The following is a 72,089-nucleotide window of genomic DNA, read 5'->3' as shown; positions in this document are numbered from 1 at the left end:
CGTATATCAATAGTAAATTTGTGAACATGAACGAACGGTTTTGCTTTTTTTTTTAAAATTTTTTTTGCATGATTAAAAACCTAAGTTATTTTTTAAGATTGTTTATGAACATGCCATAACTCAAAATTATGCCATTAGTGAACATAGATCAATCATTAAATTATGAACATGAACGAATGTTTTACTTATTTTAATTTTTGTATGCATGATTAGAAATCTAGGTTATTTTTAATTCTTGTGAATGAACATGTCATAACTGCAAGTCATTTTATGGCTGAACATAGATCAAATGTTAAATTGTGAACATGAATGAACAGTTTATTTTAATTTTTGTTTGTATGATTAGAAACCTAGGATATTTTTTGAGATTGTTTATGAACATTTCATAAATGCATGTTATTTCCTCGCACAACACATATCAATTCTTAAATTGTGAACATGAACGAACAATTCTGCTTTTTAAATTTTTGTTTGCTTGTTTAGAAACCTAGGTTAGTTTTTAAGATGGTTCATAAATATGCCACAACTACAGGTTATTACATGGCTGAACATAGATCAATTGTTATTTTGTGAACTTGAACGAACAATTTTATTTTTATTTTTAGTTTTTGTTTGAATGATTAGAAAATTATGTTATTTTTAAATATTTGTTATGAACATGCCATAGCTGCAAGTTATTCCTTGCTGAACAGGGATCAATTGTTTAATTGTAAAGATGAACGAACAATGTAGCTTTTTTATTGTTTTGTTTGCATGATTAGAAACCTAGGTTATTTTTTAGGATTGTTGTTGAAACTGCCATAAATGCAAGTCATTCGATGGCTGGACATTGATCAGTTATTCAAATTATGAACATGAATGAACAATTTTTCTTATTTTTTGTTTTGTTTGCATGATTAGAACCCTATGTTATTTTTAATTATTGTTTATGAACATGCCATAAGTGTAACTCATTTCATGTTTGAACATAGATCAATCGTTAAATTATGGACATGAACAAACGGTTTTGCTTTTATTAATTTTTTATTGCGTGATTTGTAACCTCATTTATTTTTTAGAATTGTTTGAGCATCCTGCAAATTATTTCATTGTTGAACATTTATCACTTGTTAAATTGTGAACATGAACGAACTATTTTGCTTTTTAATTTTTGTTTCCATGATTAGAAACCTATGTTTTTTTAAGATTGTTTAAAAAATGCTATAAATGCAAGTAATTCCATGATTGAAAGGAGATCAACGAGTTATTTCATGACTGAATATAGATCAACTGTTAAATTGTGAGCATGAACGAAAGGTTTTGCTTTTTAATTTTTTTTTTGCATCCATATTACAACAACTTATTTATATGCTAATATTGTTATTAACAAAGTCCTACTAATATTACTAGTGTCTACGAGTTACTTCTCAGTCAATGTTTTACTACTAATAGTTCTCTGTTAATTACTATACAAGCAACTCCTACTGTTAACCTCTTTCTACTACATATACTCTGCTATTATTTCAACAATTACTACTTCATATTATTATTATTATTATTACTTCTCCGCTATATTACAACTAACCTAACTCTATAATAAACTAACTCCGTAAGCATTACCAACACTGCTAGTTTACTAACTAACTCTTATTATTACTAATTATGTTATTTATTAATACTCTGCTTAATTAATATTAATTCTACTACTTAATATCAAGTATGTTACAAAATATTATCCTAACACTAATTCTGTTATCAATATATATATATATATATATATATATATATATATATATATATATATATATATATATATATATATATATATATATATATATATATATATATATAAACTAGTGCCTCCGTTACTTAGTATCAACCTTTTACTAAATTTTACCCTGCTAAATTATTGTTTCATTTCAACTTCTCAATTATTATTAACTCTGTACTAATCCTTATCATTAATAATCATTCCATTATTTTCAAGTCGTTCATTGACTCACAAGTCCCAAACGACACCTCTGTGCCCCTCGGCACACCATAGACTGTACCGCACGACACTCTTACCTTTACGCTCGGCGCACGCAAAACCCAACTGTGCCGTATGGCGCAGTGCTTATGCCCCTCGGCACAACGTGTTCCTAAAACTTGCGCATAGACTTCATCTGTCTGTTACGAACGAATACAAAAGCACATAATTCCAAAAATCCTACCAATTACCTTACAGTCTCATATCAAACGACATGTAATAACACAGTAGTATAATACTATGACAACACCAGGTAATTTCCTACAGAGATATTCATCGATTGTATAGGTTATTTATGAAGACAATTGAGGAACAACAATAGCATAGTAACTGACTATCAGAACCGCCACAACATGATATTAGACACTTTTAGAATTAACCACAACACAATAACAGACAAAGAAACAATCTTTCACAACCCAATTCCCTACATAATATCCATCATGATTCTCATTATAGAGTCAGAACTCCACCTTTACCTTGGATTGGTGACCGCTGTATTCTTCTGATTGAACATAGCTTTTTCCCTAGCTTTGAACATTTTCTCTTCTAAATCTGAATCAAAAGCTGAAAATTTTCTCAAATATGCAGCTACAATACGGTGATGATATCTCACAACACAGACCTTCTTTTGAAGATCTCAGCGGTCAAAAATTAGATATAGGTGTTGTGAACCTACCCTCCGAATTCGAGCACGATCCAACGATTAAAGAATCATGGATCATTGATTTAGTGAGACTGCTGCAAGAAAACGAGAATGAGTTTCTCTCCTCTTTTCTCTCTTCTCTGTAACTTCCTATGACCAATTCCCCAAAACTTGTTCCATTCTAATTAACCTAATCCTTATATAATTAACTTAACCTAATTTCATTAAACCTATTGGGCCTAACATTCACACCCCCACTTATACTACACATAACCATAGAAATAAGCCCAACAAAATCTTATATTATTCTAATATATTACTACTACCAATCAACTTAAATAATCAACTCAATAATTCCACTAATTAATCAACTTAGAAATTCATCACAACATTTCACAACTTCAACAATTAATCCAAAAATAATTTAATTAAATAATTAATTAAATTATCGGGATTTACAACTCTCCCCCATTTAGAATATTTTCGTCCTCGAAAATCTACTCGATTCTACCACTTTTAACACAAATTTCGCATCCAACACTCTGATACCCAAGTCGCGTTTGACAACATTTCACCTCTTCTTTCCCGACATAACATAACTCAACGCGGTTTAAATCAAATACACACAAGCTACTCATTTAACACCTTCGCGATGTAATCGTCAATAACTTATCAACCACTTCTAAATATCTTGACATATCAACTTTTAAAGGAGTAACAAGCCTCACACATTTATTCTTGCGTATACAACATCATGTTATCATCTTAACAACATTGTCAGCACCAAAACACATACACAATTCATTCTCATATATATATATATATATATATATATATATATATATATATATATATATATATATATATATATATATATATATATATATATATTATATATATATATATATGTGTGTGTGTGTGTGTGTGTCTGTTACAAAATATTAACTTAATACTAATTCTGTTATGAAAATATATATGTATATATATACTAGTGCCTCCGTTACTTAATATCAACCTTTTACTAAATATTACCCTGCTAAATTATTATTTCATTTTTAATACTCAATTATTATTAACTCTGTACTGATCCTTATCATTAATAATCATTCCATTATTTTCAAGCCGTCCATTGAACCACAAGTCCCAGACCACACCTATGTGCCCCTCGGCACACCCATGTGCCCCTTGCCAAACCATAGACTGTTCCGCTCGGCACCCTTACCTTTACGCTCGGAACACGCAAAACCCAACTGTGTCGTCCAGTGCAACGAATACAAAAGCACATAATTCCAACAATCCTACCAATTACCTTACAGTCTCATATCAAACAACATGTAATAACACAGTACTATAATACTATGACAACACTAGGAAATTTCAAACAGAGATATTCATCGATTGTACAGGTTATTTAATGAGACAATTCATGAACAACAATAGCATAGTAACAGATAATCAGAACCACCACAACATGATATCAGACACTTTTAGAATTAACCACAACACAATAAAAGACAAAGCAACAATCTTACACAACCCAATTCCCTACATAATATCCATCATGATTCCCATTATAGAGTCAGAACCTCATCCTTACATTGGATTGATGACCGCTCTATTCTCCCGATAGAACCTAAGTTTTGCCCTAGCTTCGAACCTTTTCTCTTCTAAATTTGAATCAAAAGTTGAAAATTTTCCCAAATATGCAGCTACAGTGCGATGATGATATCTCACAACACACACCTAATTTTTAAGATCCCAACGGCCAGAAGTTAGATATAGGTGTTCCGAACCTACCCTTCAAATTCGAGCATGATTCAACGGTTAATGAATCGGGGCTCATCGATTTAGTGAGACTGCTGCAAGAAAAACGGGAATGAGTTTCTCTCCTCTTTTCTCTCTTTTCTGCAATTTCCCATGACCAATTCCCCATAACTTTTTCCCTTCTAATCAACCTAATCCTTATATAATTAACTTAACCTAATTTCATTAAACCTATTGGGCCTAACATTCACATTCCCACTTATACTACACACAACCATAGAAATAAGCCCAACAAAATCTTATATTATTCTAATATATTACTACTACAAATCAACTTAAATAATCAACTCAATCATTCCAATAATTAATCAACTTAACAACATTTCACAACTTCAACAATTAATCCAAAAATAATTTAATTAAATAGTTCATTAAATTATCAGGCGTTACACCAACCTCTTTGCAGCCTCCTCCGCCTTACGAGCTTGATCTGGAAGATCACCTTTTAGCTAGGTTACGTCTTTGGACAGCCGAACCTCAAATTTTTCATACTCTTCACCAACTTCAAAAAGAGCAAGGGTCATCACGGTGCATCTCATTAGGTAAGAACTCACGTTGGCATTTAAGTGTTAAGCTCTGATGGATTTGGCCTTAGTAACATCTTCATTGGAATTCAGATGGTCATAGAGGAATTTCAGCCCATCGAAGTTTTTGTCACAAAATATGAATTCGATGGAGGGTCGTAGATGTTTGCTGCTGTCACCAGTTTCCTGCGTCATAGAGAAAATAGCCAGATCGAATTTCTTTGCGGGGTCACCCATCAGAGTCTTCATCTTTAGCAGGGATCTGTTGAGATTGTCCAGAGGAAGTAGGGGTACTACCGCAGGGGATCGAGATCACTTGAGCTTCCCTACCAGCATCTGGATTCTTTCTCCCAAGAGCCCGAATTTGGATGCCAGAAGGATCCGACTTCAAGGTAGACTGGTCAAATCGCTTGGCTATGATGTAACACCCTAATTCCTTGCCGGTAATTTAATAGAATTAGAGTAAATTATTTTCAAAATAACATACGACAATTAGGATGTTACACTTCATCAACAATAAAATCTGAGCAAACATGCATACATAGATATATAACACACTTTTAGAATGAACCAATAACAACTTCAACTTTATTAAAGCAGTGGAAAGAAATCATGTTCATTATATAAATGTTCTCAATCGGAATCAAACAACTTTGCCTCAAAAGCAAAATAGAGTTTATAATAATGCAACAAAAACTCCTAAATAAAACGACAAATAATAAAGTAAACAAGCGTTCACCCCCCCCGGTGTTATATATCAAAACACTGGCGCCAAACAAAAATAGTAAGAAGAGCTACTCCTTCTAAACTCTGCATCTTAGTTGCTTCAGGTCATCTGCACATTACCAATACAAATATAATATTTAAGCAAAAGAGGTAAGATATCATAAAAATTTACAAGGAAGCATAATAATGAGTAAACAGCAATTTAGGAACACATAAGTATACTTCTTCAGCATAAAACATCAAGTCATACATAGTGTAATGCAATGGAACTAACACCGACTCAATGCATGTGGTACTATCAGGGCATAAGCCCTTAACATTTTGCCAATACAGGCCATCTTAAGAAACACAAGTCCTGATCATGAATGCATGCGACATTGACATGAAACAACATAGAATGCAATGACATTTCGTCTCACCAATACCACACTAATAAATGCCATCATCATCTTCATCATACAACACATCATGCAAAACAATTATGTCGTTCGAACAACATTATTACCATCGCATATTACACAGAATATTGACAAATAAGAATAAGTTATATCAAATAATTGTCTACTGGTTTCCAATTTATTTTTAGAAGATAGAAAATAATTTTACTTTTTCAATGATCCAGACGGCGCGTCAAAAGATATGAATCTTCAAAGTTTGGAAAAACCGTCAACTTCAGTAAGGAAACTGGTTACCTCAAATGATGTAACTGGTTACATCACCTACTTCGCCTCTGTTACGCAAAAATTGAACCATGTAACCGCTTACCTCAAACCATGTAACCAGTTACATTACTGTAACATAGCCAAAAACCCCATTTTATCAAGACGTACCCGGTTACCTCAAATCATGTAACCGGTTACATCACTGAACCGGTGCCAAAATCTTTCATTTTTCCTGCTACGGGATTGTTCCCTCAAAATTCCAATTTCACAAATAAACCAGTAGCTTTTATTTGATAAATCATGCACAACATTATACTAACCAATTCAACTCAATTCACATCTTAATGAATCCCCATCCATTGGGACACAGTTGAGTTCGGACTATGTTTAAGGCGGTTAGGAGGTCGACCTCAAAATCATAAAAAGGGATTTGTATTTTGAAATTCTTAAGAATCCTAATATAAAAGTAAAAGCATTCCTCACTTAAGCCCTTAGGGAGAAAAAGGACAACTCTCTCACCATCCTCAGAGGTCTCTATAATAGCGTCCTCCTCGTTCCCATTGGATGAGAGGTTTATGCTAGAGAGAATTTTCCATATATTGTTGTAACCGGCCGTGTTACACTAGTATCCCAAAACTTCTGAATCTATGAAGGAGCCATTTGTCTCCAGTAGAACTTCTACATAACCTGTTGATTTAGATTCCGAGTCATAATCATTAAAGGATGCAAAAATGTCTCCATAAACTTCTCTAATGATGTCGGAAAATTTGGTTGGCCCAGGTGACCCTTACAGGTTTTCATACATTGCTCCCAAAGATCCTTTCTCTCTTGGGTATTTTTGAGAAAAAATGCATCACTCTCGAATGATTACCATTACTGGAAAAATAAAAAGTAAAGTAAAGAGGAGAAACATTACCTGAGCAGAAGAGAAGCATGGGTGTAAGGGAGTGGAACCTTTCAACTTCGAAGCGTTACTGTTTTATGAGAGTGTTAAGTGGTAAGGTGGTTATGGAATTTAAATAAGCAAACCTACGAATAACTGTGATGGAGAGGCATGATTAAAACGTATTCCCCATAAAACTATCATTATACGGTAAGGCGAAAAAAATGCGAGGAAAGTCGTGCACCATTACTGCACTTAAAAGAATCACTGACACACGCTAAGTTATTCTTGACCGTTGGATCGTGTCGAAGCTGACCTCCCAAGTCACCTCAAGAATTCTAATGGTCTTCCTGGCTGAACACTTCGTCCCTATGGGCCTCGAGATCGGGGGCTTATGTACATACCAAAAATACTTAAGCTGACTTATGAGCCCGGAATATGAGATTGGAAGTATAGCAAGGAAGCCGATGCATGTCATGAAGTTGGATTGGCCCAAACCTTACCCCTGACGGGGACGACAAGCAAGTCGGAGTGATATATGGAATACCACGTCGGGCACACACTGATCTTAGTCGACATGACGGTTACGAAAGCATGAAGAGACTCCTAGGACCATTATGAAAAGCGTTACGCCTCATAAAAGCAACGACGCGGGTTAGGATTTCCACCATTATTAGGGGTATCCGAGGGCCACTTCTTAATGAGGTCACGTCACCAGCACAAAGGTATAAATAAGGGCTCCTACCCGAGGGATAAACAAGACATTCATTCTTGAGTTCACGCATACTACTATCGTGCAACTCGAATCTCTTAAGGAATCCATATATACACTCAGGTCTTACGTAAATAGTTGCAACCTTACTGGATTAACTTCTAGGAGGTGATCCAAACGTGTTTTAGAGGAACAAATATTTTGAAATTTTCTTATACGTAAACTATTTTTGAAAATATAATTTTTTTTATTTTTTATTTTTTTAAAGCTAAAATAAACCGACCCTTAATTACATATTTAAATTTTGATATAGTTTTAAAATTTAATTTAATCAAATCATATCTTATGTAATCTTGAATTTACATTGCCAAAATATCTAATTTCATGTATCTTATCTAGAGCTGTCAAATAGGCCAGTCCGACCAAGTTCACTTAGGCCCGTCCAAGGGGGCAAAAGATTTAAAACGACTGAAGTGAGTCGGCCCGATTATTCATGGGCTACAAAAAATGAGCCTAGCCCAATTGCTAATAGGCCCTGTGGCTCGATGGGCCAGTCAATCCTTTATTTCAAGATTATAGTTTTGAATATATAAAAAGGATGTAATGGATAAAAGCTATATATATATATATATATATATATATATATATATATATATATATATATATATATATATATATATATATATATATATATATATATATATATATATATATATATATATATATATATATATATATATATATATATATATATATATATATATATATATATATATATATATATATATATATATATATATATATATATATATATATATATATGAGAATGACATTTTTATATGAGAATATGAGAATAAATCTGAACCATTAGATTTTAAAATAAACTAGTCAGAGACCCGTGTTGTCGCACGGGTGCATTATTTATGGTGTAGTATTTTTTGAACGATACGAAAAATGTGAAGTAAAGAAGTTTGACGAAATTGCATATGTAAAATGGAAATTAATCAATTTAAAAAAATTACTAATAAAATATTAATAATATGAAAATTAGGTTTTAAGTTAAAATAATGATCCACACAAAAGGTTTAAGATAGGTCAAGTAATCAAGAGCAAGGGAATCTATACTTTGTATGGAAATTTAATAGCTAAATTATAATGAATTGAAATGTTAAATTTTGAAATTGTTCAATTTTTATTGTTAATACATATTCAAATGGTTATAATTTATTCTTTCATGTAATATGGTAAAGATTTATGAAATCAAAATATCAAAAAAAATAATATTATTATATAAAATATAATGGTAAATTTGACAAATAATGTATTTAGATACACATGTGAATTTAAATAGAATTACATAATTATAAAATAAATAAATACTATATAAACTCAATCATATTAAATAATAATAAAAAACATGTATGGAGAAAGAAAAAAAATTGACATTTGAAAATAAGAATTTTATCTTTAAATAAAGGTAATAATTTGATAGTGACCCGTAAGATAAAAAAGTTAGTTGTTTAAATGACTATGCAGTATTATTCAATTTGATAAAATATATTTTTAATTTTATTGAAATTAAAAAGTAGATTAAATACTATTTTTAATGATAATAAACAAAAATTTACTCATTGGTATTGGTAGTATTGACATTTGAAAATAAAAAATTTACTTCTAGAAGACTTATTTATAAAATAAAGTACATATTGTATTGTGGTTATAATGGCCCGTGATATTGAACATTTTATTATCATAATGTTTCATGTAAAGTACATATTGTATTGTGGTTATAATGGCCCGTCATAATATCTCAAGCCCTTTCCTTGAGATATCTCACCACTCTCAAGTCTATTCAAAATTTCTCGGTGTTGTGCCTCCTTCAAAGCATCATTTCTCTTGCAATATGCACTTGTTGTGGTTACAATCAAGGAGATGTACTCAAAGAAATCATGAATAGATGAGCAACTACTAGCAACGGACACAACCACCAATTGCAAACGGTGAGCATAACAATGGACATAGAAAGCATAAGGGTTTTCATCTAGAATCTTTCTTTGTAAACCATTAAACTCACCTCTCATATTTGAAGCCCCATCATATCCTTGCCCTCGTATCCTTGAAATAGATAACGTGTGGCGATCGAGAATACCATAAAGAGCATCCTTTAGTGCCTCAGATGTAGTATATTTGACATGATGTAGAGCAATAAATCGTTCCACAACTTTCCCTTTGTCGTTCAAGAACCTAGAAAGATAAATAAAAATTCAAATGTATTCATCTATGTTATATTTGAATGAAATAAAAAGTTTAAGTTAATAATTGTAATAGTTTCAATAACAAGCTCATTGTACTAACCTCAACATCACCGCCATTTGTTCTTTGACAGATATATCACGTGACTCATCAATAAGCACAGAGAATTGTCTATCACCAAGCTCTTCCATAATCACCTTGGTGACTTCATGTGCACAACACATTGCAAGCTCCTTTTGAATGTCACCGGAAGTCATTGTGCAATTTTTTGGACCACGGTCAAAAGCATCTCTTACTTTTTCATCATTAGATTTTACCCAATCCACCATCTCTCTAAAATTTCCCTTGTTTAGAGAAGTAGAGCTTTCATCATGGCCACGGAAAGCAATGCCTTGTGCTATGAGATATCTAGTACAATCTAAAGAACAAGTCAAACGGATCTTATACAATTCTTCTGATTCCCTAGTTGCTCTAGCAAAGATACTTGTCACACTTTGTCTTTGATTATTATAATCATCATAGTGCTTCATACATGAGTTGTGCTTACTATCATGACTACCAATATGATCTTTAAAGGCTTTAGATGCATGCTTCCAATCTTTAAATCCGTCTTTGTTGAAGACTTCATAACCAAAGTGTTCGGCCCTCCCGGGAGGCTTAAAGAGAAAGCAATAGAAACAATAAGTTGCATCCTTTGACTCACTGTATTCAATCCATGTATAACTCTTATACCAAGCTTTACAAAATGCTCTTGAAGACTTCCCAAATTGAGTACGAGGAAATCTTGCTAAATCTGGTTGCGTTGGACCCTTCAATATATATGCCCTCCTCACTTGGTCTTGAATATCAGGAGCATACTCGTGAATTTGTTTCCTACATCCTGGATCACGCACAATCTCATTTGGATTAAACTCGTTGGCCACATTAGGGGGTGTTTCTTCTACTTCGGCTTCCGATTGCTTAACATTCACTTTCTCAATACTTGTTCTAGGAACCAGAAACCTCCTCATCTCTGAAATTTAATGATTCAGTGAAAAGAATTTTTAGATAAATAATTTGTAACGCACAAATAGACAAGACCGACTAATTAAATAAAATAAATAGATCTTTACAAAAAAATTACAAGAGAATTTTACTATTATGAATGACCTATTAAATTAACCAAAACCTTTGAAAGAATTAAAATATAAGTATTAGATTCTAAAAAAGAATTAAACTATTTTACTATGATATAAAAAATATATAATAAGTTAATAATAATTTAAAATTGTCTTATGAGTTCAATGAACAAACAATTTAAAAATAATAAAAATTTAAACTTATAATTCATTTGCAATACATCTAAAGAACATCCTATACTGCAATTGCAATTATAATTTGCGGTACGGTGTAACTATCTAAAGAACCTATATTGCAATTGCACAATCTCCTGTGCGTAACTATCTAAAGAACCTATATTGCAATTGCCAATTGAAACAATCTACTGCGTGTAAGTCTAACTATCTAAAGAACAAAAATTTAATAAAGTATGAATAACCTATATAATATATATAATATAATAATAGAATTATTATAATAAGAAAAAAATAATAGAAAGACATTACTTGTTCTTGTTCCTGCTAGTTGCTGCAAACCAACGTGCTCCTACTTGCTGTTTGAATTGAAAGTTGAAACGGTGAAGTGACAGTAGAGGGGGAGAAAGAAATATGAATAGTCACATAAAGAGAGGAGCAGACTGTACGGAATAGTTTTTTTTTTTAATTTTTATTCTAAGTCATAAATAATTGATTGGGTTGGATCTGTTTGGCCCATTGGGTATTCATATGTTTTAATTTTTACACCCTTATTTTTATTAATTTTTCCCTTGGTTCCATTTAAAAATTGGTTATTAAATTAGGGAAAATACAAAGAAAATAGGGGTTGAGCCCGGGCGCGTGCCCGGGCTCGCCGGGCTATAGAACCGCCCCTGCATGTAATTTAATTATGTTGGTAATGATCCATAAATTGAAAAATTAGTTGTCCGCACGCACAGACTATTGAATATTATTCAAAAAAATAAAATAAATTATTAATTTTATTGAAAATTAAGAAATAAATTCATTATCATTTTTAATAATAAATAAATAAATAAAATTGATTAGTCATATATAGACCTAACATTTATTAACTTTGAATTTAATAATTTATGGATTTGATGGTGATGCACTGACAGTGTAAAAAAGTTTTACACGGTCATTCAATGAGAATATATATATCATGCTGTCATGTCTTCTATCTAATTTAAAAATAACAGTATGACTTGGTATGATACATAGTCGTGATTGATTGTCAGTACATCATCCCTTTTCTCATAATTTATTTATTATGATACATAGGTACACTTTGAATTTAATTATTTCTTATGATATATTAAACTAATAAATTTAGGTACACTTTAAATTTAATTATTTCTTATGATACATTAAACTAATAAATTTAGGTACAATTTTTATGTCCCAATTTAATCGTATGATATGAACTCACTATTTTCACTATTTAAGTAAGATGGTGATGGTTTCAAGTAAGATGGTGATGATTCTCGACGCCCTGGTGGCTAGACAACAAAAGGGTTGTAAATACCATGCTTGACCTTGACGTTGGGATGCATCAGCTTTACCTAACAATCTAATCAACCCAGTTTAGGTTAACAACCAAATTCTCTTCCAAAAACAAACAAATACTCCTCACAATGATAAAAGAACATAAAATACAAAACAAAACAAACAACAATAAAGCAAGAGCGATAAAAGAACGGAGAACACAAAACCAAACACAGAGTTATGTCAAAGTAAAATCAACCCACAATGTGATAAATAAACAACACACAAAACACAAAACTAAAGAAGCAACAAACCATGATAAATTAATATAGAGAACATGGTTTTAAATTGCGGTCCGCAACCGCAATTGCACCCGCAATATTGCGGATGCGGTTGCCTCCGCAACTGCATCGGACCGCAATTACCGTGTGATTTCAAATTACGTCTCCAATTATATTTGAAACCACATCAGACATTTTCAATCATGTTTCTTCAAGTATTTTTATCAAAAGAACAATATATTAGAATTTTAAAACTTAATTTACTGAAAAAACTTAAGATTAAGTGTTTTTATATCATTGTATTTCAAACATTCCCTATAAAAATTCACACCGCAACAGCCGCAATGCGTATCGTAGCAACTGCAATGACCGCAATCGCAACACCCGCAGCCGCATCCGCAACCGCAACCGCAATTTAAAACCATGATAGAGAAGAACATTACAGAGAGAAAAAAAATTAAAGAACGATACAGTCTCAGGTCAAACCTTAAACTAAGAAGGCGCAAATCTAATGCTTCTCGTGTATATCTGCAATCAGATTTATCGAAATTAAAACAAAAAGAAAACGAAAAATCAATAAGCGGAATTGAAGAGAGAATCAACAACATACATGCGGGGTGATTTGCAAAGAACTGAGATTGAAGATAATGAATGAAGCTTTTCGGCTTTGGTGCATAAAATTGATTCATCTTCTATGCTTCAACGGTTTGCGACAGCGGGGAGGCGTGTTCTAGGGTTTGAGAAGAGGGAAGAGGGAGTGATAATTGAATCGTGAAGAGAGAGGAAAGGTGAGGATATAGTGGGGTCGGACAAGTTGGAGGAAAATTGAAATAAAAAAGTTAGACCAATTAAATAGGAACACTTGTCACCTAGAATGGAAAAGTAGTAGAAAAAGGTGAAAATTTTATGTGTATTTTGTTGATTACGAAAAAGTCCCTTTTCCCTTGTAAATACAAATTGAGCAAGGGACAAATTAGTAAGTTTGGTCAATTGATTAGTATATGATAGATAGTAGAGTAGATAGTAGAATAGTAGATAGTAGATGGTTTAGATTATGTGTTAATTTTTCTTACTCTCTCATCCATTATTAAAATAAATGATGGTGGAGAGAGAAAAAATCAATGACACTTAATCTCCACCATTTATTTTAAAATCTAATGGTTCAGATTCATTCTCACATTCTCATATAACTTACTTATTCTCATAATAAAAGTAGAGAAAGACTGAATATTATCTCCAATACTATCAAATTTTCTCTTTATCTCACAACTATTTCTTTAATCATATTATCTTGAAATATATATTTATCCTCTTTAACTTTTATTTTTCACTTGAAATATACTTATGCAATTATATCTTAACTCAATCTTTTTTCTCCAAAATCAATTAAAATTATTTTAAAATTTTATTTTCAATGGGTCAGTTCGAATCTCGCTTGACAGATCCGTCCCAGCCTATCAAAAACATAGACCCGGTGGACCGAACCTACTTTTATAGCTGTAATTTATCTAATCTTGAATTTACATTGCCAAAATATCTAATTTTCATAAAAATTATAACAAATGAAGTATAAGCAAAATCTAATTAAAATCTAAAGTAAACATATATATTGAATAATTAGATATTTTGGCAATTTAAAGTACATGTTTCTTATTTTAGATTAGTAAAAAAACTAATTCTTGTGTCTATATTAAAAAAAGACAACAACTTATTCTTATCCCTATAGAAAGTCAGAACAAAAACTTATGGCTCTAATTTAGTTTGCCTAAAAAATTTATAACTTAAACATAGGTTATAATTTTATTATATTATTATCTGATCTAATATATTTAAATTTAGGAGCTAATTTTATGATATGATACTGATTTTTTGCGATTCTAACGTTGGGCAACAATTATTTCCCTATATATAACACTGATACCCTCTTTATTTTTTGTGAAACCCTTACCCTTCCTATACTCTGAATCTGAGAAACCCTATTTTCAGTGAATTGAAGACAAATTGCAGCAATGGCTTCCGATAGAATTAGCGAATTACCAAATTCTCTACTCAGTCAGATTCTGTCATATCTTCCCACAAAACTGGCTGCTACCACAGATATTCTCTCTAAAAGATGGAAGTCAGTCTGGCTCTCAGTCCCTATCCTATACTTTGACGATGATGCTGTCCAAGACTTTCATTCCTTTACCAATTTTATGTCTTCAGCCATATCTTCGTGTGATGTTACGCTACCAATCCGGTCTTTCACCTTCAAATGTGCGAACAGATCTTCACCATACGATCTGAATGATCTGAATAAATCGGTTAGCTACGCTGTTAAACAAGGAAGATTGGAGAGTCTCAACCTTCATATGCCGTTTAATTCTCTTTTAATCATGGTTTTAAATTGCGGTCCGCAACCGCAATTGCACCCGCAATAATGCGGATGCGGTTGTCTCCGCAACCGCATCGGACCGCAATTGCGGTGTGATTTTAAAGTCTCGTTTCCGGATGCATTAGGAACCCCATCGGACAATTTTAATCATGTTTTCTTAAGTATTTTCATCAAAAATCAATATATTAGAAGTCTAAAACTCAATTAACTTCTTGTATAATGAAAAAACATTACGTTAAGTGTTTTTCAATATAATATTTCAAACACTTCCTTTTAAAAATTCACGCCGCAACGGCCGCAATGTCCATCGCAACAAGCGCAATGACCGCAATCGCAACATCCGCAGCCGCAATTTAAAACCATGCTTTTAATTTTATCCCTCGACCTCGTAAAAATAGAATTAGCTCCTTGCATTTTTACTTGTAAGACACTTCAGGTTTTGACAGTTATGATTACCCTATCAAGCTTTTGTCAAGTTGTCCCCTTCTAGAGGAATTGCATGCCTAACATTCACGTATGATATACTTTTTGGTGAAAAACTATTTACCCACCACCAAGGTCTTACCCATCACCAATTTGTTGACAGCAAGGATATGTGATATCAATTTTCCAATTACTATGCTTACTGAGGTTGAGAACCTGCATTTAGTTACGGTGTGAATACCATTCCCTACCTAAAATGTTTTTATTTTCTTGTATAGAACTCTCAGCCATGCAAATATGCATCTAACTAATTTTTTTTGTGTAACTCGTGCAGGGCTTGTCACTTAAGGACCCGTTTCCCATATTTAACCGACTAACTCATATTAACCTTATCTATAAAATTGGAGGAAACTTTCCCCGAAATTCAAAAGTGTTGTGGTGGATTCAATTGCTCAATTGTTGCCCTAAACTTCAGAATATTACCATTCAGGTTTAGTTTCTGTATTCATATAAATAATTTTATTATAATTTTTTATATCTATTTTTACCCACTTACAAAAAAAAATCATGTCAAATTGTTTACAGGATTGTGTAATTGGAGATCCATTTGACTCGTTTGACAAATATTTAAAGGAACAACCAGTTGTTCCACAATGCCTTTCATCACACCTCAAGACATTTTGTATTAGAGATTATAAAGGTACTGAAAGTGAACTCCTATTTGCAACATATATTATACAAAATTCAAAAGTACTCGAGATCATAACAATTACTAGTGTCAGCTCCATGGATATAAATGAAAAAGATCAAATATTAAAGGAATTATCTTTATCCAAAAGAGGCTCTCTAACATGTGAACTTTTATTTGATTGATGAAAGCTTGAGAATGTCATGCCTATTAGGGTGGTTGTTATACAATTCTAAAACATCAATATATAGTTTTGTAATACAGATCTTCAAATTATATATGATTTTTCATGTAACTAGTAGGAAACTCGTGCTATCGCACGGGTCTGGTCGAGGTTTCACATTACATGTATCCAAATATCACTTATAAATCAATCATATAAATTTAACCAAAATGCAAACAAATTTTAGTCAATGTTAATCCCAAAAACATAATAGTTAACAAAGAGCTAATAATACATCAAATTTTTTTAGCTCTTTAAGTATAAACAATAAACATATGGATTCATATTACACGTATCAATGACTAAATTATTAAATATGACATCATATTTTCAGTTAGATAAAAATTTTTTTAGCTCTTTAAGTATAAACAATAAACATATGGATTCATATTACACGTATCAATGACTAAATTATTAAATATGACATCATATTTTCAGTTAGATAACATTAATATGTTTATACATTATAATTATTTATCAAAATTTAATTCATGTGTTTGGAATATCAAACATAATATAACTTATTTTACAGTTCATAAATATTCACGTAATTTCAATCCATAAATGATATCTCATAGATACATTCACATCTACCCGTCAATTAATTTTATAACTTCAATATATATATATATATATATATATATATATATATATATATATATATATATATATATATATATATATATATATATATATATATATATATATATATAAAACAGTAACAAAAGAAATAGTTAAAAGATAGACATTAAAATGATCCTTCAATCACTGGTATCTCATAGATGCGTTCACATCTACCCGTCAATTCAGATGAGTTAAGAAACGTCAATCACTGGTATCTCATAGATACGTTCACATCTACCCGTCAATTCAGATGCGTTAAGAAACCCCAGTTGAATCCAAACGAGTTAATTCTAAATTAAACCTATTTGAGATATTAGTTTATTTTCCCAAACGTAAAATGTATAACAACTCCAGTTAAATGCTTAAGAGTTTCTACGTATATTATTATAATATAAAAAATATATAATTTTATAAGTTTAAAAAATATATTTTTAATTAAGAAATTAAATATAGTTAGAGAATAAAATTTATTAAATCTATTTGAGATGTTAGCTCATTTTTTTCAAACCTAAAATGTATGACATCTCCCGTCAAATATTAAAAGTTTCTACGTTTAATGTATACTTAAAATATTTAAAAATTAAATAAATAATAAAAAATGAATATGTTAATAGAGTAATTAGATATTGAATATGTACAATTATTAAAAAAAATAGAAATTTAAAACCTATGTATGGTAAATAATATATATTTATTCTCATATATCTAAAATAGTCAGATTAAGTAGTCTCCATTGGATAGTGTAATAAATATAAAATCTCAAATTTAAAATGCAAAAACGATCGTAGTTTGTTCAATTTATAAGATTGACTATATTAATAAATTTTTATCTTTTATCATTATTTTTTATGATTACCATTTATCGTTAAATTTTCATGACTACCCATTAACATATTTTTAACATGATTGAATTATGAAGTTAATTTGAAAAAATTCTGAGAAGTTTTAGTTATTTCATAAGTTTACAAAAATTACAAAATCTCAATTAAATTTATTTTTTTATTAACCTTTCTATAAAAGTTTAAATAATTTAAAAATAAATTTTATCTCAAATAAGGATTAAATAATTACAAAATAATTTTTATTCTTATATTTTTATAATGGAAATCTAAATATTTAACTTTGGAATAAAAAAAGTTATAAGTTGTAGTAAAAAGTTATAAATTTTATCTCTATTGATTTAGATTTGTTTTTATTAACCTTTTCTAATAATCTAAATGATTACAAAATATATTTTATTTTAAGTTAGAACTTTTAATTTTAATAAAAAAATTAAATAAAATAACAAATTAGTAGTATAAACAAATTAGTTATATTATAAATAAATTTTAAATTAATAATTATGAGAAATTATTTAGTTATCAATTCAATAATAATAATTTCATTTAATATTATAATTATCATTTAATTGAATTTAAGATTTAAAAAAGTCTACCTTTTGAATGAAAAACTAAAAAATTTGAGTTTCTGTATCTGCATTAAGAAACTTTTCATCTTCTTGTGTGACATTTCAAATTAATTGCATTGAGCAACGGAAATTGATTTTACATGAAAAGTTATAAACTTGAGTTTTAATAGCTATGATAATTAAATAGTCATTTATCCGTGTATGTCTGTTCCAATAGCCTTTAACTTCATGAATTATTGACACATTTTAAATATAATTTAAAATATATATATATATATATATATATATATATATATATATATATATATATATATATATATATATATATATATATATATATATATATATATCCACTTATATTACGTTAGGATGATAAAAAACACGTAAATAAAATTTATTTCATTTTTAAATCCTAAAAATTGTTTTGATGATATACATTAATAATAATAATAATCAATAAATATTATTTAATTTTATAAAAAATTGATGAATAGATTTGGAACACGTAGTATCATTACCCCTGGTCCAATATAGTTATGTCATTAGTAATTAAAAACTGACTTTTAATTATTTCATACCTATTTAATTATAATAATATTAAAAAAATAAAAAGTCTGATAATTATGGTTTCCACGTAAAAGTGGCATTATCAATGACGACTCAACTAACCAAAATATTACATTAATGACGACTCAACTAACCAAAATATTACAAATAATTTAGAGAGTGATATTTTTTTTTGACAAATAGAGAGTGACATTTAATCTAAATAAAAAGTTACACTTTATTCTATTGAAAATTGACTACTACACTTTATCACCAGTAATTTTTAAAGTACTATCATTACCCATAATTCAATATAGTTATGCCATTAGTAATTAAAAACTGATTTTTAATTATTTCTTCCTATAATTATAACAATATTCAAAAAAATAAAAAATCTGATAATTATGTTTTCCAGATAAAAGTGGCATTATCAATGACAACTCAACTAACCAAAATATTACAAATAATTTAGAGGGTGATATTTTTTTTTTTGACAAATAGAGAGTGACATATAATCTAAATAAAAAGTTACACTTTATTCTATTGAAAATTGACTATTACACTTTACATCTTCTATTTTATAACGTTAACCAAGACAATCAAATAACGTTAACCAATAAATAATTTTTTTCACATAGGCATTTAATAGCTATAGTTTAGGGTTTATATATGGTTAGGTATTAATAGTAGATGCTTCTTTCAATACAAAATATAATAAAAATAATAATAATAATAATAATAATAATAATAATAATAATAATAATAATATATAACAAAATAAAAAACAACCAATAAAGAGCTGACATACCATCCTACATTAAATGTCAGATCAATATTAATTTAATTTACAATATAATCAAGAGACATAAAGTGATTGAACATTTCAAATTCAATAATAATAATTAAATATCATAAAGTCTGATTTGTGTCATAATAATGATTAAACGTTTCGATTTTCAAAATTAAAACAGTTCATATTTTTGGAATTATAATTTATTGGATAATTATTGTTTATTTAAATTTAAAATTAGAATTTCTTTTATATTATTTTATTACAATAATGCTATTAATGTCGTGAACGTTTCAATTTTTAAATTTTATTCTATTTATTAAATAATTGTTATCTATTTAAATTTTGCTTATTAAAATATAATCATTTTATAGAGAAACCCGTATATCATTATTAAAAGATAACATATTTTAATCTAACAAATAATACTTAATTATACTATAAAATAGAAAAAAATATGATTAATTTATTTGGAATGGATACGTTTCATCACATAATTAATTTCTTTTATTGAATCAAATCTACTATCAATGAAAATTAAAGCATTTTATATCTTTTGAATGTGCAACTTTAATGACACACCTAATGTCTTTTAATTTTCCAAAAAAAAAAAGAATCAATTTTCCAAAAAACTGAATCATTTTATACCTTTTAATTATTCAACGACTTAAATACCAATGTTTTATTTCAATATTCAGTATGACTATTATTTATTTAAATTTAAATAGATAATGTGTGTCTCTAAACGTCACACATCTTTTGAACCATTTTCCTTTGACTTCAAGTTCATATTCAATTTAATGTTAAAGGTTTATTAATGGTATTAATAACAATAAATTATCTATTTTATTTTATTAAATAAATTATTTTTTAACTTATGGATTACTATATTTAATCTACAACAAATTCAAATAAGTTTATAGTCTCACCTACAAAGGTGAAAAGCCAATAACAATAATGCAAAACAAACAGGTACAACATATGTAATGTAAATTGTGCAAAGAATATAGAAGCAATTAACTATTTCAAGCCTCATACTAAGAAAAAAATGACTGTTATATGAGGCTCTCAAAGCAATATAGTCAGAACCGAACTGTATTCCAGAGTGTAATGGATAAATGTTTATTTTGCCTTCATCATCCACAGACTCCGGACCAACTCCCATCACCTATAACATCTAAAACATAACATTTTCCACTCAATATCAATAGTTAAATAAACACAACACCCTTTATAAACAACTACTTAGTAGTAAGTATAACATCAATTTCTCTGGCAATTTTCTGCATGATAAACAATAACGATATCTTATATTCTAAGTATAAAAAAATATTAAAATATAAATGTCTTAATAGTCACATGCTTAATTTCAAAAGAAACAATTCTACTGATTTTTATGACATTTCTTTAAACACACATAAAAGAAAAACGATAGAACTACATTATATAAAACTTGGCTTCAACTTCAAATCTCCCGTGTTATTTTGCAAACTCTGCTTTCCATCAGATGTCGCGACCTGATGAATCATCCCTTTGCATTTATCACAACATCTTGCACTTCATATCATGTCATATAAAATCCAAACCTGCAATATAAAATCCCGTAACTCATCAGTTCAAACAGGCTGTAAATCATATCAGTTAAAAAAACAAAAGACATGCATCAAAGCAAATACATACTTAAGCCTACATCGTCCACCTGATTATTCATCTCCTTTATGTGCTTCTGATTCATCGCAAAGATTCCCTCCTGATTTTCTATTTCCTAGACAATGTTGAAGTAAAAAACAGAATGAGTTAAGATTTAAAAAAGAAAAAAAAAATAATGAAATAAAATGATGTATAAAACCAACCAACCTGATGATGAATGTGAGAGAGAATTGAGTCAGGAAGCTCACTAAGCCTATCTTGTCTTGAAATCATCATCGATGGCTTGCTAACCCTAAATCGCTTGCTATCTTGTGTTGAAATCATCGAAATTGATGGCTTGCACTTTTTAAAGCTATCTTGTGTTGAAATTCAAAACTGATGAATTCTGGTTTGGTTGAGGAAGGACAAACTATTTATTCTCAAACTCTGAAACAAAATAAAAATATTTAATTGATAGATGGAACAAATCTCTCGCTAAAAATATTTAATTTATAGATGGAAACAAATCTTAGACCAAGACAAAAATTTAATTTATAGATGGAGGAAAAACAAACAAATCTCACTAAACATATTTAATTGATACATGGAGGAGAAACAAACAAATCTCAGAAAAATAACATCTAATTTATAGATAGAGGTGAAACCTAATTCTGAAACAAATCTCAAGTTAAAAAAAAACGTGTGTGACTCCACTGGTCTATTGTGACATGAAAAATATTAAAATTTAATAGGAAAAAACTTACCTTGATGACGATGTACCCGTTCTTGCGAATGGTACCGGCCTGCTGAGGATAGGTCTTGGAGGCGCCAACATCGGCGGCGGCTTCGAATTGGTGCTCTTCGTCGGACATGGTTGATGAATTGATGTTGTGTGTGTGAAACGTTTGAGGGTTGAAGGCAAAGAAAGAGGGAGAAGAAGCTTCAAACCTGTAAAAGAGAAAGTGAGTACTGGAAAGCCATTGTTGGTGGTGATATATACCTTGCAGATAAACGTGCAAAAATTGAAAGGGCATACGCAATTGATTTTTTTGGGTAGTGGAGAGGCTGAATTAAACGTGGAGATAATGAAAATCAATAATGAAAGGATGTAGGTTTGAAAATCAATAATGAAAGGATGTAAGTTTGAAAACCAATAACGAAAATCAATACTGAAAAGTCACATGTAATTTATTTGAAACGCATGGGAAACATAATCAACAAAATAAATAAATACCAAAAAATAATGAATTACTAAAAATAAATAATCAACAAAAAATGAGAGTCTGCCATGTCAGCAGCAATAAATACCAAATGAATAATATTGTGTTATTTTGGCAAAAGACCTTTATACCCGTGGAATAAGAAAAGTTCCAGTTCATTTATCAGAGGGCTTTTACTGGAATTTCCAGGTACTTTTGCTTTTATATATTAATAATAGATTAATTGTTACTACTTTTTAGATTATATCATCTTTTTCTATTTTATTTTCCTGTTGATTAATATTTTATTTGTGTCAATAACTTTTTAGTCTTTAATATATATTGACTTTGTCGGAAATATTATGAATTAGCGAGCGTTAAATCTAAAATAAAAACATTGAATTGCAAGTGCTATACATCGAATGAAAATACAGAGTTACAAGTACAAAGAGAATCATGACAACCACTCCTAGAGTGTTTAAATAATAAAAAAAACTGATGTGAAAATTATCAAAAAAAAAAAAACATAATGTAAAAATTATCAAAAAATTAAAAATTAAAATAAAAATTAAAGAAATTGTTAAAAATATAACAGAAATTTATGAAATAATGGAAAATAGAAAATGTTTCTTTTGGGCCTGAAATGAACTCATGGGTCGTTTCCCTTTCGGAAAAAAGGTATAATATCAGTCATTTTGACGCCGAACGTCAAACTTGGACAAATCTTGCCGAACAATTCTGACGCGTGGCTTCTTCTTCGATACACGCAGTCAACCCTCCTACATCAGGCTCTTTCACTTTTGAAGAACTCGCGACCCCAAGTTCTCTTCTTGATAAAGAGCTTCATCTGGTTGTAGCTTGCGACAAGTACTAACTAGAAACCTCTCATTACGCAGAAACTCAATCACATCTTCTCTCACATTGAAAGCTTTAGTTTCCATGCATTTATCTCGCACAAAAGGAAAATCATTTGGTAGCTCATATGCGGTTAACTTCTTAAAATCCTTTAGGACCCCTGGCACTTCTTCTAGAGTTATTATTTTCTCCTTTATAACACTCGTCATCCATTTAATCAGTACTAGACATAAAATTAAATTTCTTTAACAGCCTCATCAAGCTCCTTTTCACCCTGCATCATCAGCAAGAAACTGTATTTCTTTCCTCCTATGTTCTTATCAAAGTGAAAAATAGGAGTCACAACAAATGTATGCCCCATGTAAACATCACCATGTTATTCCTTCCTCGACAAGTGATATCATATTCAAATTGCTAAGGCCTACCAAGTAAAATATGATAAACATTCATATCATGAACACCACAAAGTACCTCTTCTCTATAATGCTTTCCGATGGAGATAGGAACTCTGCCAGAATAGTGTTACTCAAACTTGGGATTCCTTGCTTACCCAACTGAGGGTGTCTGGCTTCTCGTGGGGTTTTATGGACAACTTCAAATAATCTACAAAATTTTGTGACACCATATTCTCTTTGTTTCTACTATCCACAATCAAATTACATACCTTTTCTTGATAGAACAATGGGTTGTAAACAAATTCTTCTATTGCCCTTTATCTTTGACTTCTGGTAAAAATTCTTTGCAACACAAAATTTACCATCTCATTATATTCTTCCTCTGCAAATTCAACCCCTGCATATTCATCATTCTCAAGTGCATGTCCTTCCTTTTCCTTTTCCTATTCCCTTTCTTCCGCAACACTAGCAACTCTCCTTGTTGGACAAACATTTGATTTGTGACCTCTTCCATTACAATGATAACACGTATCTCTAGTGGATTTAGCATACGAATTATTTTGCCTATAGATTGGTGATTTATCTTACTGCTAACCGTTAGGGTTGATAGTCCCAAACTCTCAAGGATGGAATCTCTAGTTGTTGCAATATTTTCCTTGTTGCTAGATGATTCAAAGTCATTATGGGGTAAATACCTAAAAGATGAGAAATTTCTAGGGGATTTCTCCAATAATTCTGCCTTTAAAGCTAGACTAGATGCCTCAGCTACGGTCTATACAGTCTATAAACTCATCTCCTCCTGCAAGAATCCCTTTAGGCCTTTAATGTATCGAGCTACGTTTTGCTATTTGATTCTCCCAATTTATTATGCTCAGAGAAACACATGAACTCAACTGTGTATTTGGTCACAGTTCTCTTGCCCTCAACATCAATTGTTTCATTCTTCACCAAGATCTGATTGGTCCATTCCTTTGTAATTGCCTCTGAACAACAGGTTTATCCCACCAGACAACATCAATATTCTTCAACCTATTCGCCACCATTTTAACTTACTTGTTCTCAGGAAAATCTATAACATCAAATAACTTGTCAAATTCGATTTGCGAATCCAAAAACTCCTTCATTACATCGTTCTACATAATAATGGAATATCAACGTTCACTCGATAATCATGGTTATGTTAATTCCCATGATTAAATATGTCTTCCTCGTAGGGTTAACCTTCTTCAGAACTCAAATTTTCAGAAATAACAACACGATGATTGTTGACACCCCGTTGAACCCTGACATGTTCTCCTCCTCTATCTCTTTGTTAATTCTTGTTGTTATTGGCGTTGTTCACCTAATTTTCTAAATTCTCCATCTGTTCAGTCAAAGTAGTTAGAGTCATAGTAAAATACGAGTCATTCTGACACCGGGCGCCAAACTTGCACAAATCTTGTCAAACCATTCTGATGCGTGGCTTCTTCTTTGATACACGCAACCATCTTTGCTACATTATATATAGTTCAAGAACAACTAGCCAAGCCAATGTTTAATTAATTTTTTAATCATTAGTATGGTTAGTAGTTCATATTTTGAATTATTTCGATTCCACCTCAAATCATTCTTATCTTTCAATTCCCACAGAGAGTGATCACGAATGGAGTTTCGATGTTATGGTTTATTGTAAAGAGTTTGTTATACACAGAGTTATAGACCTAATGCACTTTTTCATTGTACTACTTCCTAAGTTATAATAGCATCATACTAAAATACAACAGCTCATAGCATTTGACATGATTTTAACATAGGTTTACTATCAAAATGTTAGCTGGAGATTTTGACAAATAGAAGTTACTAAAAAGTTGTATGCTTCGAAAAGGAAAGATAGCTTTATAAGGTTGTTGTTAAGTTTCTTTATGTCAAAGTTTTCTTAATCGAAGCAAGGTATGGGTTATAATATCCTCGAAGTCGAAGAGACGAAAGACTTAGGCTATTTCGAAGTATTTTTGAAAGATGCGTGTTGGGAAGGTCAGGTTGTTTCGCATTTCAGAACTTCGAACGGGAATGTTTCGAATATCAAAGTGATGAATTTGGTTAGAAAGACATGTGGAAGCATCAGGGAATCGAAGCACATGCAAAAAAGACTACGTGGCATTCTATTAGCATAAGATAGTTAGGATCGAATTAGTATAAATAGGGATCTTAGTAGTAGGATTATGGGTGTTCATTTTGTAAAAATCACTCAAAACATCGCTCAAGTACAAAGTGAAAGAGAAACAGTTGTCATTGAGAATGTACGTTTAACACCATTTGTAATTTACATTTCTTTCAATTTTACAAATTTAAGTCATTTATGTATATTTTCTTTTTGAGTCTTGTCTTTTATAATTGTAATCTAAGCCTTTTAAGTCTTTTATTCAGATTTTGTCTTTACATATTGCATTATCTTTATATTAGTCTTGCATTCGAAGTACTCCTTTAAACTATGAACTCAGTCATAACGATCATAAACTTTTAGACACATGTCCTTAGGATCAATCTAGTCGATCCTGCAAGTTACCAAATACATTTAATAATTTGGAAGACTAGCGGTTGTTTACCAGAAATCACTGTAAACACAAATGTACATCTTATTACACTAATTGATAATTGTATCAGATGGAGTTAATCAGAGTCACAAGTATGAATTTAAGTCATATAAAAAGTGTCTACCTATTCCTATGTGTTACTATCCTTTGTATAATAATCATGTAATATTCTATATTTATAAAAATAATTTAATAGTCGTTATATAATTATATCCACTGCTCCCATGTTTGGTCCCATGTCTACTCTCACCTACTATGATTATTAATCGGCTTTGACTTTGATTGTGTAAACTATTCAACTAACTACATCTAAAACTATGTTTTTGTAACTAATAACCTGCAATTTGGCCTAGAACGGGAAGTCCCTACTCGAGCTCTCTAACCCTAACAATGGCGATTCACTCATACCGGCATATAACGGCAATTAAACATCCAGAAACGTTCACAACATTATACTAAACACGAATACATGTTCAAAACTCATTCATGATGCATGAAATAACGTAATCGAAATCAAGAAAAATTGGACAAACCGTGGCTTCTGGGCGCGTGTTCTTGGTTATCCAGGACCTTGTAACGATTGGTACAGCTTCAGGATGTCCTCAGGAACGTGTTTGAATCTTTAAAACTCCTTAAATCAAGCTGCAAATACCAAAACGATTTTGATTTTTTTCTTGAATTCGTATGAGTCCTGTTAGGGTTCTTGGAGGCTGCCAAAACGTATCCTCGCTTCAGACTAGGTTTAAGCCTTTATAGAAATTGAATTAGGTCACTATAATTGAATCAAATCCCTTCGAATCAAGAGATTGAATTTTGATTGAAAATCAATCTTGAAACTTCCTAAAATTGGCCTAATTTCAATCTTCTTCTTCCAATCAGGTGAAGCACAAATTTGGCATCAAATAATATATATTTTGATGGTTTATTATGATTAAAACCAAAAGTAAATCAAATCTTTTATTATTTTTCTCAATTATTTGATTTATATTGTATTTTTAATGAGTTAAATTCAATAAAAAATAAAATATTAATCAATAATTCATGGCTTTGGATGTGGACTTCCTTGATAACTTGAGTAACAAGATTGGATCATAAAAAGTTGGGCCCTTTTGCAAGAAAATCCATTTTATACCTTTATCTGCTTCATGCACCTCACCCAAAATTGACCAACTTTGACAAGGCATATCTCCCTCAATTTTTATGGTATGGAAGTGTTCTAGGACTTTTTGGAAAGCTCAAAATGTCCTCTGCAAGCCACTTTGTTTTTGCATTTGGAGATTTTATCTTAATTAAATGGCCCCTGACACAAACCTGCTTTTTATGAACTTCTAGAGGGACCTGTAATGTTTTGGCTCATATCTCTTAAATAGAGCATTTTTGGCCTTGGTTTTAAAGAGACAGAGTTGTAGAGAATTGAATTTCCTTGAGAATGAGATTTGGTTAGGGAATTTATGATAAAATATGAGAGACTTAATGTCAGTCAAAGTTTGGCTTTTAATTCAAAACCCTAATTTAGAAACTTTGACCTTTGATGAATTTGAAGCTTTCCTTGATGAATCATGATCAATCCTTGATCAAATGATGATTATAACCTCAAAATGTTTATGTTGACCAAAAAATCAAGATTTTTGACTGTATGTTGACCAAAGTTGACTTTTAGGTCAAACTAGTCAACTGCTAACCAATTGAGTTTTTGTTTGGGCAATCTTGTGAGTCAGAGCTTTAAACTTGGTGTGAGGATTCTTTGGAGCATATGAGAGGCTATGAATTCCACTTGAGGTATCAGAACCTGATTTTACTTGAGAGAGACAAAACGCTAATTTGTGGTTTGTTGCCTATGGGACAGGTAAGTGTGCCCGATTCTTGCATACTCTTGAGTAGTTGAAGGTCATGTGAGTCAAAATATGATGGGAAAATGTTGGGGTATGACAGCTAAGTTATTGGAGTTAAAAGAGAAGTTTACGGATGGGGAGTGGCTAATAGGAGGAGATTTCAATGTTATTAAACACCAAAGTGAAAGGAAAGGGCGGAGTTTGTACGATAATAATAATAATGATTTGATTCTTTTTGCAAACTTTATAGGGGAAAGTGGTTTGATGGATATCCCTTGTAAAGGAAATAAATTCTCTTGGTATAGTGGTGATGGGAAGTTTACGAGCCAAATTGATCTATTTATCTTGTCGGATACAATCGTCAATAGGTGGAGCGTCATTGGCCAAATGATTGGTACTAGAGACATTTCGGATTATTGCCCTATTTGGCTTGTTTTGGATAACAAAGATTGGGGACCTAAACCTTTTAAGTTTAATAATGAATGGTTCTCTTTCAAATAGCTCATTCCGTTTGTGGAAAAGGAGTGGAGAGAGATTAAGGTGGAAGAAAGAGGAGACTTTGTCTTGAAAGAAAAACTTAGTTTCCTAAAAGAAAGACTAAGATGGTGGAATAAGGTGGTGTTTGGAAAGGTGGATTTGGATGTAGATGATTAAGTGAGAGATATTAACTACGCCGATGATTGTTTGGAACAAGCGTTTTATGTCCCTAATCCTATTATCTTATCCAAACGAATAAACTTGTGATGTGATTCTGTGGTATACTGATGATTGATTATGTTGAATGATGTGATATATATATGAACATGCTTGTTATTGATGATGATGATGATGAAATGAGTATAGTTGATGCTACTCATAGATTGGTAATGATGAAAGTATGTTATATATATGTTACATGCATTCATAAACATGAGTTGAATCCTATATGATGAGAGGATTCATCGAGGGGCAGAATTCCCATTGTGTGGAATTGGTGCTGGCAGGGCCGTTTCTGAATTGATGATAGATCGGTCGGTGGATGATTCCACTGGTGATGATTGGTACCACATGCATAGTGTCAGTTTCATACATGTGCATGATTTGCTATAACATGATTAAATATATGTTATGTGTTGATTGTTTGTTTGTCTGTGGACATATGATTGATGATTGTCTGAATATGAAACGGTCGGGTGAATGATATAACTATGATATGTTATTATTTGTGATGTGATAACATTGGTTAACTGTGATGAGACTCACCCTTACTTGTTGTCATTTTCAGATTGAGGATAGCGGCGTGACTTGGTGAGGATTAGCTCATAAGTCTGTTTTTGGTTTTAGTGTCGGTGTCATGCTCTGGTAGATGTAACACTGGGAACACGTTTATGTATGAGTTTGATTATAACTCTATTTGATGGTTGATTGAGTCAAATACATTATGACGAATGTCGACTCGTGTGTGTTTTAATTCCGCTGTGTAAAACATGATTTTGTCCGTTGAGTTATAATTTCAGTTGTTTTCAGTGAATGCATGACAGGTACCGACGTGTGCTTATTTATTTTATGAATTGTGATACCCCTTGCATGCCTACTCTGATTTGTTAATTGTTTAATTGCCGCGGGTTATTAGAGGGGTGTTACACAAGTCCTTATTAAGAGAGGGGCTGACTTGATTCAACATCGTTTGGAATAACTTATTTGGCTTATCCTATGAAAGTAGTTTGGGATATGTACATAAGTTGTTTTTAGCTTATTAGAAAGACAGGGCACAAGAGGGAAAAAAATGTCTAACACACATTTTCTGTTTTTGGCAGGAGATAACAATTACAAATAAATGGGATAGGCTGATACATTCCTTTATTTGTTCTCCATACTCTTATTTTGTCATTTTATCTTAGTAGTAGAAAAATGTTAAGTTATAAGCTGATACATTCCACTCTTCTGTTATAATGTTAAGCAACCTAGGTGAAATGGGATGGGTATATTTGTGTATGGGACACTGATGTTGATCTTGAAGTTAAATTGAAAAATATCATCATACAACAACTTCATGATGCTGCTGGTGATGTTTCTGAACTTGCTGTTAAATGGTATTTCTTTTCACTCATATTATGAATTCCCCACATTCAGGTTGGTGTTAGAAAATGAATTGAGAGAGTATAAATGATATTTTAATTTGTTCATTTAATTAATAATTCCAGCCTTGCTCCGTTTGTGAGGAAAATGAATGAGGCAAAGGTTGTGGAAATGAGCAGTCAATTGTGTGAAAAAATACTAAATCGGAAGGATCAACATCGGGACACTGCTAGCATTGCTTTGAAGACGGTTGTTGCTGAAGTTTCTACCCAACCCCTTGCACAATCTATTCTTTGTCTTCTCTCGCCACAACTGATTAAAGGAATTATTGGTAAAGTAGGAAAGACATGAGGAAATATGAAAGACATGACTTTTATAGTATAATAAAGCTTCTACTTGATCTCTATTGGATGTATAACTCTCTTTAATTGTGACAATGAATTTATTATGAGCAGCTAGAATTTTCACATTAAGACTAGGTGAACTTTTTAGATCTTAAAGAATGCAATTTATGATTTGACTTCCATGATTTTAATAAATTGTTAAGTATGTATATGCTTCAAATTTTCTTTTTTTTTTTAAACATCAAACATATCATTATTTACAAATTTAAGTCAAATTAATTTTAAAATTTTAAATTTAAATAAACTGTTTTATAATAAATTATAAATTAATAAATGATATTAATAAGAGTATTGAAACTGAATTTATTTGTTCAAATAGTCTTATTTGTTTCTTTTTTATAAAATTTAAATTTTTAATCGGACAAGTTCATACGGGTAGTTATATGGTACGCGTATATGATACCGATATTAACACATTTAATTAAATATTGAATAATAGCAAGAATAAATTTACTATTGATTTAAAATTTTTTTAGATAATTCCAAAACAAAATTATTTATATATAGGAATAATTATATGATTGATTCAAATATTTATATATATGAAATAATATATTTGATTTATAAATTGATTTTAAACAATTAATATTAACGGGAACATGAAGTTAGTGATCAAAAAAATTGAATATTAAAGGGAATATTAAATTACTCATCAAAATATAGAATATTAACGGGAACATGAAGTTACTGATTAAAATATTGAATAATAACGGAAACATGAATTTACTAATGACGGGAACATAAAGTTACTGATAAATAATATTGAATATTAACAGGAATATGAAGTTACTGATCAAAATATTAATATTAGCGGAAACATGAAGTTACTAATCAAAATATTGAATATTAACGGAACATGAAGTTATTGATAAAAATATTGAGTATTAACAGAAACATGAAATTACTGATCAAACTATTAATATTAACGGGAACATGAAATTACTAATCAAAATATTGAATATTAACGAGAACATGAAGTTGCTGATCAAAATTACTGAATATTAACGAGAACATGAAGTTACTAATCAAAATATTGAATATTAACGAAAATATGAAAGTATGACAATAATTCCAAAACAAAAATAGTGTATATATATATATATATATATATATATATATATATATATATATATATATATATATATATATAAACAAATATATATCATTGTTTAAAATATTAATATTAGCGGAAACATGAAATTACTGATCAAAATATTAATATTAACGGGAACGTGAAATTACTGATCAAAGTATTGAATAAAAACGGGAATATGAAGTTAAAAATTAAAATATTGAATATTAACGAAAACATGAAGTTACTGATCAAAATATTGAATATTGACGAAAACATTAAGTTACTGATCAAAATATTGTATATTAATGGGAACATGAAGTTATTGATCAAACTATTGAATATTAACGGGAACATGGAGTTATTAATTAACATATTCAATATTAACGGGAAGCGAGGTTAGTATGTTGAAAGTAAATATGACTAACTTTATTGCATTGGACAATCGATATTCTGTTGTCTATTCTTTATGCAGGCCACATTTTGTTATACCGTCGGTAAAACAATAATAATTTAAGTCAAATAATTGATGTTTCCAATTTTTATTGCATACCAATAAAATGACACTTAATTATTCTTTTATTTAAAATCAATTATTTTTTAATGGGTCCTCTACATTTCTTAAATGCATCCATACATATATTATACAATCTAAAACAATATAAACTTTATTTTCTTAATTATTTTTTATTTTCACTATTCAGTTTTTTTAATATTAATATTTTTATAACTTTTCCATTTTAATCAAAATTTAATCGTTTACTAATACCTTTTATTTTTCTCAATCTCAATACACGAAAACGACGGATACCCGTGCGAACGCACGGGTACCACACTAGTTATTGTCTTAAATCGAATAAAACATACAAACAAATGAATATGCCATTGCTTATTTGTGAATATAAACTTATGACGTAAATAAAGATTGTAATTTTATTATTAATATTATAATTATTATATTCATGTATTACTCGATATGTTATATTTAATAATTTTTTATATTATAATTTTTTATTGATATTTAATAATTTAATTTCTGGTCATTAGTTTATTCTTATTTTATTAGTAAAGAATTAATTCTTGTCTCTATATTAAAAAAAGACAACAACTTATTCTTATCTCTATAGAAAGTCCGAACAAAAACTTATGGCTCTAATTTAGTTTGCCTAAAAAATTTATGGCTTAAATATAGGTTGTAATTTTATTATATTATTATCTGATCTAATATATTTAAATTTAGGAGCTAATTTTATGATATGATGATACTGATTTTTTGCGATTATAACGTTGGGCAACAATTATTTCCCTATATATAGTATATACTGATACCCTCTTTTTATTATATTTTTGTGAAACCCTTACCCTTCCTATTATCTGAATCTGAGAAACCCTATTTTCAGTGAATTGAAGACAAATTGCTGCAATGGCTTCCGATAGAATTAGCGAATTACCAAATTCTCTACTCAGTCAGATTCTGTCATATCTTCCCACAAAACTGGCTGCTACCACAGATATTCTCTCTAAAAGATGGAAGTCAGTCTGGCTCTCAGTCCCTATCCTATACTTTGACGATGATGCTGTCCAAGACTTTCATTCCTTTACCAATTTTATGTCTTCAACCATGTCTTCGCGTGATGTTATGCTTCCAATCCGGTCTTTCACCTTCAAATGTGCGAACAGATCTTCACCATACGATCTGAATGATCTCAATAAATCGGTTAGCTATGCTGTTAAACAAGGAAGATTGGAGAGTCTCAACCTTCATATGCCGTTTCATTCTCTTTTAATTTTATCCCTTGACCTCGTAAAAATAGAATTATCTCCTTGCATTTTTACTTGTAAGACACTTCAGGTTTTAAATTTGAGGAATATAATAATGAGAGATATTTCTCCTCATTATAAGTTCGATCTTCCCCTTCTCAAAACTCTCCATTGGAGAAGTGTTCTTTTTGACAATTATGATTATCCTATCAAGCTTTTGTCAAGTTGTCCCGTTCTAGAGGAATTGCATGCCTATCATTCACGTATGATATACTTTTTGGTGGAAAATTTCTCACCCGTCACCAAGGTCTTACCCATCACCAATTTGTTGACAGCAAGGATATGTGATATCAATTTTCCAATTACTATGCTTACTGAGGTTGAGAACCTGCATTTAGATACGGTATGAATACCATTCCCTACCTAAATTGTTTTTATTTTCTTGTATAAAACTCTCAGCCATGCAAATATATATGCATCTAAATAATTTTTTGTGTGTAACTCGTGCAGGGCTTGTCACTTAGTGACCAGGGCTTGTCACTTAATGACCCGTTTCCAATATTTAACCGACTAACTCATATTGACCTTATCTATAAAATTGGAGGAAACTTCCCCCAAAATTCAAAAGTGTTGTGGTGGATTCAATTGCTCAATTGTTGCCCTAAACTTCAGAATATTACCATTCAGGTTTAGTTTCTGTATTTATATAAATAATTTTATTATAACTTTTTATATCTATTTTCATTTTTCACCCACTTACAAAAAAATCATGTCAAATTGTTTACAGGATTGTGTAATTGGAGATCCATTTGACTCGTTTGACAAATATTTAAAGGAACAACCAGTTGTTCCACAATGCCTTTCATCACACCTCAAGACATTTTGTATTAGAGATTATAAAGGTACTGAAAGTGAACTCCAATTTGCAACATATATTATACAAAATTCAAAAGTACTAGAGATCATAACAATTACTAGTGTCAGCTCCATGGATATAAATGAAAAAGATCAAATATTAAAGGAATTATCTTTATCCAAAAGAGGCTCTCCAACATGTGAACTTTTATTTGATTGATGAAAGCTTGAGAATGTCATGCCTATTAGGGTGCTTGTTATATTAGATACTACTTGAGCAATAATGAGTTTACAATTCTAAAACATAAATCTATATTTTTGTAATACAGATCTTCAAATTATATATTATTTTTCATGTAATTAATTGTTACTACTTTTTAGATTATATCATCCTTTTCTATTTTATTTTCGTTTTGATTAATATTTTATTAGAGTCAATAATTTTTTATTGTCTTTAATATATATTGACTTGCTCGGAAATATTATGAATTAGCAAGCTTTAAACCTAGAATATAAAATGAAACCACAGAATTACAAGCACAAAACTAATATGATAAACGCAAGAGGCCACTAGATAAATAAACGATTAAATTTTATTAAATCAAAGATAATCATGACAACCACTCCTAGAGTGTTTAAATAATAAAAAAAAACCTGATGTGAAAATTATCAAAAAAAACCCTAATGTGAAAATCATCAAAAAAAAATAATTAAAATAAAAATTGAAGAAATTGTTAATAATATAATCAATATTTCTGAAATTATGCAAAATAGAAAATGTTTCTTTTCGGCCTGAAATGAACTCATGGACCGTTTCCCTTTCTAAAAAAGGTATAATATCAGTCATTCTGACACCGGACGTCAAACTTGCACAAATCTTGCTGAATAATTTCGACACGCGGCTTCTTCTTCGATATGCGCAGCCAGTCTTCCTACATCAGTCTCTTTCACTTTTGAAGAACTCGACCCCGAGTTCTCTTCTTGCTAAAGAGCTTCATTTGGTTGTAGCTTGCGGTAAGTACTAACTAGAAACCTCTCATTACGCAGAAACTCAATCACATCTTCTCTCACATTGAAAACTTTAGCTTCCATGCATTTATCTCGCTCAAAGGGAAAATCATTTGGTAGCTCATCTACGATCAATTTCCTAAAATCTTTTAGGATCCCTATATCACTTCTTCTGGAGTTATTGTTTTCTCCTTTACAACACTCATCGTCCAATTAATCAGTACTATACATAAAATTAACTTTCTTTAACAGGCTTGTCAAGCTCCTTTTCACCCTACATCATCATCAGCAAGAAATAATATTTCTTTCCTTATGGATTCTTATCAAAGTACATATTAAAGGACAACAAAAGCTTCATTAAAATACTAGATTCATTACAATATGCATTAAAAGTTTGAACATATTAAAGGCATCTACATATTAAAATACTATATTCATTACTAGATTCATTACAATATGTATTAAAAGCTTCATTAAAATACTAGATGCATCATCATTCAAAATCTTTATTATCTTCGTTTGATTCAAAATCATCCACATTATTTGATGGCAACAATATAAACACATCAACTTTCTAACCATCAACTTCGTTATCATACAAATTTGTAAGTTGTTCAACTTTAATCACATGATTATTTTGAGACATTTCATCAACTTGATAAGCAATGTCTTCTACAAGTTCATCAGTTTCAATATGGCCTATTGGTTTTGACTTGATTGTAACACACCAATCACGCTTAGCTCACTGAATTGAAGGATAAGGGACGTAATAAACTTGCCTGACAAGATGTTCCATGATGAAATGATCATAATGCTTGTACCTACGGTCCATTTTAATCTCTACAATGTTATTTTATTTTTATTTTTGTGCCTCTAGCAGATGGATCATACCAATCACAATAAAACAAGACAACTTTGTTTTCCGAGTCCAAATAATTGTATTCCAACTCGTAAATGTGTGTGATAACACCATAGAAGTCGTCCTCACCACCATCTATAACTCCTTTTACAAACATGCCACTATTTATGGTTTTCTTTCCTTCTGTCCATTTATCAGTGTGAAATTTATATTCGTTTATAAAGTATGTGTGCCATTTGTTTACACGTTTAATAGGGCCTTCAGCCAAGTTTCTCAAATGGAGTAGTTGTGGAGACGATTCGACATTACATGCCAATTATTTCTTGAACCATGATGGAAAATAAGCATGTATGTCAGTGGTTGTTGCTTCTTGTTCACCGGTGAGTTCATAATGGAAGTTATTATATAACCTATATCGAAACACATTAAAAGTAAGTTAGAAGGTAATAAGTTTAAACCCAATGTGTTCAAAATAAATATTCACTGGGTATACTTACTCAATGTATGGTTTAACTTCAACGCAATTAATCAATACATGAACATGAACATATTGTAATTCCTTTTCGTTTAGCCAGTGCACATTCGTCTTTCCAGAACTACGACCAGGAAGACCGAAGACTGATAAGGTGAATTGACTTCTTTCTGTAACATTAACTCCATTCCTTGTGATTCTTGGAATTAACATCATGTGATTGAAATAATGAGAGAAAAAATGTGATGTTTCCCGATGCAAATAATGTGCACATATTGAACCCTCAACTTTAGCCTTATTTTTCACTGATCTCTTTGAATCACCCATGAATTTTTCAAAAGGATACATCCACCTATATTGAATAGGTTCGCCAAGAAAAGCTTAATATGCAAGATGCACGGGAAGATGTTCCATTGAATCGAAAAAACCAGGTGGAAAAGTTTGTTCCAACTTGCATAGAATGAGAGGAATGTCTTGGTCCAACTTAATAAGGTCATCGACTCTTAAAATTGATGCACAAATATCTCTAAAAAATTGACTAATTTCAGTTAGTGGATTAAGCACTTGTGTTGGCAATGAGCTGAAGGCAATTGGAAGCAATCGTTCCATGAAAACATGGCAATAATGACTTTTCATTCCAGTCATCTTCCCAGTGTTGGCGTTAGCATACCTTGCCAAGTTAGAAGCATAACCATCAGGCATTCTCAATTCAGTTAACCACCGACAAACAAGCTTGGATTCTTGTGGAGTTAGACTATAAGTAGCTTTGGGTTTTAATATCTTCCCATTTGGTAGAGTCTTCAACTCTAAATCTTTCCGATTACACAACACTTCCATGTCTTTTCTAGCATTTTCATTATCTTTTGTCTTGCCTTGGACATCCATCAATGTGATAAATACATTATCGAAAAAATTCTTCTCTATGTGCATAACATCAAGGTTATGTCGCAATAAATTATCTTTCCAATATGGGAGGTCCCAAAAAATACTTCTTTTAGTCCAATTGTGTTTGTCCCCGTATCCTGGAATTCAGATCGCTTTTCCATTGTCTGTGAATTTTGGTAGATCACGAACCATGTTCAATACTTTAACTGATGACAAAAGGGGGGAGGCAGATTTTTTACTTTTACACCTTTTCTAAAATCATTCTGGTTTTTCTAAGTGTGTGGCTTTTTGGTAGGAATCTACGATGACAGTTAAACCACAAACTTTTTCCTCCTTTATCCAATGTAAACGCCATCGTATTATCCATGCAATGATGACATCCCATTTTACCATGTGTACCCCAACTAGCCAACATGGCATATGCAGGAAAATCGTTAATAGTCTACATCAAAGCAGCTCGCATGTTAAAGTTTTGTTTACGAGATATGTCATAAGTACGTTCTCCAATCCACAACCTCTTTAAATCATCAATTAAAGGTTGTAAATACACATCAATTCCTGCTTTTCGACTCGACGGCCCTAGAATGAGGCAAGTCAAAAACATGTAAGGCTTTGTCATGCACATCGCAGGGGGGAGGTTTTAAGGGGTAACAATAAGCGGCCAACAAGAATATCCAGTTCCCAACTGTTGGACATATGGAGTAAAACCATCTGATCATAATCCAAGTCTGACATTTCTAGGTTATGCAGCAAAATCAAGATGCATCCGATCAAAGTGCTTCCATGCCTCACCATCAGATGGATGTCGCATAGCGCCTGTACTTGTTTTGTTTGTATGATGCCATGCCATTTGAATTGCACTGTGCATTTAAGCAAACAATCTCTGCAACCTTAGTATTATCGACAGATAAAACACTAATTTCACTGCTATGCATTTTTTATTACCATCAATTTCTTTAGTGCAAACTACATACCTTGGACTATTACAAAACTTACATTCCTCTAACGCTCCATCGTTTGTACCAAACTCATTGCCATAGAACAACATGCAACCTCTAATGCAACAATCAATCTTCCTTACTTCTAAACCCAACTTCATAACCAACCTCTTCGCGTCATAATAACTTCTAGGAAAATTGTCTTTCATAGGAACATTCCAGTTTGACTTCGCAGCCAACAATCTCACACACATAGATAATTTAGAGTCTGACGAACCCTCAAACAATGGCGTGTTTATTTCTTTCAAAAACTCGTAAATATTTTGAGCTTTCTCATTCGGCAACTCTTCCTCATCACTATCTTGTTGTTCATCGTAGGCCGCATTCACCCCTAAAGCATCTCCAATCATGTCATCGTGTAGATTAAATTGTTCTTCATATTCCATCTGTGGTTAACTACTTGAGCCATGTTGGAAATTACTAGTCTCTGGCATATACATCGGCATTTCTTCCCCATTTGATGTCCAAACCCAATAATTTTTCTTAAATCCCTTTCTCTTCAAATGTGTTTCTACTTCTTTTGGATCACTTATTATACGTCTACATCCACATTTATGACACGGACATCTCACTCCTCCCTCTGTTCGACAACATTCTTGATCAAATGCCCATGTAATAAACAATTTAACTCCTTCCTCGAAAAGTGGTTTAAGTCCACGTCTCCCAACATACATACGACCGTACATCCAACTACGATATAACTTGTAATTTTCCATTCTGCACGTTTACAGTATCGTATCCAGTATAATAGTCATAAATATTTTAATCAATTGAAACTCTTAACTCCTTTTTAAGTGGTCTCTGTTGCACCCCAAAATTTGCCCTTCTAATTTTACTTCCTAATTGACTTATGCATGTCACAATCTCATTCATTTAGGTCATCCCACATACCATGCATTCATTACATAAATGTGGGATCATTGGATAAGGAGCATGGTGCTCCAAGGGTTCACACGATTTGAATGCCTACACCTAACATTGAAGGTCTCATTGATGTAATTAAGCATCGTTTCACTATGCTTGGGTTGTCAGATGGAATTTTAGAGGTTCAGAAAAAGATTCCAATGTTTGATATGGAAAAGAATCGTGTGCAGGATCATTTTGGAGTTTAAGGAGCATCAGTAAGGATTTTGACTTTTGGTCAAAGTCAACGGGACATGTCAGCTATTGACCAAAGTCATATTGGAACTCTATTCTTGTCTGTCATGCCATCGCTACAAAGAAAATATTTGAGGTTGAAACAATGAAAGACAAACTGCTGTATCCAATTCAAATTTAAAGAAGTCATTACATTTTCAAGACAAGTTTAAATGCCATTACACTTTCAGATTGTTTCATGTATTACACCACATAGAAAATTACACAGAGAGCCATATAAATGTCAAGCAAGCTACAATGGACATATTCCTAAAGTTGTTTTAAGCTTTCACCGCACCAACTCCAGGACCTCATGATCATTCTTCAAATTCCACATGATGCTAGGCTTCAATTACATCAACCTGCATGTTCATCAGAAAAAGAAGAAATTCATCGCGCGTTCAGTCGCCTTTAAAGCCATAACTTTAAAAAGCTAACCATAGATTTCCGTATAATCTCCTAACTGCTAACAGTTTGTTAACCAATTTTTCAGAATCTCATTAATATACACAACTTACCAATCACGAAAATAATCCTTCAAATCAAAACCGGCACGTCAAAACCAAAGCCCTTTCCAGGAGAAATCAAAAGCAGCCCTGCAGCTTCCATATCCATTTCCTAAACAGAGCCATGAAAACCATATACATATCAATAAACCAAAACCGAAACAACCCCGCGTCCGAGCCAACTAGCAATAATCCAATACCCACATTCATCATCTAGAAAAATAAACAAAATAAACACTCCATGCCAATTTCAAGAGCATCCCATTCAACCCTAACGGTTACTACTCTAGCGCAATCGACCAAACCAGACCGACATTCACAGTATTCATAATCGTTTCAAAACTTAACATATTTTCATTTTTAGCTTACCTTCTACTTGAAGCTTCACATACCAGCGTTGCAATTTTCAAGTTCAAACCAAGCTCCCTGCATCACCCCACATAAAAACTCAGAGAATAATCTACAAATTCAAGTCTACCTAAGAAAGTTCAATGCAAGTCAAAACCGATTCAGATTTCAACACCATCATTCAGCATCATCACAAAATACATTAACCCTGCTGCCCCATCCAATCCATACACTACCCTTTTCTTTAACTCTTAACTGACCTTCCCTAATTGTTTTTTTTAACACAATTCAATTTCATAATTAACCATAAACAATTCCAAAGCCAACCAATTTCCAACATCCCTAACAGAACTAACTGTCATAACTGATTCAACTAACCAATTTGCTTTCAACCTAACTCAACCTTTTAACTAACTGAGTCTACTAACAGATTCTTCATTAATTTCTAAACCATAACCACCCTTTTAGCCCGAGTTCAAACAACCATTCTAACTAACTTCCAAACAGAAAATAACAAACTTCCCCTCTTCTTAACTAACTGTCAACTAAGCTTCACCCTAATTTCTAACAGATTGTAACTAACATTTAACAGACTCTAACTGCTCACAATCTCACCATTCAATCTCTCCAACTAACTTCTAATCTAACAGCTCAGATCTCTCTATTCCTAACTGATTTTTGAACCTCCACTTCTATATATTCAATCTCCCTCCATAATTCAAGCCTCTGGACACCATTTCACACACAACTTCACTCCTTCACCTTCTTCAATCTCTCCTCTTCTCTCTGAACTCAATCACCCTCAGCTCCCTAACCTCACCATACGCTCATAACTTCAAAAGGCCATTGAAGCTTCTCATGGAAGCTTCAACTGGTTGAGCTATGGCCTCCCTCAACCTCTCTGCAACAACAATAATCTCACCATTCATCCCTGTTCTCTATACTCTATCATCTCCTAATTCTATCAATTGCACGCAATCAACAACACTCCAAGACTCAACTCATAATTCACATAAAGAACAAAGATCATAAAATTGGAAGAAGAAGGTAGAAGAAGAGTTCCTACAAGCAAGAAGAAGATTACCTGGACGCTAGTTATTATCTCCTCTCTGGTCTTCTGTTTCATCACGCTTGTACCACTCCAGGTAAACCTGAATCCTTCTACTCTCGATGCCTTCACTCAATAGTCGTTGATTCTTGCTTGTAAGCGGTCGTATGAATCCTATTTGTATGAACCTTTGTGTGTTTGGATCGGATTTTCGTCTTGTTTATGCCCGCTAGGGTTCGTAATCCTTTTTTTGATTTAGGGTGATAGAGCCTCTTTCAGGCGAAATCGAAGTGAGATTCTGGTAGAGGATAAAGAGAGGATTGTAATGATGTCCGGATTTTCAGATTTGGTCAAGCTCCGCCGCCCCCGGCGCGGCGGAGCGATCTCCGACGGTGGTGAATGAGACGAGAGAAGGAGTTGAGAAGAACGAGAGAGAAGGAGTTTAGTTTGAGTGATAAGAATCCCAATGGCCACATTAAAACAAACCCTAGCCCTCTTTTAATTTATTTTATTAATGTGACTGATTAACATTTAATCTGAGTAATTGATACTAAACTGGATTTGCCTGCTGAATTTGAATTGAGATTAAGCAGAATCTGGTGATTAATGGAGTTATTAAGTCGAATAATTGAATTTTTTTGAATAATTAATTCTGAATAATAAAATGGATCAACACAATGTATCTGGGCCTACACTGAAATTCAACTCACACCCCCTGGCCCATGCTTTTTTTTTACTAACAAAATATGAACAAAATAACTCTGTGGGCCTGTAACTGAATTGCTGGACGCACCCCCTCTGGGCCCATATTCCCTTTTTGGTAAACAGAGTTCTACAACACAAAAAACGCCCCCTGTGCCTTGATCGAACTGGGCCCTGCACCCCTGCTACTCATCACACCAGTTTCAATTTCATGCCCCCTGAGTTCATTTAAATTGCTCTTTAATTAGGTTTTTAGGTTTACATTTTAGCTTCTTTAGCTTGATTAAAATTCAACTTCTTTCCATGAAATAATCAATAAAAATACTAGTTTTAGGCTATTTGTTTTTAGTCTTTTTACTTGATTTGTAATTCAATTTCCCCCATAAAAATCAATAAAAATAGTAATATTTTATTTCACTTTTGTACTATATTTTTGACTTCTTACTTCATGCTTGTGTCTAATTTTGCACCATTATATCATTCTCAATTTTTGCTTCTAATTGTGACTTTAATTTCCATGTTTCTTTAATTCCTAACCTTAGGTAGAAACCATGATAACATTAGGATCTAGGAATTCCCATGATAACATTAGGCTAATTTTCATTTAGGCTAGTTTCTTTTCCTTTTCAACTTTAAAACACCTAACAAATACTTGACTTAATTTCCCTTAAAAGATACCAAGAAAACACCTAAAAAGTGACTAATAAATGTTTGACTAATGAAAAAGGGAATGGACACACTCGTATCCCTTGTTTAAGGGAACCACCTGAGTGAAAGTTCCCAATCTAAAAAACACCAACAAGAGTAATTTGAGTCTCCCTTGTTTAAGGGGTGCACCCGAAACGCTCGACAAATCTCTCTCTTCTCTATCTCGCCTCCGAGGCATTCTTTCTCTAAATGGACACATTGCTTCCTTTTGATCGCAGACTGGTAACGCATAAGACTCCACTCAACGAGCTGTTATCCTGACGCTAGATTGCGAATGTAACTCCGTCCTCTAAAAAACACAAACAAACAAAAAATGTGAGCCGAACTACGGTGCTCTGATTCCCGAAAAGGATACGTAGGCATTAGGTCGCGGGGCCTAAGCTAGCACAACTATTTATAAACCTTATTTTCCCCGTGTTTCTTCTTCTTTCTTTTGCATGCATTTCCTTAGCATTAAGCTTTAGATTTATAGTTAACACACCCTTTAGATAGCAACAAACATAGGTGGATACCATCAAGTACGATGGGCGTGAGGGGTGCTAGTACCTTCCCCTCGCGTAACCGACTCCCTTACCCTTTCTCTGGTCGAAAGACCTCGTTCTTATTCATCTTAGGTTTTCTGACGTTCCTTTCCTTTTAGGATAGATATGTTGGTGGCGACTCTGTTGTTCACATTTCGCGAGCGTGCGACAGTCTCTTTGAAGTATCAATTAGTTCGGATGTGTTAGGTATACCTTCTTTTTTTAAACCTTTTTTCTTTTATAACGTTTTAAAAGACTTAATAGGGCAAGTTTAGAGTAAATTAAGACTTGATTTTTTTAAGCTGTAACTCAATTTAAGAATTTATTATAACATAATGCAAATTTTTTTTTTTAATATTTAAATGGGTTTGTCCAATCTAATTTATTTTTATTAACTAAGTATATTAGGCTAAAAATACAATAAACATTTTTTAATGCTTCTTACCCTAAAATATAAATTTGATGGACTAGGCTCATTTGATTGGAGATTAACTTCAAATAATATGCTAGATGCTTCATAAGACAAACAACTCCTAACTATGAAAAAAGGTTCAGATGCTCTACCCAGTCAAAAACTAACAAAAAAGTTAAAAATTATTCTATATATTATTGACTTGTTTTCTAAGTAATCTATCATAAATGCTTAGACTTCTTTTTCTCTCATATACATAAATGCTTCGACTTCTTTTATAATTCAACGTACTCCTCAACTGTAAATAATAAACTCTAGGCAGTCAATAAAACTCAGGCAATCAATTAAACTCAAGCAATCCAATTTAAAACAAGCAGTCAATAAACCCCGGCTGTCAATAAAACTCAGGCAGTCAAATTTAAAACAGGTAGTCAATAATGTCGAATCAGTCAATAAACATATTCAAACTATCAACATTAGGTGAGTCTAAATAGGATAAGCGCAAACATAGCTTTTACAGAATCATATATTTATAATTAAATTTAGGGTTAAATACGTTTTTAGTCCCTATAAATATGCGACCTTACAATTTTAGTCCCTTTAAAATTTTTCTTTAATAAATGGTCCTCGCAAATTTTTCCGTCTCCAATATTGGTCCCTCCTGTTAGTTTCCACTAACGGAGGTTGACGTGGCTCGCCACGTGGAAAATAGTTGGACAAATATTTGAAAACGTTTAAAAATGCGGGGGTTTTAAATCTCTTCTAAATTAACCCAGGATAAAACAAAAAAATTGGTTCTGGACTTTTCTCAAACACCTTGCAAGCAAATTTGGCAACACATGAGTTATGATAACCAATATGCAGATTGACCTATCTTCGAGAACCATAACTGCCAGATTCAGTTGGTGGTGCAGTAGCTATAAAGTTCACTGAAAAAATGTATACAGTTGTATCATTGCCCACCAGTTCCACTACACGGGAGAAGGGTAATGCTAATGCAATGGGTTAGGGGTATTGTTAGATAACCCATTTAATTAGTTATTAGATACATTTCGATAGTTATTAGATTCATATAGTTAGAGAAATAGAGTACATTATTACAATGTATATAAATAATCAAGAGAGTAGTGAGAAGGATCTTGAGTCAATTTGTTAAAATTGGAGCCTTTTGACATTGGGAGGTGCAGACAAACAGGGGAATTCTTCTCTATTTCATTTGAATAAAATTTCAATACATATCAGGTGACTACCCTACATCACTGGTGTGGTTCGGTAGGTGCTGATTGTCATTGTTTAAGAAATAAGATATTGCATGAACTTTCATATAACATCTTGGGGCTTGAATGCTCTCCTTCAATAATTTCTCTCCAACTCTCTTCTTCACTAATTTCTCTCTATCTCTCTCTTATAGTTCATCTCTCTTCTTTAATTTATGATTTTTCATTCATTTTCTCTTTCTTCTCACACTGATTTTGTTTGAAGGAGAAGAAAGGAGGGAAGGAGAGGATCCAAAGTGAACATCTTGACATAGCTTTTGTGGTTTTTCTTTTTGTATTTTGGTTACCAATGATAATTTATTATGTTACTGTTCTTCCACTACAACACCATGCCCAATGTACTAAATTTATTGTTTTTCCACTTTGTTAGATTTTCGGCACGACAGAATGAATACCTTTATGGGAAAAGAAATATTGCACTTTGAGTGGGTGAATTTTTTACTGTCCTATCATCTTTTTAGAAACTATTACCCATTATACCATACTTTTCAAACTTTTTCTCAAAATGCCATGTTTTCAAAAAAAAAAACCTGTTTTATAGAGCATCCGCCCTTTGAATGGGCGGAGCTTCTCCTTTTTTATGAACAGCCGCCCTTTGAATGGGCGGAGGAGTGTTTTTCGTTTTTTTTTTTTGAAATTTTTAATTAAATTAAAAACAAATTTAAATATTATAATTAATAATAAACCAATAATATATATTAAAAATATTATAATAAAATATAATATTAATTTCACAACATGTTTATAATTTTTTTGATTATTTAATTAAATTATTTTATTATATATTAATCATATTATTGAATTAATATATGTTATATATTTTTTGTTTTAAATATAAAAAATAATACAATTAATTTTTTTAATTTTAATATAAATTGAATTAAAATATATTAAATCATGCATCCATAAATAAAATACTTTTAATTGATAAATTAAATTACAATGTAATTAAAAAAATAAAATTACAATAAAGTAAATAAACGGTATTTAATTGCCACCTCGACCCGGTCGGCGTAACCGTTGGGTGGTTCCACAATTAGGAGGATGTCCATCTCTCGTACTTCTTCTACGAGGCTCTTCATCATTTGCAGGTTGAGTAGAAGGACCTATCTCATATCCGCGATCATATAATTCTTCAACCATTTCTTCATTGATAAAATCACATGCCGTCGCACTGCCATAACTCAATCTGGTCCCCTCGTTATTCCAATCCTGTTGAGTGGCGTTATGCATTGAGGTTTGCATGTTGACATAGTTTTCTTGTGAAGGATTTGGGGTAAATTGTTGTGATTGAGAAAAAGGCATTTGTTGTTGGGGGGTTTGATAGTTGTGGTGTTGCGGTTGGTTATAAGAGGTAGATGGGTTATGTTGGGTAGTGGTATGTTGCATTTGGGTGTATTGGGGTGTTTGGTAGTGGTGTTGGTAGGTTGGGAAAGTGGTAGGTTGTGAGAATGGTGTTTGTGGTTGGGTGTATGAAGTATATGGGTTTTGGTGATGATAATGTTGGCTTGGGGTAAAAGGTGGTTGTGTTGGAATGAAATTTTGTTGGGTGTTATGAAAATGTTGTTGCATGTTAGAGATAGGTGGTCTAGATTGTTGGAAGTTTGAGGTGGAGGGTTGGCTACGAGGGTCAAACAAGTATCTATTCAGCGATAAATACAAATTTGACACAGTGGCATACCAAGACATGTAGTCTGGGGTCGGTTTACATTCTTGAGGCATGATTTCCCCCTGCAAGACAGTTTTATGGCGATTATGTCATTGACGACGCTCATTCTTGTAATGGTCTTTCCAATCATCGTATGGCCATTGATCGGATAATTGACTTTTATGATACTCTTCCATGCAAGTTGGAGGACCCGGTATGCCCTGTTTAATGCCAAACTGGAGCTTAACCCTATCTGAATGATGCATTTCAATATAAGTGAAGCTTATGATAAAAGTTTTTGAACTCCACACGCCACTATCAGTTGGTTCCAGATCTTCGAGTTCGAGATAGGGCCTCCATGTAAACTGTTACATACAATTGTTTAGTTAAAAAATAGTTATATGAAATAGTAGTAATTGATTTAAGTGTTAAATATATTACATCAATCGGCTCGAAATGATCGATGAACGTTCGATATCCAGGAGCACAATGATGGGGTGTTTTTTCATAATTCATCCCATGTGCAGACCACCTAAAAAAAGAAATAATTAGTACCTAAAAAAATAAAGATATAATTGAAAAAAAAATTTTACGTACTTAGTTGCATATGGAAAAATGTATGGGTTACGATTCACTGGTGCCAGTCTCGGCATTCTCGACCACCCCCAGGCTTGAAGTAAGACTCCACAACCTGCAAAATTATGCACTTCTTTTTTGGCGCATCTACACAAGTGTCTGTACAGATGTGCTAGAGTTGCAGATCCCCAACTATACTGACTTGTTTAATAAAATCAGATAATAATGGTAAATACTGCAGATGTATAGTGTTACCATTAGTATCAGGAAATAATAGACCACCAAAAAGCAACAAAAGATAAACTCTAGCTTTTTGTACAATTTCTTCGATGGTGGAAGCATCGGTTAATGTCATTCGGTTTTCATATTTTTCTTTGAGCCAAGTCATTTTAATGAATTGGCCCTTTCTACTTGTGTTTGTTAATGGTTCACCCAGTAGTTCTTCAGCGATAGAATAAGGCACGGCTGTATATCCAGCTACTGCGAAACCATCGATACGTAAACCCATCAACATATGAACATCTTCAAGCGTAATGGTGCATTCACCAGTTGGTAGATGGAAAGTGTGTGTTTCTGGTCGCCATCTTTCGCATAAGGCTAGGAGTAATTTTCTATCTACGCCATAAGAGGTAATGTTTATGACATGGCCAAATCCCGCTTGTTGCAAATACGGGCGGATCATATCGTGGACTTCAACAAAACTATGTGACCGAGGGCGAAATTTGTTTATATCCTAAAATACAATAATAACAACAAATAAGTAATAACAAAAATTATAACAAATGAAGTATAAAAAAAATATAAAGATACTTACATATGCAATAATGTTGTTCGGTGTGCCACGATGTTCTTCTCCGAGTATTAACAAAGACATTTTTTGTTATGTGAGTAAGAAATTGTAGGATAGAAATATAGTAAGAGTGAAATTGTATGAGAAGAAATATAGTAAGAGTGAAATTGTATGAGAAGAAATATAATGGGAGTGAAATTGTATGAGAAATGAATTTGAATTGAGAAATATTGGGTAAAAATTAAAAATAGTTGGTGTTGGATAATTTAATTCGTGACAGAAATATTTAATTTTCGTTTACCAATGCAGCAATAATTCCTAATGAAAATGTTGAAGAAGACGATGATGAAGAAACTGAAGCACAAGTTGATGATCTGTTTACCACTTTGTTCGAAACAGATGCAATCAATGAAGAGGAGCAACAAATTCCAGTTGAAAATGTGTATTGTCCACCGCCCCACCTTACAACGTTGCAACTAACTGAAGACCAACCTTCGTTTGCATGGCCACGGAATCCCCGTCTTCCGATGGAGGGTGACATAGCTGTGGGTAACCAGTTTAAAACAAAAGCCGATTGTGTTCGTGCCATCTCAAAATATCATATGAAACAATGTATTGATTTCAAGGTGAATTTTTCTGACAAAAAAAGATATGAAATATGTTGTAGAAACGCTACATGCAAGTTTCGACTTTTGGCGTCCTTTAGAAAGAGGAGTGACCTATGGAGGGGGAGACCGCAGATGGTTGGGGTTTCTTTCTAAAGAACTTGAGAATGCATGTAGCCCCTCATCCTGGCCTGTGTTTGATTTCAGACAGGCATGCATCAATTGAAAGTGCTTTCAATAATCCAGAGAATGGTTGGCATGAGCCTCCATCTGTACATGTCTATTGTATCAGACATATCGCACAAAATTTCATGAGGGAGATCAAAGACCGTACCCTCCGAAAAAAAGTTATCAATATGGGTAAGTATATATTTCCTATTATTATGTTTGGTAAATTATATGTATATGTTAGTAACCCATTTTTTTGTAATTATCAGAGTACGCTTTGAACCAACCAACATTCCACTACTACCGAAATGAAATTGGTATGGCTAATGGTGATGCTTTAAGATGGCTAGACAATATTCCATTGGAAAAGTGGACGAGGGCATTTGATGGAGGTCGGCGTTGGGGTCACATGACAACAAACCTGGTGGAATCGATGAACTCGGTATTCAAAGGGACACGTAATCTACCTATTACGGCATTGGTGCGTGCAACATACTATAGGATGGGAACACTTTTTGCTGAAAGGGGTGCTAAGTGGAGTGCAGTATTGAGTTCTGGACAAACATTTACAGAAAGTTGCATGAAGGTGATGAAAGAAGAAACAGCAAAATCCAGCACGTATCATGTAAGAATATTTGACTATAACCATAACACTTTCAGTGTGAAGGAGACAATGGACCATGGTGAAGGAAAGCCTATGGGAGATTACAAGGTAAACCTGAGAGATCTTTGGTGTGATTGTGGAAAGTATCAAGCTTACCGTGTTCCTTGTTCACATGTTATTGCTGCATGTTCTGTGGTGCGCCAAGACGCCTATGCTCTACTGTCCGACGTTTACAGAGTCTCAAACTTATTCGGTGTTTACAGCACAAGTTTTCCAGTACTACCATTAGATGAGTATTGGCCCTCTTTTGAAGGAGATCAAATTTGTCACAACCCATTGATGCGGAGGAACAAGAAAGGCCGTCCGGTGAGCTCACGTATTAGAACGGAAATGGACAAGTATGATAAGTTAGAGAGAAAATGTGCGTTGTGTCGTCTTCCTGGTTACAACCGAACGAATTGTCCAAATGTTGGAACCAGTAATGTATAGTGTTTTATTTTGTTGTTAAATTTTATGCACCGTTATTAATACAATGTCGTCTTTAAAATATTTAAAAACTCCGTCCATTGCCGTAGCGGTACTGATAATTGCAGTGATATACCAGTATTTAAAATTTATAATTAATAATAATATGATTAATAATAATATGATTAATATATAATAAAATAATTTAATTAAATAATCAAAAAATTTATAAACATGTTGTGAAATTAATATTATATTTTATTATAATATTTTTAATATATATTATTGATTTATTATTAATTATAATATTTATTATATTACTTAAATTTGTTTTTAATTTAATTAAAAATTTCAAAAAAAAAACGAAAAAAACACTCCTCCGCCCATTCAAAGGGCGGCTGTTCATTAAAAGGGAGAAGCTCCGCCCATTCAAAGGGCGGATGCTCTATAAAACAGGTTTTTTTTTTTGAAAACATGGCATTTTGGGAAAAAGTTTGAAAAGTATGGTATAATGAGTAATAGTTTCTAAAAAGATGGTAGGACAGTAAAAAATTCTGAGTGGGTGTGTAGCATGGCAGAAGATTGTTGATTCCAAAAAATTGATCTACTGCCACCAAAATGTGCTCGATTGGAAGGATTCAGGTGCCAAAGAAGCCTTTCAAAATGCCAAAAAATAAAAAACAGTATTGGGTGAAAATCAACAGCCTTCCCTATGACGTTTCTCTGCTTGATCCAAATGCTTATATCGAGCAAGTAGATTGGAATCCTTGTAATGAACCTGAACTGATCAAGGAAATAGATGACGCACACTTTGGTTTTGGATAGGCAATGATTGTGATGGAGCTTTACTACTGGTTATTAGAGAATTTATGTGTTGTCAAACTTGTTTGCAAGGTATTTGAGAAAAGTCCAGAATCAATTCTTTTTGATTTTTTCCTGGTTTGTTTAGAAGAGGTTTAAAACCCCCGCAAATTCAAATGTTTTCATATTTATGTCAAGTGTCTTCCACGTGGCGTGCCACGTCAGCCTCTGTTAGTGGAAACTAACGGGAGGGACCAATATTGGAGACGGAAAATTTTGCAAGGAATATTTATTGAAGAAAAATTTTAGAGGGACTAAAATTGCAGGGTCGCATATTTATAGGAACTAAAAATGTATTTAACCCTTAAATATATGATATTTAGAATTTGAAGATCTAATTTTTGTTTACTCTAAATAAAATGTTAATATAAAAACAGTAGAAGTTTTCTAACCTTAGTGTAAAACAAGAGTTTTGACTTGTCCAACCAACTTAATTCAAAATCAAAGGTCTTCAAGTATAACTTTGTCTCCAAAATGTGTAACCTAGATACAATATGAAGCTCAAATGAGAATATTGCAACATATTATAAGGTGACAAACATAAAACAAATTCCAATGATCTAATATGTTATGCTCATAGCTATTTATATTCCAATGTGACAAGCATAACACATATTTTGAATATGGACCATATCATGTAGTCTGATATTGATCTCTCAAATTTTTAACAAACAAATTTCAAGCTCTTTTCACAAAGGAATCTGATTTCTTGTCAGATTGAGAAAATTGATACTTAACATAAGAAACATGAACTGGAAATTTGCTAGAAAAAAATGGGAAAATTTTTGTTCATTACATAACAATGGAGAACTTTAAGTATGCAACCAAAGGTTATAATTCACTCAAATGACTAGCTATTGTCTTCTTCTTCTCTCTCTCTCTCTCTCTCTCTCTCTCTCTCTCTCTCTCTCTCTCTCTCTCTCTCTCTCTCTCTCTCTCTCTCTCTCTCTCTCTCTCTCTCTCTCTCTCTCTCTCTCTCTCTCTCTCTCTCTCTCTCTCCTATTATGACCCTATCTACTTATCTGTGTCTACTAATTATCTATTTGTTACTTACTAACTAATGGTGTTATGCAACACAATACAAAAGACTTTGTTTTTTTTTTTGTCATTGTCATGGTCATGGTCAAAATGACAGGGAATGGATCAGGGGGAAACAGTAAAATAACTGAGTTAGAGCAACTGAAAGTATTTGTAGCAATGTCTGCACAGAAATATAAGAGACATTATATCACATATGCACATATAAATGCTTGGTAAGAGGTTTGCAAGGGAAGAAGCCCTACAAAAAATTTGTTAAAATACCAATTCAGTGGACAGCAAACTTTCTCATATCAAAAGCAAAATAAAAAAAGTTAATATATTCATTCAACAACCTTGCATTGACCAACTCAAGTCCACTTTATAGAATTGAACCAATTTTTGGTATTCAAATACCTTGTGAATATTTCAGAGATAATTTCCATATACACTTCCACATCAAATATTAGTTAATATAGAATGAATGAAAAGCTAAAATTGAATGCATGGTTTTTTTATAAAAAAAATTTTACAGACATAATATAGGTAGCCAAATAAAGGAATCTCATTGAAGGTGGAGAAAAACACAAGAAAGGGGGTTTGAAATGTGTTCTTTAAAATTTTATTTCCCTTTCTATAAATCTTTTCTTTCTTCTTAGTATCTCATTTTCTGGATATGCTTGGTCAATGTTGTGGAAGCATGTTAATGATAACACAATAAAACCAATGAGATACATATTCATTTAAATTTCTTTATATCATCAAAACTTTTAACTTTTCTCAGTACAGTTCTGAAGATATTCTGCGTGAATGTTCTGAGTTAAATGAAAGATGTAGAAAGTAAAATACACGTTCATTTTTATCCTGGTTCACCTTCTCAATATGGCTACCTCCAGTCCACCCTCCTCAGGTGATTTTTCCTCTCTCAACCGAGGACTTAATCCACTATAACCAAAACTGATTACAATTGCACGAGTGTGTGTCTCTTGATTGAAGCTTTTAAGCAGATCAAGGTGTGTTTTTGAAGAGTGTCTTATCTTTGTAATTGTTTATGTTTGTTTGTAATCACTGATGTGATTGAGGGGGAGTGAGTGGAGATACTCAGGTCTAGGAATAGGTTGGAATTGCATTGGGTAGGTTTTAAGTGAGGAGTTGTAAACGGGGGAGTTTAACTCCGAATTAATTATTCTTATATTGGATTCCCTCCCTGGCTTGGTAGCCCCTATAGTAGGTTGTTTGAACCGAACAGGGTAAACAATTTTGTGTGTTCTTTATTATGTTTATGCTATTCTGTTATAATTATATGTGTTGTGTAATTGTGGATGTCATAACATCCAGTAAGACATCGAGCGTGTGTTACTAGAATTTTCAAGGAGAGATATAGAAGTGATGAAAATGAAGGAGCGGTTTTGGGGTATAAATAACTGCAGAGAAAGTTTTGAAAAAGAAACTGAGTTAAACCTAATTATTCCTTAGCATTTATTCATTCTGAAGGTTAGGAGGAGATAGCGTGATACGAAGAGATTTGAAACAGATACCTATGTATTTTTGACTTAATAGCTTAACCATCAGTGACGTTTCAGAGACTTTTTAACACCAGTTCGAGAATCAAGGGTTTTGAGAGCATGGATCATTGAATTATAGGATTAATTTAGAAATTCACTTTTTGAATTTTGAACACCAAAAGGTTCTTAGGTGATCCTGTTTCTGATTTGATAGACTTAGGGTTTAGAGTCCATAAATTCTGAAAACTAATCTTCAATATTCAAGCAACCTTTTTATGCCACGTCTTCCTTTATAAACTATATGTATTTATCATAACTTCTGAGGGATTTCTTTTCATGAAATAAGTTAATATTTTAATTGCTCAATCTTATTCGTATGGCCACATTTCTCTATAGAAAATGTATATTTATCTGTAATAATCTTCTATTGCTATTTCACGTAGATTTCCATTAAAGCAAATATAGTGAGGGTATTATAAAACAGTGATGAGAGATGAGAACTGACACAGATTTAAGTTTATGCGGATCTGAAAACAGACATGAGAGTTTAAAGAAGAGATTTGGACCAGTTTTCGAGAGGGAGAGAAAGGACGAGTTATGTATGGAGGGTGGGGCTAATAGAAGAGTAGAATGTTTTATTTTGGTACGCAGGAGTGATAAATATGTAAATATATGCTTAACATACTTTCTATCTGCAGAATCATAAAAGAGGAGGGTTTAGAGAGATCTGACCATTTGAGGATACTTTTCTTTCAGTTTCTTCTGAGAGTGATCTTCTTTGTATGTTCTGACACTGTCAGTTCTCCCATGACTGCTTCAAAGTCGTTGTTCTGAAGAGTCGTCTCTCTCGAATTTGGTTCTGATGCTTTGAGAGTGATCAAATGTCTTCAGTCAGCTACACTTTGTTTGATTTTGAATTTTCAACACCTTTCTTCTTTCTGATGACTTGAGAATCTTCAGATAATGTTTTCAAAAACTTCTAAGCAAGTGTTGTTTCCTTATCATGTATTCTTTGCAGTTTTTGATAACAGTGAGAGTGAGGATGTTGATTTGATTTCAAATCAGTGTGGTTTTTCTCCTTCTGATTAATTTTCATAGCTTTCCTCCTGAATCTTTCTCTAACATGGTTAAGTGTTTGCATACAGAGCCATGCTCTGATACCAATTGAAGGTGGAGAAAAACACAAGAAAGGGGGGGGTTGAATTGTGTTCTTTAAAATTTTATTTCCATTTCTATAAATCTTTGCTTTCATCTTAGTATCTCATTTTCTGGATATGCTTGGTCAATGTTGCGGAAGCATGTTAATGATAACACCACATAACAAATGAGATACATATTCACTTAAACTTCTTTATATCATCAGAACTTCGGACTTTGCTCAGTACAGTTCTGAAGATATTTTACGTGAATGTTATAAGTTAAATGAAAGATGTAGAAAGTAAAAGACATGTTCACTTTTATCCTGGTTCACCTTCTCAATAAGGCTACCTCCAGTCCACCCTCCTCATGTGATTTTACCTCTATCAATCGAGGACTTAATCCACTATAACCAAAACTGATTACAACTGCACGATCAACTGTCGTGACTGACTTCCTGCACAAGCTACCCGTGAGTGACTAACCCTAGATGATGAATCGTTCAATGATCTCAGCAAGATATAACGTTCATCAACCTAGCAACTCCTCCACAAGCCAACTGCTCGTGACTAACCCTACAATGAACTGTTTAGTAATCTGATCCACATATATAACATTCATTGACCCCTTTGCACTTCTGACCTTCACTCGGTCTTCTAAGAGGATTTCCATAATGTTCACAGTAACTGTTATCTCAAGCTTCAGGCCTTTACCTAGTCGCTCAAGGAATCATCACCAATTTATTTGGTTACAATATAATGCTTCTGAATAAGCAGATTTTCCTTTTATCTAAGTACACTATGTTTTGATACACTGACAAGTAATTACTTCAAATGTAAGAATTATCTTGGAGTCTTCTTGTTTGTATCTTTGAACGAGATCTTTCCTTCTTTGTTGGTAATCAGATTAAGAGCGTAAGCTCCCTGGATTGAGTGCTTCTTCAATTTGATCTTCGTTTTTAATTCTTCTCAAAGCAGATTTAGAGCACCAGCTCTAGTTTGAAGTTGCTTCTTGATTTGATCTTCACCTTTAACTGTTGATCATGATGCTGTTTAAAATAGGTAGACAACATTTTCATGAACTTAGATACTAATAATACCTTTTCATGCATCAACTCAGAGTACATAAGATTTCTAAGTCATTTGAGTGAAGATTATTAGAATCGATCATGTATTAGTGGATTTTTCTTAGATGTACTTCAACTCTCATTATTCCATTTGAGCATCCTGCACAAAATGCAGACTTTTCTGTATCTCACTTAGGATTTTCTTCTCGCAGGCTTATGTTATGTATGTCTACACTCTTGTTTATCTACATACACAATTTGTGTAAGTTGCTTTTATGGTGCAGTGGATTTTTCTAGTATTTTCATGCTTGCACCTTCATACACTCTCACACTTTCTCATTTTTTACACACCCACTTCAGTTTCGATCTTTGCTCTTTTTATAGATTAGTTTTATTACTGTTGGAGCATAATCGTTAAAGTCTGTTTTGAAGATAGCATTTAATGCTTGCAGTAGACAAAATGAAGACACACTTATTTCTAAGGCGAATCTTATCTTTTGGTAGCGTGTTCTCCTTGTTTTTCTTCTTTCAAGACAGTTTCTTTTGGTAGCTTGTTTTCCTACCTTTTGTCAAAATATAGACAACCATAGATGTCATAATTTTGTCTTTGCATTGAGTAACATGATAAATTGCATGTGATTTAATTTTGAGCAATTTATACTGTTCTTCGAAGCTTCTGAATACAAAGTCAAAACTTTTGTTGCTGTGAATATTGATGTCGCTTGTACTTCTAAAGAAGCTTAGTATTATTTGTAACGTCAAGATTTTGTTTCTATGATGACTTATGATCTTCTATTACTGATTGTTGAATTCTTTCTTTTTGTACAGAACTTCTGATCATTTACTCATGTGATCTTCTTGTTGTAATGAGTTTTTCATGTATATGATATTTCTGTTTAATTCCTTGAAGCTTGTCTGAGTTTCTTTCTGATCAATACTTCTGTTGTATAAGGCTTATAGCATAATATCTGCACACTTAATGAAAGAATTAGTATTAAAATTGTTACTAACAAAATATATGCTTGTTATCTTCAAAACCAGATTATGAACATAGATTCTCAATCTTGTTTTAACCCTCATGTCTCTGCGACTATAGTTTTTGTCCATAATTGAGATCATATCATTCATATATGATACAATTACAATGCAATATAAAAGATTGCAACACAACCATGATTTAAAACCTTAGTAGTATATACCATTCAATTATAAACACCATAAAATTCAAAATCTCACAAACCATTTTTCGTGAAACATGCATGTAAAACTAACAAAACACTACATCCTAGGAATACACATAAACCATGTTTTTGACTGAAATGGCAGTGTGAATAGCTTGACGCAGAGTTAAACAAAATCCAAATAAAAATCTGAACTAATTAAAGATAATATTATTACTTTTTAATATACTAGATGTTATTAGGTGCAGTGGAAGAAAATGTTTACCTTGAAATGTAGGTTACTCCACTTTATCCGATTTTATGTACTGTATCTATGGTAATGTTGCCTGAAGCCTGGCATCATAAACATGACAATAGAAATCAATTAAGAACTTTAAGACGAATCTTGTACTAAAGTCATATTCAACCCAATTATCCTCTAATACTAAATGAAACAAAATTAGTCATGAACACCCCAGTTTCAAATCGTCCATTTACCAAACGAACAACTTCAAATTCTAAATATTCAAAATATTCATATCCACCTTTCTAATTAAAAAACCCTAAATTAAAATAGTGATAATATTCTAACATTTTAACATATTTATAAACAAAATCATACAAATTTCATCAACAAATTTCTAAAATATCATACCCAAATCAGTTCATACAACTAGTTCATTCATATAAACTTCAATAAAAATAAATAATTTAAACTACTTCATATAATCAATTACAAATAAAGTAATTCATATGTGTACCTTAATAATGGGTTGGAGGAAGAGATGAAACCGGCAACAAAAGGAAACTTGAACCAGCAACTTTACTTTGAGTCTTGATGTGTAAAAAATTTTGGGATTTTTATCTAAGTACACTATGTTTTGATACACTGACAAGTAATTACTTCAAATGTAAGAATTATCTTGGAGTCTTCTTGTTTGTATCTTTGAACGAGATCTTTCCTTCTTTGTTGGTAATCAGATTAAGAGCGTAAGCTCCCTGGATTGAGTGCTTCTTCAATTTGATCTTCGTTTTTAATTCTTCTCAAAGCAGATTTAGAGCACCAGCTCTAGTTTGAAGTTGCTTCTTGATTTGATCTTCACCTTTAACTGTTGATCATGATGCTGTTTAAAATAGGCAGACAACATTTTCATGAACTTAGATACTAATAATACCTTTTCATGCATCAACTCAGAGTACATAAGATTTCTAAGTCATTTGAGTGAAGATTATTAGAATCGATCATGTATTAGTGGATTTTTCTTAGATGTACTTCAACTCTCATTATTCCATTTGAGCATCCTGCACAAAATGCAGACTTTTCTGTATCTCACTTAGGATTTTCTTCTCGCAGGCTTATGTTATGTATGTCTACACTCTTGTTTTTCTACATACACAATTTGTGTAAGTTGCTTTTATGGTGCAGTGGATTTTTCTAGTATTTTCATGCTTGCACCTTCATACACTCTCACACTTTCTCATTTTTTACACACCCACTTCAGTTTCGATCTTTGCTCTTTTTATAGATTAGTTTTATTACTGTTGGAGCATAATCGTTGAAGTCTGTTTTGAAGATAGCATTTAATGCTTGCAGTAGACAAAATGAAGACACACTTATTTCTAAGGCGAATCTTATCTTTTGGTAGCGTGTTCTCCTTGTTTTTCTTCTTTCAAGACAGTTTCTTTTGGTAGCGTGTTTTCCTACCTTTTGTCAAAATATAGACAACCATAGATGTCATAATTTTGTCTTTGCATTGAGTAACGTGATAAATTGCATGTGATTTAATTTTGAGCAATTTATACTGTTCTTCGAAGCTTCTGAATACAAAGTCAAAACTTTTGTTGCTGTGAATATTGATGTCGCTTGTACTTCTAAAGAAGCTTAGTATTATTTGTAACGTCAAGATTTTGTTTCTATGATGACTTATGATCTTCTGTTACTGATTGTTGAATTCTTTCTTTTTGTACAGAACTTCTGATCATTTACTCATGTGATCTTCTTGTTGTAATGAGTTTTTCATGTATATGATATTTCTGTTTAATTCCTTGAAGCTTGTCTGAGTTTCTTTCTGATCAATACTTCTGTTGTATAAGGCTTATAGCATAATATCTGCACACTTAATGAAAGAATTAGTATTAAAATTGTTACTAACAAAATATATGCTTGTTATCTTCAAAACCAGATTATGAACATAGATTCTCAATCTTGTTTTAACACTCATGTCTCCGCGACTATAGTTTTTGTCCATAATTGAGATCATATCATTCATATATGATACAATTACAATGCAATATAAAAGATTGCAACACAACCATGATTTAAAACCTTAGTAGTATATACCATTCAATTATAAACACCATAAAATTCAAAATCTCACAAACCATTTTTCGTGAAACATGCATGTAAAACTAACAAAACACTACATCCTAGGAACACACATAAACCATGTTTTTGACTGAAATGGCAGTGTGAATAGCTTGACGCAGAGTTAAACAAAATCCAAATAAAAATCTGAACTAATTAAAGATAATATTATTACTTTTTAATATACTAGATGTTATTAGGTGCAGTGGAAGAAAATGTTTACCTTGAAATGTAGGTTACTCCACTTTATCCGATTTTATGTACTGTATCTATGGTAATGTTGCCTGAAGCCTGGCATCATAAACATGACAATAGAAATCAATTAAGAACTTTAAGACGAATCTTGTACTAAAGTCATATTCAACCCAATTATCCTCTAATACTAAATGAAACAAAATTAGTCATGAACACCCCAGTTTCAAATCGTCCATTTACCAAACGAACAACTTCAAATTCTAAATATTCAAAATATTCATATCCACCTTTCTAATTAAAAAACCCTAAATTAAAATAGTGATAATATTCTAACATTTTAACATATTTATAAACAAAATCATACAAATTTCATCAACAAATTTCTAAAATATCATACCCAAATCAGTTCATACAACTAGTTCATTCATATAAACTTCAATAAAAATAAATAATTTAAACTACTTCATATAATCAATTACAAATAAAGTAATTCATATGTGTACCTTAATAATGGGTTGGAGGAAGAGATGAAACCGGCAACAAAAGGAAACTTGAACCAGCAACTTTACTTTGAGTCTTGATGTGTAAAAAATTTTGGGATTTTTATCTAAGTACACTATGTTTTGATACACTGACAAGTAATTACTTCAAATGTAAGAATTATCTTGGAGTCTTCTTGTTTGTATCTTTGAACGAGATCTTTCCTTCTTTGTTGGTAATCAGATTAAGAGCGTAAGCTCCCTGGATTGAGTGCTTCTTCAATTTGATCTTCGTTTTTAATTCTTCTCAAAGCAGATTTAGAGCACCAGCTCTAGTTTGAAGTTGCTTCTTGATTTGATCTTCACCTTTAACTGTTGATCATGATGCTGTTTAAAATAGGCAGACAACATTTTCATGAACTTAGATACTAATAATACCTTTTCATGCATCAACTCAGAGTACATAAGATTTCTAAGTCATTTGAGTGAAGATTATTAGAATCGATCATGTATTAGTGGATTTTTCTTAGATGTACTTCAACTCTCATTATTCCATTTGAGCATCCTGCACAAAATGCAGACTTTTCTGTATCTCACTTAGGATTTTCTTCTCGCAGGCTTATGTTATGTATGTCTACACTCTTGTTTTTCTACATACACAATTTGTGTAAGTTGCTTTTATGGTGCAGTGGATTTTTCTAGTATTTTCATGCTTGCACCTTCATACACTCTCACACTTTCTCATTTTTTACACACCCACTTCAGTTTCGATCTTTGCTCTTTTTATAGATTAGTTTTATTACTGTTGGAGCATAATCGTTGAAGTCTGTTTTGAAGATAGCATTTAATGCTTGCAGTAGACAAAATGAAGACACACTTATTTCTAAGGCGAATCTTATCTTTTGGTAGCGTGTTCTCCTTGTTTTTCTTCTTTCAAGACAGTTTCTTTTGGTAGCGTGTTTTCCTACCTTTTGTCAAAATATAGACAACCATAGATGTCATAATTTTGTCTTTGCATTGAGTAACGTGATAAATTGCATGTGATTTAATTTTGAGCAATTTATACTGTTCTTCGAAGCTTCTGAATACAAAGTCAAAACTTTTGTTGCTGTGAATATTGATGTCGCTTGTACTTCTAAAGAAGCTTAGTATTATTTGTAACGTCAAGATTTTGTTTCTATGATGACTTATGATCTTCTGTTACTGATTGTTGAATTCTTTCTTTTTGTACAGAACTTCTGATCATTTACTCATGTGATCTTCTTGTTGTAATGAGTTTTTCATGTATATGATATTTCTGTTTAATTCCTTGAAGCTTGTCTGAGTTTCTTTCTGATCAATACTTCTGTTGTATAAGGCTTATAGCATAATATCTGCACACTTAATGAAAGAATTAGTATTAAAATTGTTACTAACAAAATATATGCTTGTTATCTTCAAAACCAGATTATGAACATAGATTCTCAATCTTGTTTTAACACTCATGTCTCCGCGACTATAGTTTTTGTCCATAATTGAGATCATATCATTCATATATGATACAATTACAATGCAATATAAAAGATTGCAACACAACCATGATTTAAAACCTTAGTAGTATATACCATTCAATTATAAACACCATAAAATTCAAAATCTCACAAACCATTTTTCGTGAAACATGCATGTAAAACTAGTAAAACACTACATCCTAGGAATACACATAAACCAAGTTTTTGACTGAAATGGCAGTGTGAATAGCTTGAAGCAGAGTTAAATAAAATCCAAATAAAAATCTGAACTAATTAAAGATAATATTATTACTTTTTAATATACTAGATGTTATTAGGTGCAGTGGAAGAAAATGTTTACCTTGAAATGTAGGTTACTCCACTTTATCCGATTTTATGTACTGTATCTATGGTAACGTTGCCTGAAGCCTGGCATCATAAACATGACAATAGAAATCAATTAAGAACTTTAAGACGAATCTTGTACTAAAGTCATATTCAACCCAATTATCCTCTAATACTAAATGAAACAAAATTAGTCATGAACACCCCAGTTTCAAATCGTCCATTTACCAAACGAACAACTTCAAATTCTAAATATTCAAAATATTCATATCCACCTTTCTAATTAAAAAACCCTAAATTAAAATAGTGATAATATTCTAACATTTTAACATATTTATAAACAAAATCATACAAATTTCATCAACAAATTTCTAAAATATCATACCCAAATCAGTTCATACAACTAGTTCATTCATATAAACTTCAATAAAAATAAATAATTTAAACTACTTCATATAATCAATTACAAATAAAGTAATTCATATGTGTACCTTAATAATGGGTTGGAGGAAGAGATGAAACCGGCAACAAAAGGAAACTTGAACCAGCAACTTTACTTTGAGTCTTGATGTGTAAAAAATTTTGGGATTTTTATCTAAGTACACTATGTTTTGATACACTGACAAGTAATTACTTCAAATGTAAGAATTATCTTGGAGTCTTCTTGTTTGTATCTTTGAACGAGATCTTTCCTTCTTTGTTGGTAATCAGATTAAGAGCGTAAGCTCCCTGGATTGAGTGCTTCTTCAATTTGATCTTCGTTTTTAATTCTTCTCAAAGCAGATTTAGAGCACCAGCTCTAGTTTGAAGTTGCTTCTTGATTTGATCTTCACCTTTAACTGTTGATCATGATGCTGTTTAAAATAGGCAGACAACATTTTCATGAACTTAGATACTAATAATACCTTTTCATGCATCAACTCAGAGTACATAAGATTTCTAAGTCATTTGAGTGAAGATTATTAGAATCGATCATGTATTAGTGGATTTTTCTTAGATGTACTTCAACTCTCATTATTCCATTTGAGCATCCTGCACAAAATGCAGACTTTTCTGTATCTCACTTAGGATTTTCTTCTCGCAGGCTTATGTTATGTATGTCTACACTCTTGTTTTTCTACATACACAATTTGTGTAAGTTGCTTTTATGGTGCAGTGGATTTTTCTAGTATTTTCATGCTTGCACCTTCATACACTCTCACACTTTCTCATTTTTTACACACCCACTTCAGTTTCGATCTTTGCTCTTTTTATAGATTAGTTTTATTACTGTTGGAGCATAATCGTTGAAGTCTGTTTTGAAGATAGCATTTAATGCTTGCAGTAGACAAAATGAAGACACACTTATTTCTAAGGCGAATCTTATCTTTTGGTAGCGTGTTCTCCTTGTTTTTCTTCTTTCAAGACAGTTTCTTTTGGTAGCGTGTTTTCCTACCTTTTGTCAAAATATAGACAACCATAGATGTCATAATTTTGTCTTTGCATTGAGTAACGTGATAAATTGCATGTGATTTAATTTTGAGCAATTTATACTGTTCTTCGAAGCTTCTGAATACAAAGTCAAAACTTTTGTTGCTGTGAATATTGATGTCGCTTGTACTTCTAAAGAAGCTTAGTATTATTTGTAACGTCAAGATTTTGTTTCTATGATGACTTATGATCTTCTGTTACTGATTGTTGAATTCTTTCTTTTTGTACAGAACTTCTGATCATTTACTCATGTGATCTTCTTGTTGTAATGAGTTTTTCATGTATATGATATTTCTGTTTAATTCCTTGAAGCTTGTCTGAGTTTCTTTCTGATCAATACTTCTGTTGTATAAGGCTTATAGCATAATATCTGCACACTTAATGAAAGAATTAGTATTAAAATTGTTACTAACAAAATATATGCTTGTTATCTTCAAAACCAGATTATGAACATAGATTCTCAATCTTGTTTTAACACTCATGTCTCCGCGACTATAGTTTTTGTCCATAATTGAGATCATATCATTCATATATGATACAATTACAATGCAATATAAAAGATTGCAACACAACCATGATTTAAAACCTTAGTAGTATATACCATTCAATTATAAACACCATAAAATTCAAAATCTCACAAACCATTTTTCGTGAAACATGCATGTAAAACTAATAAAACACTACATCCTAGGAATACACATAAACCAAGTTTTTGACTGAAATGGCAGTGTGAATAGCTTGAAGCAGAGTTAAATAAAATCCAAATAAAAATCTGAACTAATTAAAGATAATATTATTACTTTTTAATATACTAGATGTTATTAGGTGCAGTGGAAGAAAATGTTTACCTTGAAATGTAGGTTACTCCACTTTATCCGATTTTATGTACTGTATCTATGGTAACGTTGCCTGAAGCCTGGCATCATAAACATGACAATAGAAATCAATTAAGAACTTTAAGACGAATCTTGTACTAAAGTCATATTCAACCCAATTATCCTCTAATACTAAATGAAACAAAATTAGTCATGAACACCCCAGTTTCAAATCGTCCATTTACCAAACGAACAACTTCAAATTCTAAATATTCAAAATATTCATATCCACCTTTCTAATTAAAAAACCCTAAATTAAAATAGTGATAATATTCTAACATTTTAACATATTTATAAACAAAATCATACAAATTTCATCAACAAATTTCTAAAATATCATACCCAAATCAGTTCATACAACTAGTTCATTCATATAAACTTCAATAAAAATAAATAATTTAAACTACTTCATATAATCAATTACAAATAAAGTAATTCATATGTGTACCTTAATAATGGGTTGGAGGAAGAGATGAAACCAGCAACAAAAGGAAACTTGAACCAGCAACTTTACTTTGAGTCTTGATGTCTAAAAAAATTTGGGATTTTTAGGGTTTTTTTGGGGTTTGCAGTGGCTTGTTAGGGGAAAAAGAGAGAGAGAAAATTGAGATTTACGGTGGTGTTGGTGTGTAATGAGTGTGTGGGAAATGGAAATGCAAACATGGTCTTAAAGAATTTTGCGAGGTGAGAAATACCCAACAAACATTATTTTCGTTGACACTTGCGGCGTGCCTCTCACCCCGCAACGTCCTTGTCTGACATATGTTTACTACTCTATACCCTCTTTAATATCCAAATATATATTCCCCCCAATTTTATTAGAAAAGTTTCGAAGTGGTCCTCACCCCGCAAATAAAAGAGACGTTGCAAGTTGCTAGGTGAATTCCACCCCGCAACATATGTTACTGACAAACCACCCATGTTACATTGTGCCATCATTAATTGCCGGATATATTTTTCTTCAAAATTTAAAAAAAAAAACTTGCGAAGTGTTTCGCACCTTGCAAAGTACAAAGGCGTTGAGACTTGCGGGGTGGTATGTACTTCGCAACTTTTGTGTCAATAAAATCAACAAAAGGTCTCCTGCCACACTGACTTCTCAGTAAATGTGATATTTAATTTTCCAATAACTATTTTAAAACATTGTTGCGGGGTGTTTGACACTCTGTAAAAAAATTTTCCAAAATTTCAAACCACCCTTCCTCCATTGTGAGATGGAAAAATATTTATATATATATTTTTTTAAAACTATGTTGCGATGTGGTTTGCACCCCGCAACTGCAATAACTTGCGTGGTGTTTGTCACCTGGCAAATTCACCAAGCTAATCAGCATTTTTCTTGTAGTGCACAATACAAAATACAAGTATACCTTATACCTCCTAAAAACATTATCTTAATAGCAGATGATAGAGGTGTTTGCGATTCGGTTTGAATCGGTTTTAAGACAAAAACTCATGCAATTCAAAGATAAATTTACTCGCGGTTCGGTTCGATTTTGGATGATATGTTTAAAAAAATATGATCCGATCTAATTTAATGCGGTTTAATTTGGATTGCTTTTTGGATATCCAAATTATATATTATATTTTATTAATATTATAAAAATACTAATAAATCATAGGTTTGATATAATATATAATATATAGTATATTGAAAGTTATATTACAAAACAAGAATGATCGGTTATAATTGAAATAAATGAAACAATAAAACTAAGATTTGCTACATCATTAAGCCGTAAAAAATATCTGAGCCCCAAACCACCATGAACTTTAGGGCCTTCACAATTTATGCCAAGCAGCCACACCGAGTTTTTTCTTGACAGTAGAACTAGTCCAAATGAAATTCCTCACAGGTTTCTCAATATCTTTCAAAATAGCAACCGGCCAAGAGTAAATAGAAATTGTCTGAATGAGCATACCTTTAATGATTGACTTTACCAAGAAGACTCTCCCTGCCATAGACAGGCTAGAGCCTTTCCAACCAGACTTCTTAGCCAAAATCTTATCCGCAATATGCCTAAAATGATTAGCCTTGGGCTTACCTTTAAATAGAGGCACTCCAAGGTACGTGAAGGGAAGAGAGCCTTTGGAGAAACCAATTCTGTTGAGAACTACTTGAAGCTTGGAGTTGCTGATACATTTAGGAAAAATAGAAACCTTAGAGGTATTCACTAATTGATAAAAAATCAAGAAATACCTGTTAGAATTTTTGGGGTCATACATGTAATAACCTAATGTGTTAAGACCATTATTTAATTAGCCAAATTAAAGTGATCTATTTAATTTATAGTTTATGGCTAAGGATGTAATTGTCATGAAAAATATTGTGTAGATACCAAAAGTCTTATTTCTATTTTTTGTGATCGGTAAAATTGAAATAAGAAACTTTGGATAATCATGACCCTTCATGGAAGGGCATGAGACTCTAAACTTGAATAAACATGACTCTTTATGAAAGGGCATGTGATTCTTATAAATAAGGGGTTATGGTCCCCAATTGTAAACACTAGAAAAATATCATAGAATATTTATTCTCTTTATCCCATTGACAGAGAAACTAAGGAATTAAGGAATCTACAATTGGAAGGTCATTTTCTTATCAAGATCATCTTCTTCTCATTAAAATTACATAGATCCTAAAGGTACGCTTCCGCTTTCTATTTCATCATGAATTAAGTATGAGTTCATTATAAAGTCTTGATTAATTAAGAAAATTTCCCAACAATACCTTTTGAAAAAAGAGACCAAAGCATTCACATTTAAAAGCTTAGCTTTGCAAAAAAATTGAGAATATGATCCGCATACATGACATGAGAGGAGATAAACAAGATTTTTCTAATCTTGATGATAAGCTTAAGGTTCCCATCACTACCAAGCTTAGCAAGACTTCTGTTGAGGACCTCTCGAGCAAGATAAAAAAGAAGATGAGAGATGGGATCACCCTGCCTCACCCCTCTCTTGCAATTGAAAAACCCTTGAAAGCACCATTGATGGAGATCGAAAGATAGGCAGAGGAGAGGATATTCTGGATCCAGCTACAGAAAACTTGATTAAAACCATAACTGTGCAGAACATACAACAGGAATTTCCAATTTATAGTATCAAAGGCCTTAGTAATTTTCACTTTAAGGGCCATGTTACCACCATAGAAGGAACGTGAATTTATCTCACTTTAACCCGGTAAAAATTATTTTCCAAGCCAAACCATAAGATGCATAACTTTACTTCCATTTTTATTTTATCTTATAAATATTTTCTTATACATACACAATAAAAATTAAGAAATATATATCTAAAATTAGTTAAGCTTGACTAAGACTTAATTAATAAATATTAATTATCATGTAAAATGGATATTTTAATTAAATTTTAAAAGCGTGCACATGAAACAGTACACCAAAATCATATGCAGTATAGATAAATATGGTTGATTTTAGATATTGTTTTTCCCTCAAAAACTAAAACCACATCATATCATATGCACAAAAATGAGATTCGGGCCTCTTTGAATTACTTTTGATTTTCAATTTTTAAAATGTGTTTTATAAATCAATTTTGTAAAAGTGTTTTTAAGAAGAAAAGGATAAAAAAAAATTGTTTGGTAAACTAAGATTTTAAAAACTGTTTTAAAAAAAAATTGTTAGTCTAATTTTCAAATACTTTTTTTTTAAAAAGACAATAAACAATTCATTTGGTCAATTGATTTTAGAAATCTATTTTTGTATAATTAAGAATTAAGTTTAAAGATGCCTATGAGTATAAATAAAAATTAAATTCAGTCACTGATCAATAAATAAATTTTATTCATAGAAAAAATTAAACAAAAATCTTATCCCATAAAAATTGTAATATTTTTAAATTCAGTCACTCAATATGAATTTATAAAAACAGAAAGAAAGACAATGTTCAATAAAAAATCAACACATTATTCGTTACGCGCTACTTAAAAAAAATGATTATTGGATGCAAACTATTTGTGAGTATGTCTTGATTGAGAAAAAGATAGTAGTTTAATATTACAAGTACTAGTTTTCCGGTGTCTTCAATCATATGAAATGGAAAAACTAAAATGGAAAATATGGGAAAATACTTAGATGGACAGGAAAACTGAAAACTGTTTTTAAATACAATATTAGAAAACATTACATTTAAACAAGTTTTTAAATTTTTAATTTTTAAAAACTAAAAAACAGTTTTATAGAAGTGTTTCAAACAGGCCCTTAATATCTCATTCAATTAAATTTAATAATAAAAAATGGTTATAAATTTTGCCTAACCTTAATTTTTACTTGGCAATATGAACTTAAGATAGGGGAGATCCATCCCATTTCCTTCTCTTCTTTTTCTTCATTCATGGTTAAAGAAATCCTTAAGATTCTTGTAGAATTTGGCCACCAACGTAATTTGATAGCATCTTTTCGTAATGACTAATATTAATCCTGCAAAAAAAATAAATCGTTAAACAAACTTGAGACGTGTAAGAACGCTGTCCTTAAGAATTTTTCTGTCTCATACACGCAAATCCCCCAGGATTAAACAAGCTCTTCTCAGTATAAATCCGAGATAACAAAATAACAAGAAAGAATTTTTAGATGTCCGGAAGGTGAAATCAAGAAAAAGAGGATGAAAGGGATAAATACAAAACTGATGATTTTTCCGTTATCTTCTTTTTCTGTTTCCATTTTTTTATAAAAATAAAGGAGTTGGTATATATATGAAAGAGATAAAGGATCATATTTCTCATTCAAAATTAGAAGATACACTTAATGTAGATTTTTTGAAATATATATCAAAATTTAAAATATTTACATATATATATATATATATATATATATATATATATATATATATATATATATATATATACATATATATATATATATATATCAAAATTTTAATTTAAAATATTTAAATATATATATATATATATATATATATTTAAATATTTTAAATTTTGATATATATTTCAAAAAATTTTGATATATATATATATATATATATATATATATATATATATATATATATATATATATATATATATATATATATATATATATATATATAGGGGTGTTCAAAACCAAACCAACAGAAAACCGCAAACCAAACCAAACTGAAACTGCAAAAAATCGCATTTGTTTCGGATTTGTTTGGGTCATCTTTTAACAAAACCGCACATATATATCAAAATTTTTTGAAATATATATCAAAATTTAAAATATTTAAATATATATATATATATATATATATATATATATATATATATATATATATATATATATATATATATATATATATATAGGGGTGTTCAAAACCAAACCAACAGAAAACCGCAAACCAAACCAAACTGAAACTGCAAAAAATCGCATTTGTTTCGGATTTGTTTGGGTCATCTTTTAACAAAACCGCACGGTTCGGTTTGCAGTTTGTATTTTGTAAACCGAACCAAATCAAATCAAACTGCATTATGTTACAACCTAACTTTTACTTAACTCACATCCAACCCAAACTTAAACCTATTATACCTTAGCCTTTTAATTACGAACAATTTTCTCATCCTTACACATATAATTTCAGTCCCGATCTTCTCAAATCTCTAATAGCATTATCCCACCTTCTTTGCCACATAAATCTTTCCTCTTCTTCTCTAATCTCTACTCTCTTATATTCTTTCTTTTTCACCTTCTCATTTTTATGTAAATGTTCCCTATTTCAGTTTCGTTTTTTATCACACATCTTCTTCTCTAATCTCTCAACTCTTTTGTTTTTTCTTTTTCATCTTCACTATTGTCTCGTCTCTTCTACTTTTTTTCATTATAAATTTTTTTATATTATTTTATACTATTATTTTATGTTTATTATTTCACTTTTGTCTAATTTAATTTTTACATATTAAATGCAAAGTTGTTGTTAAAATATGATGAATTTTGTTGTTATTTGATAGTGTATGAATGTCTAAATACAAAGTTATGTTGTCATCTATATGTGTACATATGACTCAATAAAATATTTGTAAAAAAACCGAACCAAACCGCATTGATTTGGTTTGGTTCGGTTGGCTTTTAGAAAAAAACTGAACCAAACCAAACTGCATTGGTTTTGTTTGGTTTGGTTTGGTTTTTTTCTAAAAGCCAACCAAACTAAACCAAACCGCACGATTTTTTTCTCTTGCGGTTCGGATGATTTTTTCGTTAAAACCGCTCAAACCGCACCGCGAACACCCATATATATATATATATATATATATATATATATATATATATATAGAAAAACTTTCCACTTCACATCATTCTTATCATTCAATTCCCATAGAGAGTGATCATCAATGGACTTTTGATGTCATGGTTTCTGGCATGGGCGAAGCCAGTGCCTGGCGAGGTCGGGCAGCTGCCCAGACTCTTCCTTCCCAACGCAAGAACAAATTATTAGGTTTGTGAGAATTTGAAGTTTGATTTAAGTTTTGTGATTGTTATGGCGGTGATTCAAATTCATAAACCTCTCCCAGTAATGATTCAAATACATAAACCTAAGAACAAATTTTTCGTTACAAGAAATTGGAGTTTATTTAAATTTAAATTTAATATTTTATATTGTATGTAGCGGTGAAATTGGTGAGACTAGAGTCATGGGAAGACTTAGCTCATTTTAAACAGAGTCGCCACCGCGCTTTATTGTTACCAAAAAGGAATGGGTGAAAGAGCGAATAAAACCCACAGAAGTTTTTAAAATTAAAACTAATAAACTTATCAGAGTTCTGGCTATGGAGGGTTTGTTATACAAGGGAAAGGTTTTAATCACCCCTCATATCCATGGTACTCCATGGGAACCTCTTTGTTTTTATGTTATTGTCTTTTGTTTATAAATACCTTTTTTGTGAAAAACCTATGTGAAAAAAACTTGTTCGAAATAGAGGGTGGGGATGGGAAAAGAATGTTTTTGACATTGAGCTCGATAAAATATCGCATCTTAGCCCTACATAACCCTTAAGTGCAATAGGGAAGTCAGAGTTTCTGTAGTTCCTCTTTTTTTTAAAAGGAAAATGGGGGCCAAAGTGGCCAAAATCTTTTTGGGTGTGAGCTTTAAAATACTCACAAATTTTTCTTTAAAAGAGGGTTAAGCTTTAAAATACTTAACAAGTTTAGAAGAAGATTAGGCTTTAAAATACCTAATAAGTTTAAAAGGTTAAGCTTTAAAATACTTAACAAAAAGGAATTAGGCTTTAAAATACCTAATAAATTTTAAAAGGTTAAGCTTTAAAATACTTAACAAATTTTAAAACTAAAAAGAAAAGACCAAGCTTTAAAATACAAAGTCAATGGGTTAAGATAAGTTTCACCGGGAATAATTCATCTCTTAACACCAAGGTTTAAAAAACAAAGGATCAAGTTTTAACAAGATCAATGGATTAAGAATAGTTTCACCGGGAATAATTCTATTCTTAATACCAAGGTTTCAAAACAAAAGGGTTTTGGTTAAGCTTTAGCAATACTAAACCATAAACAAGTGAAAAGCTTTAACAATACTTAACACAAAAGTAAAAGAGATTGGAAAAGAATTTAAGTACCTTGACAATTTAGTCA

At 31.6% G+C, this 72,089-nt stretch overlaps 4 protein-coding genes and 1 long non-coding RNA gene across 5 annotated transcripts; 2 read left to right on the top strand and 3 right to left on the bottom strand.

Moving 5' to 3' along the window:
- Nucleotides 1-9,772: 9,772 nt before the first annotated feature.
- LOC131659675 (uncharacterized) lies at nucleotides 9,773-11,248 on the bottom strand. The gene is made up of 2 exons (XM_058928832.1): nucleotides 10,341-11,248; nucleotides 9,773-10,229 (listed from the first exon to the last, which is right to left on the bottom strand). Exons 1-2 carry the CDS (start codon nucleotides 11,246-11,248, stop codon nucleotides 9,773-9,775), a joined length of 1,365 nt encoding a protein of 454 aa, XP_058784815.1.
- Nucleotides 11,249-33,614: 22,366 nt separating this feature from the next.
- On the top strand, nucleotides 33,615-34,579 carry LOC131659674 (putative F-box/FBD/LRR-repeat protein At5g22670). Its single transcript, XM_058928831.1, has one exon. It carries the CDS (start codon nucleotides 33,615-33,617, stop codon nucleotides 34,359-34,361), a length of 747 nt encoding a protein of 248 aa, XP_058784814.1. The 3' UTR covers nucleotides 34,362-34,579.
- A 5,718-nt stretch (nucleotides 34,580-40,297) lies between these two features.
- On the bottom strand, nucleotides 40,298-42,636 carry LOC131657086 (uncharacterized). The gene is made up of 4 exons (XR_009300468.1): nucleotides 42,105-42,636; nucleotides 41,042-41,098; nucleotides 40,685-40,784; nucleotides 40,298-40,528 (listed from the first exon to the last, which is right to left on the bottom strand). It is a non-coding gene; the product is annotated as an uncharacterized LOC131657086 (long non-coding RNA).
- Nucleotides 42,637-47,446: 4,810 nt separating this feature from the next.
- On the bottom strand, nucleotides 47,447-49,291 carry LOC131659673 (protein MAIN-LIKE 2-like). Its single transcript, XM_058928830.1, has 5 exons — nucleotides 49,004-49,291; nucleotides 48,115-48,645; nucleotides 47,972-48,027; nucleotides 47,778-47,868; nucleotides 47,447-47,701 (listed from the first exon to the last, which is right to left on the bottom strand). The coding sequence occupies exons 1-5, from the start codon at nucleotides 49,289-49,291 to the stop codon at nucleotides 47,447-47,449; spliced, it is 1,221 nt and encodes a 406-aa protein (XP_058784813.1).
- A 132-nt stretch (nucleotides 49,292-49,423) lies between these two features.
- On the top strand, nucleotides 49,424-50,568 carry LOC131659672 (uncharacterized). The gene is made up of 2 exons (XM_058928829.1): nucleotides 49,424-49,667; nucleotides 49,745-50,568. The coding sequence occupies exons 1-2, from the start codon at nucleotides 49,424-49,426 to the stop codon at nucleotides 50,566-50,568; spliced, it is 1,068 nt and encodes a 355-aa protein (XP_058784812.1).
- The last annotated feature ends 21,521 nt before the right edge of the window (nucleotides 50,569-72,089 follow it).

The sequence above is a fragment of the Vicia villosa genome, linkage group LG3 (genome assembly GCF_029867415.1).
Source record: "Vicia villosa cultivar HV-30 ecotype Madison, WI linkage group LG3, Vvil1.0, whole genome shotgun sequence".
Taxonomy (NCBI): domain Eukaryota; kingdom Viridiplantae; phylum Streptophyta; class Magnoliopsida; order Fabales; family Fabaceae; genus Vicia; species Vicia villosa.
Note: the sequence above shows the minus strand (reverse complement) of the source record. Positions and strands in the feature narration are given on the sequence as shown.

What these genes read in the sequence shown, in the direction of transcription:
- LOC131659675 (XM_058928832.1), bottom strand. Translation starts at nt 11,248, where the DNA reads ATGAGGAGGTTTCTGGTTCCTAGAACAAGTATTGAGAAAGTGAATGTT. An exon ending in CAAATGGCGGTGATGTTGAG is followed by an intron (nt 10,230 to 10,340) that starts GTTAGTACAATG and finishes TTATCTTTCTAG; the next exon opens with GTTCTTGAACGACAAAGGGA.
- LOC131659674 (XM_058928831.1), top strand. Translation starts at nt 33,615, where the DNA reads ATGGCTTCCGATAGAATTAGCGAATTACCAAATTCTCTACTCAGTCAG.
- LOC131659673 (XM_058928830.1), bottom strand. Translation starts at nt 49,291, where the DNA reads ATGGCACGAACACAATCGGCTTTTGTTTTAAACTGGTTACCCACAGCT. An exon ending in TAGGAATTATTGCTGCATTG is followed by an intron (nt 48,646 to 49,003) that starts GTAAACGAAAAT and finishes ATTGTATTTTAG; the next exon opens with GATATAAACAAATTTCGCCC. An exon ending in ATCATTTCGAGCCGATTGAT is followed by an intron (nt 47,702 to 47,777) that starts GTAATATATTTA and finishes TGTATGTAACAG; the next exon opens with TTTACATGGAGGCCCTATCT.
- LOC131659672 (XM_058928829.1), top strand. Translation starts at nt 49,424, where the DNA reads ATGGAGGGGGAGACCGCAGATGGTTGGGGTTTCTTTCTAAAGAACTTG. An exon ending in AAAAAAAGTTATCAATATGG is followed by an intron (nt 49,668 to 49,744) that starts GTAAGTATATAT and finishes TGTAATTATCAG; the next exon opens with AGTACGCTTTGAACCAACCA.